We start from the raw sequence: 72,089 nt of genomic DNA, 5'->3' as shown, positions 1-72,089 counted from the left end.
ACTAGAAAGGGCAATGTTATGTGTGGCTCTAAACTACATGTGTTTTAAAATCTAATACATTAATCTAGAAAACCACTTTGACGACTGTATAAGAACCATTTGATTCTCTTGTAACACATTTCCTACCCAGAATTGGTGTCAGATATGAAACAAAAGAAACTCTGCCGGTCACTCTATCCTGTACCAGTAGATGTCATTACATGTTGTATTTCATAATTATGTTGTTGTTTTGTTTTGTTTTTTGTTGTAATAATTTTGCTTAATCTGAATAATTCGTTAATTTGAAATGGGTCCGGTCCACTTGTTTTGAACTATCGGGACTCCACTGTTCTCTATGATTGTATACAAGATTGTGATGATGTTAGGATTGTATTGTTCAACATGTTTGATTATCTTTGACTAAAGTCTTTTTCTCCGTTTCATATCACTGTGACCATTAGCTCATGATGAAATATTGGACTATTCTTATAGTGTCCTCTCAGCCACCCAGGCCAACAACACCAGAATATTGCACGTCTTACTAAGTGGGCCAACCAGAGCCAAAGAAATTGAACAGTCACTTCTTTTCGCTGTCAAGCTCGGTTACGCCGACTGTGTTCAGTGTCTAGTAAAAGGTACACAACTCAATCAAATGCTTAAAATTTTAAGCAGTGCATGGATTATCTCACGAAAAGAAAAAAAAAAAAAAAAATTTCGGTAAACAAGAAAAACACACAAAGGCTTTATACCATCTTTAAAAAGCTTGTAATAATTAATGCATATTAGAATTTTTTTAAAGGAACATTTTTTACTGCATATTGGTACAAAATAATAGTATCTAAGGTCACAATCGAAAATATGTGAATGATACAAGTTGTTATTTGTTTTCCATTTATCCAATTACGTATTTAGTAAAATACACATTCAATTTTTTTTAAATCTTTTTTTTTCATCCGAGCATTCGCTTTTGTTATAAGTGTCCATAAGGGATTATATTTTTATCACACAGTGGCCTTGACCTGTCAGTTTGCACTCCAGTCACATTATGCTACATGGACCTAATGCTCTCTCTTTTTTTTTTTTTTATCTTGGTGAGCAGCTGGTGCAGACCCCAACCTTCCAGACGTCAGCGACAACCCGCCGCTTTACTTGGCCGTTAGAGAAGGTCATCATGAGGTGGCCGAAGTTCTGTGTTGCGGGGGTGCGAAAGTGAACGCCCTGGGCAGTGGCAACAACACTCCTCTACATGTGGCTGCCAAATGGGGCAAAGATGAATGTCTAGAAGTGAGTTTGTAAATCCATTATTTTTATTTTGGTCATTTTTTTTTGTCTTATAGTTTAGATATCCCAGTATAGCACAAACCACACGACTTAGCAGCAAGGAAGCATTAGCCAAAATAAACAAAATATACATTAAACAAGCGAAAAAAAAAACACTTAAAAAACAACAACAAAGCTTATATTAACTGTATCAATTAGTTTGGATTAGTCATGAAATCAAATTTGTAATAAGCCTCAGACAACAATCTATAAAGGGGACTAATTCAGCGTATAGAATCACTTCAGTCAAGTACTATTTCTTTCCCTTGTTTGAGATACCAAACAAAATAATGTATTACCAATTGTTAATTGACTAATTGGTTAATTTTTAAATTGATTCTTGTGTTGTCAGGTAAAAGAAATAATTGTGCAAAATTTCAGCTTGATTCGAGTTTGAGTGTGGGAGAAATCACGTGTATGAACATTTGGCCAGTCATACAAGTTGATTGATATAAGCCTTGTAAAAATAAATCCCTTACGCCTTTAAAATCTTCCCCTAACACTCTAGCAATAAAAAGGTTCTATGGCGTACTACTCGATCCTCTCTCAATGCTTTTGCAGTAACTAGTACACAAAAATTGCAAAGAGAGTTTGTGTTATGTTACAAAACTAAGGCGTCCCCATGACGGACCCTCCTATAAGGCTAAACATTTTTAAACATTTTCAGCACAAATATCAGGAGCCTTGCACTTTTTCTTTGTTGTCGTCCCAAAAGTTGTGTTTTGTTGTAATCGTCCCAAAAGTTGTGTTTTGTTGTAACCGTCCCAAAAGTTGTGTTTTGTTGTAACCGTCCCAAAAGTTGTGTTTTGTTTGTAACCGTCCCAAAAGTTGTGTTTTGTTGTAACCGTCCCAAAAGTTGTGTTTTGTTGTAACCGTCCCAAAAGTTGTGTTTTTTTTGTAACCGTCCCAAAAGTTGTGTTTTGTTGTAATCGTCCCAAACGTTGTGTGTTGTTGTAATCGTCCCAAAAGTTGTCTTTTGTTGTAATCGTCCCAAAAGTTGTGTTTTGTGTAATCGTCCCAAAAGTTGTGTTTTCTGTTTATTATTTTTACACCCTCTCTTACCAATGGCTCGTATCCCAAGTCCAAACACTGAGAAAGATATGATAGGCAATGACCAATAGATACATTCTGTCCCCAATGTCCAACACTAATTGACAGATTAAGTTCTATGGCCATTTCATACATTCTGATGTCCAAAATTGTAAGTGGCTTAAAGTCAAACTTTGCAATTGATTCATTAAGAGTTACTTCCTATTAAAGGCAATGATAAAGACCAGCAGTTACGAAATTGTCACAGTGTTTACTTACACACCAGCAGTTACGAAATAGTCACAGTGTTTACTTACACACCAGCAGTTACGAAATTGTCACAGTGTTTACTTACAAACCAGCAGTTACGAAATTGTCACAGTGTTTACTTACACACCAGCAGTTACGAAATTGTCACAGTGTTTACATACACACCAGCAGTTACGAAATTGTCACAGTGTTTACTTGCACACTAAAAAGATCTAAACGTCTTTCTCTTCATATTTCATATTTATTGCCACAGGTTCTCGTGTCCCATGGATGTTACCTTAACGCCAGAGACTCCTACGGGTGCACAGCTTTGATCCTCGCAGTAAGGGGCAAGCACTATGGGGTCATAGGCTTCCTGCTTGGGAAGGGATGTGAAATCAATTGTGTCGATCATCAAGGGAGGTCAGCCCTGCATTATGCCAGTCAAACTGCTGTGGCAGTTGATCAGCTTATTAAAGCTGGTAAGTAGAGAGGGACTTATTTCAATGTTTGTCTTCTAGCCATGGCCACGAATGAGAGAAGAAAAGCTACACGCAGAAGTCAAATTTGTTACATGCCTATTATATTACATGTCGTGTCCCAAGACTAGAGGCGAGGCCGAAGGCCGAGTATTTTGTGGAACTACATCATATTCCATCTCTGTACCACATCAGTCGCGCGGGTGTCCGCTGTAAAACTGTTCCTTGGGAAACGGTGTGTGGATAATAACAGGATTGTTGGGGCTCTCTTCCATCCTCTAGAGTGCATTGCACTGTTTTGTTTTACTTCCCTATTGTCCTAATTGTCTCCTCTAACGACCTGTTCCACCCGGGCGCCACGTTGAAGCCGAAAATCGTTGCCCGGGAATTACTTTATAGGCCTCTCTAAGCTATGCCATAGATAGTGGTATGAGAAATGACTCAAGTAAACATTATCTAATGATGTCATGACAAGGTGATACTAGTTATCAAATGGAAATGTCTAATATAGGTCAAAGAAATGATTGAATGCTAGAACTATCAAAACTTTTGAGGTCCCAGTAAAATTGGATCCATAGTGTAGTCTACAATTATGATAAAGGTTGATTCATATTTCAATGCGGTATTGTTGATTTCATCGTAAGAGAGTAAATTCTGATATCTTTTATGTTATTGATGGCTCATAACTGAAAATGTATTAGAATATATTTGAGTCTCAAAAATATATTTTTAAATATTCATGATGTTAAAGCAACATTTCAATTACAGGTGCAGATGTAAATATTCAGGACAACGATGGCTGTACTCCTTTACTTGTTGCTGCCACAGAAGGACTCGACAAGGTCATACAAAGCCTGTGTCAGGTACCCGGTGTCAAGGTTAACATTCCCAACATGCCGTCAAAGAAAACTCCTTTACATATTTTGGCTTACAAAGGACATAAGAGGTATACAGACTTTAGGTAGAGGTAGTATACAGGCCTTTGAAGAGATAATAAATGTACAGACCAAGACTTACTTAGACTTAGATCCTCCCGGGCAGTTCAGCGCATTGGGCGGCAAGCTGTCTCCACAAAGATCTGTCACTGGCAATGTTTGAAGCCTCTTTCCACCTGCTCCTCGTGAAGTGTGGAGCCAAAGTATACGAGGACTTCCATGTTTGCTCTTTCCTCGTATTGGCCTCCATGTCATCGCAACTCTAGATATGCGTTGTTCATTCTGTCGGAGGACGTGCCCTGCAAACTTCATGCGAAGCTGATCACAACCTCATTAAGAGTTCGAGTTCGGTTTCGGCCTAGGATTTCCTTGAGCGGACTCCTAAAATCAATCTAGTCATTTTTGGCAGATGTCTTGTATCCATACTTTGCTGCTAGGATGACGATTGTGTTAAGAAGGTTGATTTTTTTGTCTCAAGTGCAATAGCTTGGCATGTCCAAATAGGCCGCAGCATTTAAAAAATGCTCCTTGCTTTTCCTATTCGGCCTCCAGCATCGTGGCAGGCATCCCCATCGTTTGCTATGCACAATTTATCCAACTCTTCAAGCTCTGACTCGCACCCTTTGCCTAGTATCCCACTCGCACAATTTTAATTTTATCCAAATTTATTCGCCATTCCTTGTATACATTTACATGTAGACCCGAGTAGTGCTACATCGTCGACAAAGTCCAAGTCCGTCGTTCGATTCTGTTCACGCCATTGAATACCGAATGTCCAGATAGACAAAATGGATTAAAGAAATAAAACAAGATAAACATAAAGATTACTTTAAACAATCAAAGCTTATATTAAGTGTACTTGTATCAATTAGTTTGGGATCAATCATGTTCATGTAACTAAATTTGTAATATAGACTAACAATAATAAATCTGTGCGATTAGAAATATTTTACCAATTGTTTTTGTTAGCGCAATTTTATGCTTTTAGTTTTCTCACTACGCTATGATCGTTTCACTTGTCTGGGCCAGTTGGGAAAGAGAGTGGGGAATAAGAAGGATGTGTCTGTGTGAATGTTTCCGTGATCGCTTTTTAAAAGCATTTTTTTTTATTTGGTCGACTGGAATTCGAACTCATGGCTCAAGTCTTCTCAAAGGGACTAATTAAACTTACACCACCATATCTGTCAAGTACAATTTCTTGTCCTTGTTTGATACCACACAATATAATTAATTACCAATAGTTATTCAACTTATCGGTTTGTTATTTTTTCATTGATACTTGTTTTTTTCAGGTACAAGAAATAATTGTGTAAAATTTCAACTTGATCCGAGATTGGGTTTGCGAGAAATAATGTGTACAACCTTTTTACCAGACAGACAGACTGACAGAGTGAGTTGACATAAGCTTTGTAACAATTCTTTTTTATGAACGTAAGTGCAATATGCTTATTTGTTACTTGACAAGAACGTTAGCGTAGTGTCTATAGTGTATAAGAGTTCTACTGACACATTTGAACACTAAGCAAACGTATTTGGTTTTCACCATTTCAAATGATTTTCTCATTTTGATTCTGAGCCTAGCTGTGTACAGGATCTTATAGCTGCAGGGGCGGATATCAATTTACTTGACTGTGATCACAGGTCTCCACTTTGGTACGCCGTGGCCAACTCTAGGTTGGACATCGTGACTCTGTGTCTACGAGCCAATGGACTGGTAGATACATTTCAGGTACAAGAAAAGACATGAAATTATAATTTACATTTTTACTTGGGCTGTAAAAAGTAGTTTTCTTTTCGTACTTTGTGATCTATAGTCATAGTCATGTTAATGTCATCTGTTTCTGGCCCACGGTTAACGAGGGTGTCCTTTGGCCAGCACAACGACTAACCGCCTTTACTTTTACCCTACTAATGTGAGGTACCCATTAGAGTTGGGTGGACTCACAGGCGCCCGAAATTAAAAATTCCTAGTGCTTTACCAGTTAACCATTGCAACGCCGACTTCTGAGGTAGATGTCGGTAAAAATCCTCCATGTAAATCATCTGTCTGAATTGAGCCACTTATAAGATATAACAACAGTCAAAGTGTTGGATATAAATGTGTGTAAAGAAAGATTACAATGACTTCATAAATCAATTTGTTTTTTTATTTATTTTGTTATGTTGTAAGTTTTGGGTTGAGCGGATAGATTATATTTGTAGGAATCGGTTTCTTTCCTTAATCCTAATTTACAATATATGAACAATTGCAAGAATGAACAATGTAGGCTAACTAGGAAATATAGGCCCCCTATAACAATGGACCTCATTCACCAATCGTAAACAAACACAATTTTGCCACGTGATTCTCTATCTCTTCTATACAAATTACGTAATACACAATGGCTATCACGTGATACGTTTTTGTTTTATCAATATTATCACATGTATAAATGTTGTTTGTTTACGATTGGTGAATGATGTCGATTTCACGAGAATGAAGTGTCCAGATTTATCATTACGTTTGAAAGGTTTCAATTGACGTAATCTTGAAGTTTTCTTAGGCATATCTTCGCCTCATACCGTAAGCCTTACGCATTGGTCAACTCTGCCAGGGTTTCTAGATCTATCGATCTACAGCTAGATAATGCCAGATCTGACCATGAAAGTAAATTGCTGTTGCATTTGTACTGCTTAGCTTTGACTTATGCAATGCTGTTTTTTGCTTGCTGGTAGCCCTATACCTAACAAACAAAGTCTTCAATGTGCTGCGAAAGCATGGATAGACCTAGAATTAAAGGGTCACTTGTGTACAATCCTTTGGCTCTCTGCTTTCCTTCTTATCTTACGATCGGATGTCCCTTTTCACTATAAAAACCAAACGTTTGGAATTCTCTCCCTTCCAAACTAAGAAACATCACAGTCTTCTCCGCTTTTAAAATAGAATATTAAGACCAACCAGTTCACTAAAACCTAATTAAATCCTTTACCATTGGTTAAATTTCTGTTATATCCTTCAAAGCGTCATGGGTATACGTTATGTTTATGCTCAATGTAAACATAATTATTATTGTAGTTATTGTTATAAACAGTAGTTTGCAAACTTTCTCTGAGATCGGTTCAATGCAACCCTTTTAACAGTATCCATAATTTATAATCTACAATCTAATACAATCTAAATAACTAATCTTAGCAGAAGAGGAGGGGGAAAGCAAAATGCGTGCATGTTTTTAAAAAGCCCCCAATAATAAGCCTTCTGACTACTTCTAAATTTAGCTTATAATATAACCCAAGTTCTAGTTCATTTTCTATTTCGAAGTGCCCTGCAGATATTCCCAATGGATCCTGTCCTGTCAAACTGGCTGTTGACTTGGGACTAGTGGACATTCTCAAACTGTTCATCATTAGCGGCTACGACAATCAGCACATTAGAGAACATCTGAGCCATCCTGATGTTAACCGACTCTTTGTCAATAATCAAGTAAGGAAATAATGGTGTAGGTCATACATGGTAGTTTCTCCTCCCAGTCTCTTGTTACTTAATAGTGAGACCAGGAAACAGGAGGTACACATCAAGTCGTCGTTGAGTTGATATCTCCTCTGATCTTACTTCCTAGAACTGTTAAGTTGATGATATCTCCTCTGATCTTACTTCATAGAACTGTTAAGTTGATGATATCACCTCTGATCTTACTTCATAGAACTGTTAAGTTGATGATATCTCCTCTGATCTTACTTCATAGAACTGTTAAGTTGATGATATCTCCTCTGATCTTACTTCATAGAACTGTTAAGTTGATGATATCTCCTCTGATCTTACTTCATACTGTTAAGTTGATGATATCTCCTCTGAACTTACTTCATAGAACTGTTAAGTTGATGATATCTCCTCTGATCTTACTTCATAGAACTGTTAAGTTGATGATATCTCCTCTGATCTTACTTCATAGAACTGTTAAGTTGATGATATCACCAATGATCCTACATTATGCAGATGTGGAGTTAATAATATCCAATTGTAAATATATGTCTGCTGTTCGAGCTGACACAGTTATGCTTCATAATTTAGATAAAACTTTTCTGATTTACTAAAGTTTTACTAATATATAATTTCTGATTTTGTCGATGATAAGTATCTGCTTAATGCTTAAGTTTAAAAAAAAATTATGTCTTCTGCTACAGATCCTACACTGGTTGGAACATGCCCAGCAGGTGCTGTCACTCCAACAGATATGTCGCAGGTGGGTTCGTCATCACCTGGGATACCACCTGTTCATGGACATCTCAAAGCTGCCATTGCCACAGAAGATATTGGACTTTATTACGATGAAAGAACTGGAAGATATACACAAGTCAGTTAGATGAAGACTATGTTTACGGATGTCTGTGATGAAAGTCTCTTAGTTGGAAACAAAAATCTTAATATTGACTTTTATGTAAAGCTTTAATTTGTCTAAATAGTGTGCATCTACCCCCACTGAATGAAGTTTTTAAAAAAATAAATAAATCAGTTATCTATACCTCGGCCTTTCTTTTCCCTATCAAATACATTGATCTACATCACATGTGCTAAATACCCACTGACTGATTCATTCAATCATGTATGTATGCATCAAGAGATCTCAGCAACTGATGAAGGGATTCACATGACATTTAGTACACACGTTCCTGTATTCACTTAGGTGCTTGCTAAGAAACGGTTTGAGAGATTCACACACTGAACGCCGCAATGCGCGAAAGATCGTTAGCTTTCGATTAAATCTATGTTATTTATTTTCTGTATTTCCTTAAAAAGACGCATTCTATATAAGAAGCATACATACTCATAGTAACTATTTTTAAAGATAGAGAGATAGAGGGAGAACTGATCATTCAATCTAACAGATACTTGATTTAATAGCTAAACAAGTTTGTTTAGGGGATCGATGAAATGCGACCTGTTTATTGAACAAGCAAGATTAAAAAAAAACTTATTTAAAGGGGAAGAACTCCTACCTTAAAACTAGATCTACTAATAATGTACAAGTTATTTCCTTTATTCGATATCAAACAGATGAAAAAATAAACGTATGCACAAATGTGATACTAGATAAATTCCCAGATTAATCATGTCCATGTCAATAGCCTCTCTTACCTTGTTGTAGTACTATAAAAGTAGACATTGTTTTGAAAAAAAAAAGGTTTGCATACTAATTTTTAAAAACAAAATTGTTCGCTATCAAAAGAGCAGCAATAGCCGTTGCATATAAAATCTGACAGCTGCCTGGTTGTGCGGTAACCGAGCTGGATTGTCCTTCGCCTTCTCAATAGTCACGACTCTCGGGTTCATACCATGCCCACTGCCACCTGCGGAAGGTTTGGACTAGGTAGTAGATTATCTTCAACTCTGAAACAAGTAAAACATTTTTAATTTTTGTGTACAACAATGGTGAAATTCAATCTTGTCCGTCACATCAAAACGTTCCACGTCCACATTCTGAACGTTTCCTTGAAACTGTGTGTATTACGTTAGTTGATTGGATCAAACTGTGTGTATTACGTTAGTTGATTGGATCAAACTGTGTGTATTACGTTAGTTGATTGGATCAAACTGTGTGTATTACGTTAGTTGATTGGATCAAACTGTGTGTATTACATTAGTTGATTGGATCAAACTGTGTGTATTACGTTAGTTGATTGGATCAAACTGTGTGTATTACGTTAGTTGATTGGATCAAACTGTGTGTATTACGTTAGTTGATTGGATCAAACTGTGTGTATTACGTTAGTTGATTGGATCAAACTGTGTGTATTACGTTAGTTGATTGGATCAAACTGTGTGTATTACGTTAGTTGATTGGATCAAACTGTGTGTATTACGTTAGTTGATTGGATCAAACTGTGTGTATTACGTTAGTTGATTGGATCAAACTGTGTGTATTACGTTAGTTGATTGGATCAAACTGTGTGTATTACGTTAGTTGATTGGATCAAACTGTATGTATTACGTTAGTTGATTGGATCAAACTGTGTGTATTACGTTAGTTGATTGGATCAAACTGTGTGTATTTCGTTAGTTGATTGGATCAAACTGTGTGTATTACGTTAGTTGATTGGATCAAACTGTGTGTATTACGTTAGTTGATTGGATCAAACTGTGTGTATTACGTTAGTTGATTGGATCAAACTGTGTGTATTACGTTAGTTGATTGGGTCAAACTGTGTGTATTACGTTAGTTGATTGGGTCAAACTGTGTGTATTACGTTAGTTGATTGGATCAAACTGTGTGTATTACGTTAGTTGATTGGATCAAACTGTGTGTATTACGTTAGTTGATTGGATCAAACTGTGTGTATTACGTTAGTTGATTGGATCAAACTGTGTGTATTACGTTAGTTGATTGGATCAAACTGTGTGTATTACGTTAGTTGATTGGGTCAAACTGTGTATTACGTTAGTTGATTGGATCAAACTGTGTGTATTACGTTAGTTGATTGGATCAAACTGTGTATTACGTTAGTTGATTGGATCAAACTGTGTGTATTACGTTAGTTGATTGGATCAAACTGTGTGTATTACGTTAGTTGATTGGATCAAACTGTGTGTATTACGTTAGTTGATTGGATCAAACTGTGTATATTACGTTAGTTGATTGGATCAAACTGTGTGTATTACGTTAGTTGATTGGGTCAAACTGTGTATTACGTTAGTTGATTGGGTCAAACTGTGTGTATTACGTTAGTTGATTGGATCAAACTGTGTGTATTACGTTAGTTGATTGGATCAAACTGTGTGTATTACGTTAGTTGATTGGATCAAACTGTGTGTATTACGTTAGTTGATTGGGTCAAACTGTGTGTATTACGTTAGTTGATTGGATCAAACTGTGTGTATTACGTTAGTTGATTGGATCAAACTGTGTGTATTACGTTAGTTGATTGGATCAAACTGTGTGTATTACGTTAGTTGATTGGATCAAACTGTGTGTATTACGTTAGTTGATTGGATCAAACTGTGTGTATTACGTTAGTTGATTGGATCAAACTGTGTGTATTACGTTAGTTGATTGGATCAAACTGTGTGTATTACGTTAGTTGATTGGATCAAACTGTGTATTACGTTAGTTGATTGGATCAAACTGTGTGTATTACGTTAGTTGATTGGATCAAACTGTGTGTATTACGTTAGTTGATTGGATCAAACTGTGTGTATTACGTTAGTTGATTGGATCAAACTGTGTGTATTACGTTAGTTGATTGGATCAAACTGTGTGTATTACGTTAGTTGATTGGATCAAACTGTGTGTATTACGTTAGTTGATTGGATCAAACTGTGTGTATTACGTTAGTTGATTGGATCAAACTGTGTGTATTACGTTAGTTGATTGGGTCAAACTGTGTGTATTACGTTAGTTGATTGGATCAAATTGTGTGTATTACGTTAGTTGATTGGATCAAACTGTGTGTATTATGTTAGTTGATTGGATCAAACTGTGTGTATTACGTTAGTTGATTGGATCAAACTGTGTGTATTACGTTAGTTGATTGGATCAAACTGTGTGTATTACGTTAGTTGATTGGATCAAACTGTATGTATTACGTTAGTTGATTGGATCAAACTGTATGTATTACGTTAGTTGATTGGATCAAACTGTGTATTACGTTAGTTGATTGGATCAAACTGTGTATTACGTTAGTTGATTGGGTCAAACTGTGTATTACGTTAGTTGATTGGGTCAAACTGTGTATTACGTTAGTTGATTGGATCAAACTGTGTGTATTACGTTAGTTGATTGGATCAAACTGTGTGTATTACGTTAGTTGATTGGATCAAACTGTGTGTATTACATTAGTTGATTGGATCAAACTGTGTGTATTACGTTAGTTGATTGGGTCAAACTGTGTGTATTACGTTAGTTGATTGGATCAAACTGTGTGTATTACGTTAGTTGATTGGATCAAACTGTGTGTATTACGTTAGTTGATTGGATCAAACTGTGTGTATTACGTTAGTTGATTGGATCAAACTGTGTGTATTACGTTAGTTGATTGGATCAAACTGTGTGTATTACGTTAGTTGATTGGATCAAACTGTGTGTATTACGTTAGTTGATTGGATCAAACTGTGTGTATTACGTTAGTTGATTGGGTCAAACTGTGTGTATTACGTAAGTTGATTGGATCAAACTGTGTGTATTACGTTAGTTGATTGGATCAAACTGTGTGTATTACGTTAGTTGATTGGGTCAAACTGTGTATTACGTTAGTTGATTGGGTCAAACTGTGTGTATTACGTTAGTTGATTGGATCAAACTGTGTGTATTACGTTAGTTGATTGGATCAAACTGTGTGTATTACGTTAGTTGATTGGATCAAACTGTGTGTATTACGTTAGTTGATTGGATCAAACTGTGTGTATTACGTTAGTTGATTGGATCAAACTGTGTGTATTACGTTAGTTGATTGGGTCAAACTGTGTGTATTACGTAAGTTGATTGGATCAAACTGTGTGTATTACGTTAGTTGATTGGATCAAACTGTGTGTATTACGTTAGTTGATTGGGTCAAACTGTGTATTACGTTAGTTGATTGGGTCAAACTGTGTGTATTACGTTAGTTGATTGGATCAAACTGTGTGTATTACGTTAGTTGATTGGATCAAACTGTGTGTATTACGTTAGTTGATTGGATCAAACTGTGTGTATTACGTTAGTTGATTGGGTCAAACTGTGTGTATTACGTTAGTTGATTGGATCAAACTGTGTGTATTACGTTAGTTGATTGGATCAAACTGTGTGTATTACGTTAGTTGATTGGATCAAACTGTGTGTATTACGTTAGTTGATTGGATCAAACTGTGTGTATTACGTTAGTTGATTGGATCAAACTGTGTGTATTACGTTAGTTGATTGGATCAAACTGTGTGTATTACGTTAGTTGATTGGATCAAACTGTGTGTATTACGTTAGTTGATTGGATCAAACTGTGTATTACGTTAGTTGATTGGATCAAACTGTGTGTATTACGTTAGTTGATTGGATCAAACTGTGTGTATTACGTTAGTTGATTGGATCAAACTGTGTGTATTACGTTAGTTGATTGGATCAAACTGTGTGTATTACGTTAGTTGATTGGATCAAACTGTGTGTATTACGTTAGTTGATTGGATCAAACTGTGTGTATTACGTTAGTTGATTGGATCAAACTGTGTGTATTACGTTAGTTGATTGGATCAAACTGTGTGTATTACGTTAGTTGATTGGGTCAAACTGTGTGTATTACGTTAGTTGATTGGATCAAACTGTGTGTATTACGTTAGTTGATTGGATCAAACTGTGTGTATTATGTTAGTTGATTGGATCAAACTGTGTGTATTACGTTAGTTGATTGGATCAAACTGTGTGTATTACGTTAGTTGATTGGATCAAACTGTGTGTATTACGTTAGTTGATTGGATCAAACTGTATGTATTACGTTAGTTGATTGGATCAAACTGTATGTATTACGTTAGTTGATTGGATCAAACTGTGTATTACGTTAGTTGATTGGATCAAACTGTGTATTACGTTAGTTGATTGGGTCAAACTGTGTATTACGTTAGTTGATTGGGTCAAACTGTGTATTACGTTAGTTGATTGGATCAAACTGTGTGTATTACGTTAGTTGATTGGATCAAACTGTGTGTATTACGTTAGTTGATTGGATCAAACTGTGTGTATTACATTAGTTGATTGGATCAAACTGTGTGTATTACGTTAGTTGATTGGGTCAAACTGTGTGTATTACGTTAGTTGATTGGATCAAACTGTGTGTATTACGTTAGTTGATTGGATCAAACTGTGTGTATTACGTTAGTTGATTGGATCAAACTGTGTGTATTACGTTAGTTGATTGGATCAAACTGTGTGTATTACGTTAGTTGATTGGATCAAACTGTGTGTATTACGTTAGTTGATTGGATCAAACTGTGTGTATTACGTTAGTTGATTGGATCAAACTGTGTGTATTACGTTAGTTGATTGGGTCAAACTGTGTGTATTACGTAAGTTGATTGGATCAAACTGTGTGTATTACGTTAGTTGATTGGATCAAACTGTGTGTATTACGTTAGTTGATTGGGTCAAACTGTGTGTATTACGTTAGTTGATTGGGTCAAACTGTGTGTATTACGCTAGTTGATTGGGTCAAACTGTGTGTATTACGTTAGTTGATTGGATCAAACTGTGTGTATTACGTTAGTTGATTGGGTCAAACTGTGTGTATTACGTTAGTTGATTGGGTCAAACTGTGTGTATTACGCTAGTTGATTGGATCAAACTGTGTGTATTACGTTAGTTGATTGGGTCAAACTGTGTGTATTACGTTAGTTGATTGGATCAAACTGTGTGTATTACGTTAGTTGATTGGGTCAAACTGTGTGTATTACGTTAGTTGATTGGATCAAACTGTGTGTATTACGTTAGTTGATTGGATCAAACTGTGTGTATTACGTTAGTTGATTGGATCAAACTGTGTGTATTACGTTAGTTGATTGGATCAAACTGTGTGTATTACGTTAGTTGATTGGGTCAAACTGTGTGTATTACGTTAGTTGATTGGATCAAACTGTGTGTATTACGTTAGTTGATTGGATCAAACTGTGTGTATTACGTTAGTTGATTGGGTCAAACTGTGTGTATTACGTTAGTTGATTGGGTCAAACTGTGTGTATTACGCTAGTTGATTGGGTCAAACTGTGTGTATTACGTTAGTTGATTGGATCAAACTGTGTGTATTACGTTAGTTGATTGGGTCAAACTGTGTGTATTACGTTAGTTGATTGGGTCAAACTGTGTGTATTACGCTAGTTGATTGGATCAAACTGTGTGTATTACGTTAGTTGATTGGGTCAAACTGTGTGTATTACGTTAGTTGATTGGATCAAACTGTGTGTATTACGTTAGTTGATTGGGTCAAACTGTGTGTATTACGTTAGTTGATTGGGTCAAACTGTGTGTATTACGCTAGTTGATTGGGTCAAACTGTGTGTATTACGTTAGTTGATTGGATCAAACTGTGTGTATTACGTTAGTTGATTGGATCAAACTGTGTGTATTACGTTAGTTGATTGGATCAAACTGTGTGTATTACGTTAGTTGATTGGATCAAACTGTGTGTATTACGTTAGTTGATTGGATCAAACTGTGTGTATTACGTTAGTTGATTGGGTCAAACTGTGTATTACGTTAGTTGATTGGGTCAAACTGTGTGTATTACGTTAGTTGATTGGATCAAACTGTGTGTATTACGTTAGTTGATTGGATCAAACTGTGTGTATTACGTTAGTTGATTGGATCAAACTGTGTGTATTACGTTAGTTGATTGGATCAAACTGTGTGTATTACGTTAGTTGATTGGGTCAAACTGTGTGTATTACGTTAGTTGATTGGATCAAACTGTGTGTATTACGTTAGTTGATTGGATCAAACTGTGTGTATTACGTTAGTTGATTGGATCAAACTGTGTGTATTACGTTAGTTGATTGGATCAAACTGTGTGTATTACGTTAGTTGATTGGATCAAACTGTGTGTATTACGTTAGTTGATTGGATCAAACTGTGTGTATTACGTTAGTTGATTGGATCAAACTGTGTGTATTACGTTAGTTGATTGGATCAAACTGTGTATTACGTTAGTTGATTGGATCAAACTGTGTGTATTACGTTAGTTGATTGGATCAAACTGTGTGTATTACGTTAGTTGATTGGATCAAACTGTGTGTATTACGTTAGTTGATTGGATCAAACTGTGTGTATTACGTTAGTTGATTGGATCAAACTGTGTGTATTACGTTAGTTGATTGGATCAAACTGTGTGTATTACGTTAGTTGATTGGATCAAACTGTGTGTATTACGTTAGTTGATTGGATCAAACTGTGTGTATTACGTTAGTTGATTGGGTCAAACTGTGTGTATTACGTTAGTTGATTGGATCAAACTGTGTGTATTACGTTAGTTGATTGGATCAAACTGTGTGTATTATGTTAGTTGATTGGATCAAACTGTGTGTATTACGTTAGTTGATTGGATCAAACTGTGTGTATTACGTTAGTTGATTGGATCAAACTGTGTGTATTACGTTAGTTGATTGGATCAAACTGTATGTATTACGTTAGTTGATTGGATCAAACTGTACGTATTACGTTAGTTGATTGGATCAAACTGTGTATTACGTTAGTTGATTGGATCAAACTGTGTATTACGTTAGTTGATTGGGTCAAACTGTGTATTACGTTAGTTGATTGGGTCAAACTGTGTATTACGTTAGTTGATTGGATCAAACTGTGTGTATTACGTTAGTTGATTGGATCAAACTGTGTGTATTACGTTAGTTGATTGGGTCAAACTGTGTATTACGTTAGTTGATTGGGTCAAACTGTGTGTATTACGTTAGTTGATTGGATCAAACTGTGTGTATTACGTTAGTTGATTGGATCAAACTGTGTGTATTACGTTAGTTGATTGGATCAAACTGTGTGTATTACGTTAGTTGATTGGATCAAACTGTGTGTATTACGTTAGTTGATTGGGTCAAACTGTGTGTATTACGTTAGTTGATTGGATCAAACTGTGTGTATTACGTTAGTTGATTGGATCAAACTGTGTGTATTACGTTAGTTGATTGGATCAAACTGTGTGTATTACGTTAGTTGATTGGATCAAACTGTGTGTATTACGTTAGTTGATTGGATCAAACTGTGTGTATTACGTTAGTTGATTGGATCAAACTGTGTGTATTACGTTAGTTGATTGGATCAAACTGTGTGTATTACGTTAGTTGATTGGATCAAACTGTGTATTACGTTAGTTGATTGGATCAAACTGTGTGTATTACGTTAGTTGATTGGATCAAACTGTGTGTATTACGTTAGTTGATTGGATCAAACTGTGTGTATTACGTTAGTTGATTGGATCAAACTGTGTGTATTACGTTAGTTGATTGGATCAAACTGTGTGTATTACGTTAGTTGATTGGATCAAACTGTGTGTATTACGTTAGTTGATTGGATCAAACTGTGTGTATTACGTTAGTTGATTGGATCAAACTGTGTGTATTACGTTAGTTGATTGGGTCAAACTGTGTGTATTACGTTAGTTGATTGGATCAAACTGTGTGTATTACGTTAGTTGATTGGATCAAACTGTGTGTATTATGTTAGTTGATTGGATCAAACTGTGTGTATTACGTTAGTTGATTGGATCAAACTGTGTGTATTACGTTAGTTGATTGGATCAAACTGTGTGTATTACGTTAGTTGATTGGATCAAACTGTGTGTATTACGTTAGTTGATTGGATCAAACTGTATGTATTACGTTAGTTGATTGGATCAAACTGTGTATTACGTTAGTTGATTGGATCAAACTGTGTATTACGTTAGTTGATTGGGTCAAACTGTGTATTACGTTAGTTGATTGGGTCAAACTGTGTATTACGTTAGTTGATTGGATCAAACTGTGTGTATTACGTTAGTTGATTGGATCAAACTGTGTGTATTACGTTAGTTGATTGGATCAAACTGTGTGTATTACATTAGTTGATTGGATCAAACTGTGTGTATTACGTTAGTTGATTGGGTCAAACTGTGTGTATTACGTTAGTTGATTGGATCAAACTGTGTGTATTACGTTAGTTGATTGGATCAAACTGTGTGTATTACGTTAGTTGATTGGATCAAACTGTGTGTATTACGTTAGTTGATTGGATCAAACTGTGTGTATTACGTTAGTTGATTGGATCAAACTGTGTGTATTACGTTAGTTGATTGGATCAAACTGTGTGTATTACGTTAGTTGATTGGATCAAACTGTGTGTATTACGTTAGTTGATTGGGTCAAACTGTGTGTATTACGTTAGTTGATTGGATCAAACTGTGTGTATTACGTTAGTTGATTGGATCAAACTGTGTGTATTACGTTAGTTGATTGGGTCAAACTGTGTGTATTACGTTAGTTGATTGGGTCAAACTGTGTGTATTACGCTAGTTGATTGGGTCAAACTGTGTGTATTACGTTAGTTGATTGGATCAAACTGTGTGTATTACGTTAGTTGATTGGGTCAAACTGTGTGTATTACGTTAGTTGATTGGGTCAAACTGTGTGTATTACGCTAGTTGATTGGATCAAACTGTGTGTATTACGTTAGTTGATTGGGTCAAACTGTGTGTATTACGTTAGTTGATTGGATCAAACTGTGTGTATTACGTTAGTTGATTGAGTCAAACTGTGTGTATTACGTTAGTTGATTGGATCAAACTGTGTGTATTACGTTAGTTGATTGGATCAAACTGTGTGTATTACGTTAGTTGATTGGATCAAACTGTGTGTATTACGTTAGTTGATTGGATCAAACTGTGTGTATTACGTTAGTTGATTGGGTCAAACTGTGTGTATTACGTTAGTTGATTGGATCAAACTGTGTGTATTACGTTAGTTGATTGGATCAAACTGTGTGTATTACGTTAGTTGATTGGGTCAAACTGTGTGTATTACGTTAGTTGATTGGGTCAAACTGTGTGTATTACGCTAGTTGATTGGGTCAAACTGTGTGTATTACGTTAGTTGATTGGATCAAACTGTGTGTATTACGTTAGTTGATTGGGTCAAACTGTGTGTATTACGTTAGTTGATTGGGTCAAACTGTGTGTATTACGCTAGTTGATTGGATCAAACTGTGTGTATTACGTTAGTTGATTGGGTCAAACTGTGTGTATTACGTTAGTTGATTGGATCAAACTGTGTGTATTACGTTAGTTGATTGGGTCAAACTGTGTGTATTACGTTAGTTGATTGGGTCAAACTGTGTGTATTACGCTAGTTGATTGGATCAAACTGTGTGTATTACGTTAGTTGATTGGATCAAACTGTGTGTATTACGTTAGTTGATTGGATCAAACTGTGTGTATTACGTTAGTTGATTGGATCAAACTGTGTGTATTACGTTAGTTGATTGGATCAAACTGTGTGTATTACGTTAGTTGATTGGATCAAACTGTGTGTATTACGTTAGTTGATTGGGTCAAACTGTGTATTACGTTAGTTGATTGGGTCAAACTGTGTGTATTACGTTAGTTGATTGGATCAAACTGTGTGTATTACGTTAGTTGATTGGATCAAACTGTGTGTATTACGTTAGTTGATTGGATCAAACTGTGTGTATTACGTTAGTTGATTGGATCAAACTGTGTGTATTACGTTAGTTGATTGGGTCAAACTGTGTGTATTACGTTAGTTGATTGGATCAAACTGTGTGTATTACGTTAGTTGATTGGATCAAACTGTGTGTATTACGTTAGTTGATTGGATCAAACTGTGTGTATTACGTTAGTTGATTGGATCAAACTGTGTGTATTACGTTAGTTGATTGGATCAAACTGTGTGTATTACGTTAGTTGATTGGATCAAACTGTGTGTATTACGTTAGTTGATTGGTTCAAACTGTGTGTATTACGTTAGTTGATTGGATCAAACTGTGTATTACGTTAGTTGATTGGATCAAACTGTGTGTATTACGTTAGTTGATTGGATCAAACTGTGTGTATTACGTTAGTTGATTGGATCAAACTGTGTGTATTACGTTAGTTGATTGGATCAAACTGTGTGTATTACGTTAGTTGATTGGATCAAACTGTGTGTATTACGTTAGTTGATTGGATCAAACTGTGTGTATTACGTTAGTTGATTGGATCAAACTGTGTGTATTACGTTAGTTGATTGGATCAAACTGTGTGTATTACGTTAGTTGATTGGGTCAAACTGTGTGTATTACGTTAGTTGATTGGATCAAACTGTGTGTATTACGTTAGTTGATTGGATCAAACTGTGTGTATTATGTTAGTTGATTGGATCAAACTGTGTGTATTACGTTAGTTGATTGGATCAAACTGTGTGTATTACGTTAGTTGATTGGATCAAACTGTGTGTATTACGTTAGTTGATTGGATCAAACTGTATGTATTACGTTAGTTGATTGGATCAAACTGTATGTATTACGTTAGTTGATTGGATCAAACTGTGTATTACGTTAGTTGATTGGATCAAACTGTGTATTACGTTAGTTGATTGGGTCAAACTGTGTATTACGTTAGTTGATTGGGTCAAACTGTGTATTACGTTAGTTGATTGGATCAAACTGTGTGTATTACGTTAGTTGATTGGATCAAACTGTGTGTATTACGTTAGTTGATTGGATCAAACTGTGTGTATTACATTAGTTGATTGGATCAAACTGTGTGTATTACGTTAGTTGATTGGGTCAAACTGTGTGTATTACGTTAGTTGATTGGATCAAACTGTGTGTATTACGTTAGTTGATTGGATCAAACTGTGTGTATTACGTTAGTTGATTGGATCAAACTGTGTGTATTACGTTAGTTGATTGGATCAAACTGTGTGTATTACGTTAGTTGATTGGATCAAACTGTGTGTATTACGTTAGTTGATTGGATCAAACTGTGTGTATTACGTTAGTTGATTGGATCAAACTGTGTGTATTACGTTAGTTGATTGGGTCAAACTGTGTGTATTACGTTAGTTGATTGGATCAAACTGTGTGTATTACGTTAGTTGATTGGATCAAACTGTGTGTATTACGTTAGTTGATTGGGTCAAACTGTGTGTATTACGTTAGTTGATTGGGTCAAACTGTGTGTATTACGCTAGTTGATTGGGTCAAACTGTGTGTATTACGTTAGTTGATTGGATCAAACTGTGTGTATTACGTTAGTTGATTGGGTCAAACTGTGTGTATTACGTTAGTTGATTGGGTAAAACTGTGTGTATTACGCTAGTTGATTGGATCAAACTGTGTGTATTACGTTAGTTGATTGGGTCAAACTGTGTGTATTACGTTAGTTGATTGGATCAAACTGTGTGTATTACGTTAGTTGATTGGGTCAAACTGTGTGTATTACGTTAGTTGATTGGGTCAAACTGTGTGTATTACGCTAGTTGATTGGATCAAACTGTGTGTATTACGTTAGTTGATTGGATCAAACTGTGTGTATTACGTTAGTTGATTGGGTCAAACTGTGTGTATTACGTTAGTTGATTGGGTCAAACTGTGTGTATTACGCTAGTTGATTGGATCAAACTGTGTGTATTACGTTAGTTGATTGGGTCAAACTGTGTGTATTACGCTAGTTGATTGGTCAAACTGTTTTATTAAAAGTGTTGTAGATACATTAGGCTACATACAAGGCCGCCGCGAGGGTTGTGGTCCGCCTACGCGCAAAATTAAAAAAAAAATCCTTTTTTTTTCCAAACAACAAATCAAGCTGAACCAAAAGAGCACGTCTATTATTGTAGATCTTTCTATTCCCCTTTTATAGTCACATCGTTATCGCATTTTTTGTTATTTCGATATTACAATGTATCCATCATTGGGCGAAACCCCAGAAAATTTTCATGTAGCTATTGCTACATGAGGTAGGCCCCTATATAAGAAACAGAAACATGTATTATTGATACAAATACCTTTTGTGTGTGTGTCAAATAAACTATTTGTAGATCCTTTGAAAGCGAGACATTGCCGAAAATGATTCATTCTATCATTGATTGCTGAGGCTGCTTTTCAAAATCATGCATTCTTTAATGCGTCGCATCTATTGTTGTTTTCTTGTTAAGAGCAATTTTTTTTACATTTTCTTTCTGCATTATATTCATGTCTTTTTTTAAATTAATATGGCCCTAATTTTGTGCCTGAAACTCCGTCTTTATTTATTTATTCCTAAAACAACAGACATATGGACCATTAAATACAGAATATAGCGACTCGAAACACAGAGGTCATTGACGGTGGAACTTTTTTAACGTTTTGTAAACTTGGATAATGATTATCACGATTGTATTTCGGAGATATTTGCATCTGGTCCACAATCATCTGGCATACGCGGATTAGGAGATTAGCCTACACATTTATCCAACACACCACTAGAACAATATGAAGCAACTGAGTGTTTAGTATTTTTTCTTGAATTGTTATAAAATAAATAAACCTAAAACAAGTCATTTAATGACTTGAAATAACACACACTAAGGCAGTGTTTCTCAAATATTTCCTGGTGACGACCCCCTACATGACAAATATTTCGTTCAACCCCCCCCCCCCCTTTTTAGACGCTGGGGACCTAAAGGAGCGATGTAGGCTCCCACAGTGAGGTCCGTGAGTGTTTCTAAGAATGTAATGAAAAAGAAAAGAAACTTAGTCATAATTTTAATACAATATTTAAGTTTTATTTTTCATTTATAGTAATTTAACACTATATTTAGAATCAAAATCCACATAATGTAATTTCATTAGAACGAGTCCCTTGTTTTTTGGAACTAGGTGTTGCCTATATTTTAAACGTTGTAAAAAGTTCTTTATGAAGAAAGAATTGAACATTCGGCGAGTTTCCGCTCAAGTCAGCAAGAGGTCTTATTTGGGGGCCGGGCCCCGGCGCTGAGCGTATTCTGGGGTTTTCAGGTTCAGAAATTATTTCTCCTGGCGTCAACAACGCCTTTTTTCTCGTAGTAAGACGAAAGAACATAAATAAGACAAATATTAACGAGATCGCTTTTAGAATGTACTATTCAGTAGTATTATTCGAGGGATATTCTAGGTATATATATAGCACACGAATATCATCTTCGTGCCGCGGATCTTTTTTTTTTTTATTAAAAACATCGTCACTACAATGAAGTGCAAAAGTCGGAAGAAATGCGACCTATCTCAGATAAGAAAAGACCAGAAGAATCACACTGGCGGAGACGTTTTGAAATCTTTTCTTCCAAACGTTTTAACCCATAGTGCAGACGCCTCTCGTGAAGACAGTCTACATTTGACGTCTTATTAGAAGGTGAAACGACGTCTCTTACTTAAGATATTTTTATTTGTAAACTTATGTAATAGTCAGACACGGATAAATAACTTACAATGAAAATAAAACATTTTTTGCCGCCCCTCCCCCTTGTTATAGGTCGGTCGTTGGCTTGTTGCTCCCAACAGCTTGTAGTCACTTAATGCAGATCTATACATCGATAATGACCCAAAAATAAACTACGCTTAACTAACAGCCATTTAACATTAAGTGAAAAATGTTTTTAACATTGAGTTTTTAATTACTAGATCTACTTACAGGGCGGGGTATTCGACTAAACAACAATATTAAGTACACTAGCGGATCCAGAACTTTGGAGTGGGGGGGGGGCGATTTTTTTCCAAACCCTAACCCTAACGCCCAGTAAACCCTAACCCTATGCATAAACATGCGTACAGCACACACACACACACATATATATATATATTATATATATATAGCATTTCTCAACCTTAGGCGAAAAGCAAAACAACTGGGGCAGCGCTATAAGGTTCCGTAGTGTGTTTCGGGGCAAAGCCCCGACGCCAAAAACGTTTTCTTGCTTTTTTCACTGCAGAAACGTATTCTTATGACATCTACAGCTCATTATTCATCAATGGAGTTCGGGGCAAAGCCCCGACGCCAAAAGCGTTTTCTTGCATTCTTCACTGCAGAAACGCATTCTCCTGACCTAAAGCTCATTATTCATACTATTAAAAAAGGACCTTTCGAATAATGTTGTGCTTGAAAAATATTTTAATATGAATTTATAGGCCCATAATACATTAATACCCCACATATTTAGATTTTTGCTTTGAGGATCGCCGCCGAAAAAAAATTATTCGATAAATAGTATTCAAGAAAATTGAAGTATAAATTGTGAGTTATAGTCCTAAATTTATTTAACTAGAAAAATATCAGATTGAGTAAAGGTTGGGAAAAGGCGACTATGAAACCATCAATCATGACTTTTATACTGAAAAATTTCGTTTAAATTCTAACTTTTCCAATGCAAAGTTTTTCTTAAAATAATTATGAGAAATTCATGTGAAATTACATAAACTTTGTCTGGAAAGGGAAGGGGCGGTAGAGTGAAAATGATTAATCTCCGCTCCTTTAATCATTTCTGCTAAAGATTGCATTTAGCATTAAAGAATAGGGGTGGGGCGACTCTATATAAGAATTTAATTTATAGTAGGCCTATATATAAATTACATTAGTGACAGATTTTTTTTAAATTTTGTAATTTCTTAACTATAATACAAAAAGAAAAAGTATTGATTTGTCCGATGGGGGAAATACGATTGCATGTATCGCCCCTCCCACCTGGTACAACCCTTTTTCAATTAAATTTACTAATGATACAATTTGAGATTAAAGTGTGGTACGACATAATATACAATGGGTCACATATCAATACGTAGTTTATATTATATAGATATTCAACTAATTTTGTTTACAAACTATGATTCTCCACAAAAATAGGACCGCCCCCCCACTCAGGTGGCTATAGTGGGGAGGGCAGTACATGCAATCGCCCCCCCCCCCCCTCACCCCACCCCACCGAATCGGCCAAAATACCAGAAAGGGAGCGACATAATATAATAATTCAACTAATTTTGTTCACAAACTATGATTTCTACATAAAAACGGATCGCCCCCCCCACTCAAAGGGTTTAGGTGGGAAGGGCAGTAGAGGTATTCGCGCCCCCCCCCCCACCTATCGGCAAACAGGGAACGACATAATATAAAGATTGGTTAAAATATCAATAACAAATTGTATTAATATAGATATTTAATTGATTTTGTTAGCAACTGTGATTACTACAAATAAATTGGACCGCCCCCACCCCACTCATTCGCGCCCCCCCCCCACCTATCGGCAAACAGGGAACGACATAATATAAAGATTGGTTAAAATATCAATAACAAATTGTATGAATATAGATATTTAATTGATTTTGTTAGCAACTGTGATTACTACAAATAAATTGGACCGCCCCCACCCCACTCAAAAGTTTGGGGGGGGGGGGGCGGGATTGATACCATCTCCCCCTACCGACCCCACCAAATCGGCCAACATACTAGAGGGGGGGGCGAAATAATCTAAAAATAGGTTGAAATATAAATTAATTAGTATATATTTTTAACATAGGTAATAAATTTGTATACAAATTGTGTGAATCCTATACTAAAGTTCATCCGCACCCAACCCCCCTTGGGGGGGGGGGGGTCGGCCGAGTGGGGGGGGGGCGATCGCCCCTACCGCACCCCACCCTGGATCCGCCAGTGATTAAGTAGATACTAAGAGAAAAAATGTTTTAGCTGATCTGCTTCTATAAGCGGCTTTTGAAACAAATAGTACAGACAACCCACGTACATTCAAGGTCAGAAATTATCAGGCCCTTGGAAATCTATCGCCCGCCGCTACAGTTGTCTTATTCCACGTTTCGAAAGTAGCTACTTGTGGACGAATAGCGTGTTTTTTTTTTAATGATAATGGAATAATAATATTCTATGTAAAATATTTAAAAATTTTGTACTTAACTAAAATTAAAAAAATAAAGCTAACCTTGGAATAATGAAATGGCCACCCCATAAGTTCGGCTGCCTACGGTGCTATGCACACATTGCACAATAGATAGCGGCGGCCCTGACTACATATCTCTAATATCTACACTGACATAGTCAAACCAATTAGTCTAACTTCTAGCTGCCTATTCAACTTGAAGGCTACTTCCAATTGCCTATAACAGAATACATTATCAATCAGACTATGTATTTCACTTGCTTTATTTATACATTATCAAACATTACTATGTACATTATTTAATGACAGTGTATTGCTTACCACATACATATATATTTAAATTAATATGCGTATTATCCTTTATTCATGACATAAATATCTTCATTTCAATGAATTAGCTCAAGCATTATAAATAGGACACAATAAAAGTTGAAATAAATAGTTGAATATAAAACAAAATAAATTTTATACACATCTCTAGTACAATTCTGATACAATTGTGATTGGCAGAGAATATAACAAGCTAGATTTTGAAGGCTGAGTGCTTCAGCTTTAATGGGTACCTGACTTTAGTTGGAGAAAGTAAATGGTCATTATGCTGGCCACATGACACCGTACTTGTTAACCATGGGATAAAGAATTAGATGACCTTAACATCATCTGCCCTATAGATCGCAAGGTCTGAAAGTGGAGACTTTTAAATTTCTCAATACAATTAACTTAGCACAACGACCCCACAGCAAAGTCTAGTCCCAAGCTTGTGAGATTTGCAAACATCTCTTAGAATGCATTAAGTTATAACCCTATTTTCTCAACAACATTATATAACAAATACCCTGAATGTCCTCTGAGTCGCCTTTTTACAATTCAATGGCTCAGACTGCTAAAGAGCCTACAACTCAGACTGAAATACTGACTTGAAGAAAACTTTGATTTTGAAATTTACACCAAAAGCTGGATACTAATTTTCATGACAACATTTTAATCAATTTTGATAAAACTTGAAAGTTATTGCACAAATGGGAATATTCAAACAATAATTCAAAATGTGATGAACAGTTTCATGATGTGATACAAAAAGTTATTATTACAGAAATATTTCTGGCAATCTCAATTTCAAATAATTTCATTGATGGATTTAAGGTTTAGTATAACTTTATGTTGAATAAATCTCCTAGGTGGGTGTATGTATTTATATACAACAAATATAAACAAATTAGGCACTGTGTCTTTTTTAATGTAGTGTGTAATTAAGGTGATCCTATTGTGAGGTAGTGTGTGGATTGAGGTCAAGGTTGTTTAGTTTGTTGTTGTTCATCCAGTCATACAAATACTTTAAAGTAAATAAACAAAAACATTTATAGTGCTGTAAGTGCAGGATGACCTTTCCTAGAACACTCTTATACGTTGTAAATACAAAACAAATAAATTGAAATACTAGACGATGATGGAATTGTAACAAAGTTGATATATATATATATATATATGTATATATATATATATATATATATATATATATATATATATATATATATATATATATATATATATATATATATATAAAAACTGCAATGAGAATAGTAAATTTAAAAGACCTTACCCAATCAATGTATAGACCTATTACCCTTAGGATAAAAGGAACTAAGCAGATAATACAGCTATGTCAAAAACAAAGTCACTGGAGAGGTGTGGTTGTCACCTAATGGCCATTTATGGGTTCAAAACTACAGCGGTATGCAAATGTCTGAATAAGTCTCTTAATAAGCATCCAATATTTGTCTCACCATTTCATAAAGAGAATGAGCATTTCTTATTGCACACCTAATATACCTGTAATCTAATCTAAGGTTTTAAAAAGCTATTACCATACTATGTATGCAGCAACACTTATGGGATGGCGAGCCAGACAACCACCCTAGACCATGTGCCTTAGGAGGGGTCCGGCAAAAAAGAAAATCTTTTTTCACCATCAGTTCATTTTAAAAATATTTGTGACCCAGGGCCTTGCAAGCTGCTTAGGTCTGACTTTCCCTTCCCTACCCCTATGTAAAGTTATGGAAAACAGGAAGATATCTTCACATTGAACACATCAAAATTTCGGTTGGTGTTTTCATTTCAAATGAACATTACAATGAAGAGGTAATTATACAAATCACTGCTGATTAGTGCTAAAGGGCATGTTAGTGTTTTTTTACTAGGGCTGGTGAATAGGAACCGAAAGGAAGTTCTATATGTAAAAGCACATTTAATCTCAGGCCCAAACTGTCAACAAAATATTACATATGCTAAAATCATCTTGTTTTTTTATACTAACAAATAAAAGAATTTAAACAATGTAGCGTAAAATACTTATGCACATATCTACTTCAAGGCATTTTTTGGTTTTCTTTTTTAAAAATTGTAAAAGGCAATGTTTCATATACTCAGGAATAGCACATAGATCACTATGGTATAATACATTCATTGCAAGAATTATTTCACTTTATAATTTCATAAACCTAATGTCTAATGGCTTTGATGGGAAAGCAGTTATCTTGTAAACAACATCCAGTTTCTCTTCAGGGTCTGCTAGAACTAATTTATAGTTCATTAATATCTGAAATGTAAGCAAAAGAATAGAGTTTTTCAGGTTGTTATTGTTTTCAATTTTCATTCAAGTAAATCAAATAATATAAACAGTAAACTACCTTAGGAGATAACATCTAACTAATAGAACAAACAGAAGATACTAGTTCATATAGTATTGTACCTTAATCAACGCCATATAAATCTGTTGCTCTGCCAGACGTCTTCCTGCACAGTTACGTTTGCCAAAACCAAAAGGCATTGAGATAATTGCTTGCTTGTGCTTAAGGCTTCTTTCTGCATCTGTAGTGGCCTGCTTAAGCCATCTCTCAGGCCGGAACTCTTCAGGGTCATCAAAGTATTTATCACAGTGTCCAAGCACGTTGAAGCCATAACTGATTAATGTCTGAAAATGGATTTAAATGCTTTCATTTTTATAGAAATAAAGTAAAATGACTATACGATATCATTACATCATTTACATTTTTGCTTCCTTTTTAAGGGAAATTGAAACAAATTTCTCATATGCAATAAAATTTTAAGGTAACTTGAGCTAGTCAGGTAAATAAATATGTCCATGACATAATGTTGTTATAAAAAAAAAGACTAACCCCTGATGGAACATTATATCCTGCTAAGTTGATGTCTTCAGGCATAATACGAACTGTACCAATAGGTGTTGGGAAAGTTATTCTGAAAAGAAAAAATAAATAAGCATTTTCTGAACTTTTGGCAGAAGTAGATTTGACACTCTATATGTTCATCTTCTCTACATAAGCATAATAAAAATAAGAATATTACTTCTTCATGGAAACTAAAAAAAAGTGAATGAAAAAGAACTGGAAAGATCATTTTGTAAAGATATACAGAGCCTCTCATTTCCATTTACAGCCTATTAATTAGTCTGAAACCCAGAGTCTAGATCTATGCACTTGTAGGAAATGAAGTGTCAACAATGATGGGTAGAAAGCAATGTGAAAGAAATGATGATCTGTGGCCTGGATTGACATAATGAATAGATAGAAGGGTATGCCTTCTGATTTACTCACAGAACATTAGGATGATATAAAGGTTAAAAAAAACAGTCTGACTCAATGTTAAATGGATAAATAATCACTCTCAAGAATATACTTAGACTCTAGACTATTAGTTATTATAAAGTGAATACCTACCTGTGGCTCTCTTTCAGACATGCTTTTAAATAAGGCATATGTGATAATTTCTCAGCAGTTATAGATTGATTGCCATCTATCTTAGAGAATATTTCTGCTCTAAGGGCTTCCTGTTTAGATTGATTTTTGGCTAATTGCCACACAAGTAGGGCAAGACTTCTTGACACCTGCAACAAATGACAAAATGGTAATAATGCACTGTGCTAATTATTTTAAATAAATTCATTATCAGTTGTAATTCATCTTAATAAGAAAAAGGAGCTACTACCACAAAAAAAATCTTATGTTGAAAAATGTTTTTAACTTGTGCCCTATGGCCCTATATCTATGTGGATACTCTGAGAGACAAGAATCATTGAGATAAAAAGGTGGGTGTAGTTTATTTCTTTATTGCTTATAGAATGAACACTTGGTAGAAATATTTTGAATCTTCAGTCCAATGCCAATTCATTTTATTTTCTCTTCCTATGGCCTAATTATTAATGGTCTTTAGAAATGACCTTTTTGACTGCTGGCATGAACCAAACAACCTGAAACTATAATAGAGTTTAATTGATTAACCCTATAACCGTACTTAATTACATACAATTTAACAGTCATCGGTGCTAGTAGTCAGTAGTCTAAATTCCCCCCCAAAAATAATATAATTCTAAAACAAGCAAAATAAAAAAAATCCTTTAAAAAAACAACAACAAACAAAGCTTATCTAAAGGTGAAGAACTATGTCCTTAAAACTATATCTACCAATAATGTACATACTATTTCCCTTATTCAATATCAAACAAAATAATTTATTACTAATGAATAATTAACTAGTTGAGTGTTTTCGTTTATTGATTCATGTTTTATTAGATACAATAAATAATTGTTGAAGGTACCTATATACTGATAGGAGAATGTGTGAGGGAGAAACAGTGTTAACAATTAGAGAAGGGATCCAAATCCAACAAATGTGGCCATATCTGTCACTACTGAAGCATTAGTTATCCTTTTCGTTATTAAACAAAGTATTGAATTACCAGTAATTAATTATCTAATTGGTTCCTTTTTATTATTATTGATTCATGTCTTGTCTATGTCAATGAATACTTGTACAAAGTTTCATCTTGATCCGAGAATGGGTGTTGGAGAAATAACGTGTACTCACTTTTTACCAGACAGACAGAGTGAGTTGATATAAGCTTTGTAAAAATTATTACATCACAATCTTGCTGTCTCTCTTCTTGTAAAAAATAAAATAGGGAACTCTATTTTTTGTCTGCAGAAACTTCTCAGATACTTACATTGTCAGTGGCAGCTGTAAAGAAGCTGGTCAACATGGTCACTGTTGTATCAAAATCCAATCGTCCATCACTTAAAAGCACCTGAAGTAAATTTGGTCTTTGGCTCAGCTGATCCATAACCTTTTTTTCATTAGTCTTTATAGCTTCCTTTACTAGGGCTAAACGTTTATGGATGACTCTGTAATATCAAATAGTAGGGAAAATATATTGCCAGAATCTCAGTAGTATTTTATTGCAAAATGATAATATTGTATAGGTCTATATACAGCATTTCTAAACAGTATTTAAACTAATTTGAAAAACGAATGGTAGCTATATAAGTAAAGTGAATATTTACTTCCGCTTCCATAAGGTTGTCATTGCCCTGCCCTACAGAACTGTTTTGACTATAAAGAGAAGAGGCAAAGGTGAGTAACTGGCGCTAAAAAAAGGAAGATTCGGGCAGGAGGGGCTCGTTAGCCATGGTTGGCTACCCACAAAAGTCAAGGACAACTCCGAATTCAAGCCTCTACTACCTTGCGGCTATACCTAAACATGGGAAAAGCTTCGGAAGTCAACTCTGAGGAAAAATCAGGAGCCGGCGACCCTTAGGCAACTTGCGAGACATAGTGCTACAACCTGTCACAGACTGCGACGCCACTGACCCCAAACTGTATCAGCACTTGTTCTTTTGGATACATCAGCTGCGTGAAGAGAGGGGGAGCTGCTGTGGGGAGTGACATCGTTCCACCCACAGCTATTGTCCAGACATTCTTTTCACTTCTATGAGATGATCCATAGTCGTTTCCCAACTGAAGGAAACCAAACGGGTATTAATTTAGTATATTTTTATAAAACTTGTGCATTCATCTTTGTTAATTTCCCCAAAAAACGTTATAACAAATTTATTACTAAATAATGTTTTTTTTCTGTTGAAGGAGCTACTAAGTATTTCTTTGTTCAATTGCTTTTAATTTTGTATACTGTTAACTTTCTTGAATATAGCATGCTTGCTGCACTTCGGTCAAATCTCTTTACTGGACCAGCTGCGGAAGAATGTTTCTATGTTGCATTTAGCGTTAAGCTAATACAAAAAGCAGCTCAATTCTGTTATTAACTCTATCCTCCTTTAAGAGCTAGCCAAGCGGTTTACACATGTTAGCCACAAATCTCACATTTAGCAATAATTCATGTTAACTTGATAAACCCAACTTTAACATAAATACTGACCAGATGAAATTCATTCTAGGCAGTAAATGTCACCAGCTTATAGATATGTCTTTTAAATTTAGATTTTTTAAATATTAATTTTGAATTTAGATACTAGTCGTTATGTTACTTGACATACTGTGGGGAGACATTTAAAATTGAAAGAACATCAACTCTCTGCACGACATGTTTGTTCTAAATATAGACGTAGAACTGTTTGTATAGGCAAGTGAGCTCACACAAGAATGTTTTGATTTTTTTTATCAGCTTCAGCTGGATTGAAGGAGTTGAATGAGTTGACATGACAGTTTGTAGATATAAAGTCTAGCTGGATTGAAGGAGTTGAATGAGTTGAATGAGTTGAATGAGTTGACATGACAGTTTGTAGATATAAAGTCTAGCTGAATTTTTATTCTAGCTCCAAAATGTTTATTCATATTCAATAGTAAAAGTAAAAAGTAAACTTAAAGTACCCAGACCTTGCGGGCTCGCATGATGTAAAGCTCACGTTTCTATGACGGAGGTTAACAAGGGTGTCATCACAGTGTCATCATAGTGTCATCACAGTGTCATCATAGTGTCATCATAGTGTCATCACAGTGTCATCATAGTGTCATCATAGTGTCATGTGTCTAAGAGAACGACCAGCCACCGTTACTTCTCCAAATTATTGGGTGGTGTTAGGGGCCACCTAAAAAACCCTTAGTTTAAAACTGCAAAGTCTTCGCTGGGTCTTGAACTCGAGACCCCACTAGTTCCGAAGCCAAGAGCTTTAACTCATGCCACCACGAGCCCTTATATTCAAAGACATATTATGATTTATTATCTATGAGCTCGAAGTAAGTGTTGACCATTGAGAGAGAGAGAGAGAGATAGAGATACATAAGAGAGAGAAACAGACACTGAGACAAAAAGAAAGAAAAAGAAAAACTAAATACAAAGAGACAGAAAGAGATAGAGATACACCAGGTCGATCAGAGAGAGACTGACATACAAAAATAATAACAAATATATAAAGAGAACGAGGAGAGAAAGAGAGACAGAGAGACAACGAGAAACAAAGATAAAAAGACAGAGACTCACATGGTAAGACAGAAATAGAAAATCGAATAGATATAGAAAAATATAAAAGTATTTGGCCTATATTCAGTAAGTTAACAGTCTTGTATATTTCTTTTCTTCAAAAAAAGAAGAGGCAGGTAGAGAAAGCGAAGTAAGACTATGTCATAGAATGGACCGGCATGTCATTGAAAGAAATTCTATCCAAGGCTAAGGACAGACAGGAAGGGAGAAATACGGTCGACAGAAATTGTGTGGTGTCTGTCCCAACAGTTCAACAGACTAAGGGATAGGTCAAGGTGAGGGTAAACCTTCCTATGATATATTTGTATCAAACAGATAATAAAAATCACATTGAAATAACAAAGTAGAAAGCAGTGTTTCTCAAATCTTTACCAGTGGCACCCCAAAACAAAACAAATCTACATTTGCATCCCCATTAGCCAGCTTGAGGGTCTGAGGAAGCTCTTCGGATCGGGATACGGGGTTCTGACCGGTGCCAAGCGTTTTTCTGCCTACTAAAATTTAAATTCATTCTCCTGGCGACTATTTCTTCTATAATAAAAACAACTTTCAATGGAACACTTTGTACAAAGGTGTGGACGTTAGACAAGACACACACAAATAAGAATCCATATTTTCGATGGCCTTAGGTGACCCCCTCGCAAATCGTCTATGGATCCCCAAAGAGATCGCGACTCACTGGTTGAGAACCCCTGACATAAATGAATCCAAAAATAAACCTAATAGTTAATCAATTAGTATTAATTAATTAATTTGTTTTAAACAGCAGAATGGAAGCTAAATTCTGCCGTTTTCAGATAAATGGCAGTTTTTAGCGCTTCCTTACCTTTGATAAGATTTGTTTTTAAAAAAAAAGTAATCTTTTTTCTTTCGCTTGTTTTGTTTTTTCAAGATGAAAATAGAACTTTTTTTTTTTACGAAATTTTAAAAGAAGGGATTTCTATATTTATTTATTTTTTTAAATTATTTTTTGTTGAGTTTTTGAGGGTTTTTTTATTGACTTGTTTTGCTAGAAGAAGGAAAACTCTGAATCCAAACCTCCACTGCCTACCCAAACACAGATATGTATGGTGGACTTGAGGTGTTTTTTTTCTGTTGCTGTATTTCCAGAAGCACTCTGTGCCTATGAATACTGGAGTTGGATTTTAATTACATAAATGACATAAAAGATTACTGCAGTTATGTCTTTTATTTTTTACATTTTAGATTGCATTCATTTCTCCTCAGGCAACAGGGGCGATAATATCTGGAGTATAAGGTTCAAGTCTAGAAATGAAAAATGCCATCTCAACTTTCGTAGACGTTTGACAGATCGATATTTGGATATTATGTATAAGGAAATAGAATGTTTGTGAACCAGCCAACCTTTTTATATTTAGCAGATAGTCAGTCATTCGCAACCTTATATTGAAGAAAGAAATACCTCCACGACCCCAGCGCCATCCAGCTATGGTGCAGTGTTTTTTGCATTTTGAACTTTAAAAAAATTTTTCTCAACGTGTCTATATTAAAATTTTAATCGTCAAAAAAAAAAAGAGCCGATAGTGCATGAGGCTTTCTAGAAACACGTAGCACAAGTTAATCTGTGTTGGGCATCATCGTCATAATGTCAACATTTTGTAGCGAGTCTCTTTTGGTTTCCAAAATGATGTCATACGAAAGACGGTACGAGCTAGGAAGCCATTCGACTGTTTTGATACGAGAAAGACGGTACGAGCTAGGAAGCCATTCGACTGTTCTGATCCGAGAAAGACGGTACGAGCTAGAAAGCCATTCGACTGTTTTGAACCGAGAAAGACGGTACGAGCTAGGAAGCCATTCGACTGTTTTGAACCGAGAAAGAAGGCAAGAATTGCATTGGTAGATACGTCTACTACAACAGTCGATCGATTGAATGTGAAATTTCTTTTTTTAAATTTAATAATGTCGTTTTAGAAGATTGGAAAGCAATATTTATAATAATTTTGTTTTACTTTAGCAATGCTTAAACATAGATCTATTCAAAAAATTTAATTTTTTGGGCCTAAATCAAAAAATGATCACCAACCCGGCCCCTCTCGCCTGCAAATCGAGTTCAACAAATTGTAAAAATCTCCATGTAACTTTCAATATTGGAGAAAGTAAAACATGAAGCTTGCATTCAAATCATTATCTTTTGTTAGAATTTCAAAAATGTAAGAAAATAAATTTTAAACTTTCACAAAATATATCCTTTCACACGGATGTCTAATTTCTGACGCAGATTCAAAAGATATTTTTTTTATTGAAACGTGAAAATGGACAATTTAATGGGATAGTTTTAGATCAAGAAAAACATTGTTTCAAATCTAAAGGCGAAATCTTTGTATCAAAATCGATACTTTTTAAAAATAGATTTGAAAACAAATACTTTTTAAAAAATATATATACATCTTCATTTTTAGTAAAAAAACAATTTTTTTTCTGTCAGCTAAATCTGGACATGATGACGTCTACTTGATATGTTTGCTGTGTCAGCAGAACTCATGCTTGTAACCAGGTCAGTAACAATAAAAAGTCATAGCTGTAGGATAGATGTCAGGCTTGACATAAGTGTCATAGGAAAACAAGAGAGAGAACGAGGGAGAGAGAGAAAAGGGAAAGGAAGAGAGAGAATGAAGGAGAAATAGAGAAAATGAGAGATAAACAGAGAGAAAGACAAAGGGAGAAAAAGAAAGATAAAAAGTGAGAAAGAGAGAAAAACGAAAGAGAAAAGAAAGCAAGAAAGAGAACAAGAGAAAGAGAGAGAAATAGAGTGAAAGAGAAATGGAGAGACAGAAAGAGAAAGCGAATGAAAAAATAGAAAAAAAAAGAGATAAGAAAGAAATGGGAAAGTGCTATTCTTGAGGAACGCCCCAGGCGATGTTTAGACCTCACCCTTCGAAAACCTGTTTTGAAACATCCCAAGACAAGCCCTCCTCACCTGAAACCCCCAACGGATAAGGGAGTGGGGACAGTTACGTACTTGGGCATTTGATACCCAGCACCTCTTTTTCATGATCTCAAAAAATGAATAAAATAAAACACCGTAAGTAATTTTTTGTTTCAAAGAAAAACTGTATTTTTGACCTCAGTGTTTTTCCAAGTGTTACTAGTGAAACGTCCATACACAATCATTGCCATGAACTCTTGCCTTTCATTGGCTCCTAGTTGGACAGTAAAATCACCAACTCCAAGAAACGACCTCGATGTTGACATCCGAACTCTTTCTCGTCCCTGCCCTCGGAGTGTTAGATGTTTGAGTTATGGACTGTATTATGTAAGGTGTTCGAGGCTGATCAAATTGGGCTGACCAGATATGGACTTCGCAGACCGATTGATAGATCTCAGATTCAAAGGTTAATTCATGCAAGGGGAGGGGAGTAGGAATGAGAGTTTGATGCCCCTCACCACCTGATGCCCCCCCTGAGGCCCACACCACCCACAAATTGCTATGTAGACATCTGAGACAGGCCAGAGAGACACGGCTTCGACATACGGAGAAAGGCGCGAAGCATATGGGTAAGACGTGGGGACAATTCAAGAGACTCGAACCAAGACGCATGGATGAAGCTGTTTGGTGGCCACAGGCAGAGATGATGTGATGATTTAATAATAAATGATAGCATCCAATAGAATGTCTTCATCACAAACGCTAGTCAGCAGTTAGAGAAAAACCACATGAACGTGTAGAGTTGATTATCTTATAAAGTAAATTATAAATTGAACTTCTCAATGTTTTTCACGCTCTTCATTGTCAGTAATTTAAAATATAGATATAGGCCTATTTATCAAGATCGACTTAACGCACAATGATACTGATGGGGTTTACCTTGCTAAAATTAGCAATGATGTAATTACTACCTCTTAAAAAGTGAGATAGATATCCCCTCTCTTTTTCGCTCTATGGAACTCCCATTTTGTTGTTTACCTGCGCAACGTAATTTCTCCCACGTGATTTAGAAAGAGCCGCTTGGCAATGTGCCCCCCTCCCCCATTCAAGCTCTCACATTTTCCCCCTTCTACATTTCTCTTGGTATTTTGTTCTCTCTAAATAAAAAGAAATATCATTTTAGTTTTATTAATTGTAATCGTTTAGTTGACCCCTTTGGAATGTAGCGATATAGCAACAGATCTAGATTTATCTTTTCAATGCTATTTAGGATTTTGTTGTCTTTTTTGTTGTTTTTTTTTTGCTTTTTTTCCAGTGTTACAAAGTACCATTCCTGACTCTCTTTTTCTCCCTCTCTTCTCTTGAAAAAAAGAAGAAGACTAGATCTATCTTATTAATGCTTTTACGATTTTTTTTATTTAGACCGCGTCCAAATGCAAGTGGAAATGACGTAAGGCATATTGCAAATAAGTAGATTTAAGAGAAAAAGAAAACAAGATTACAAAGAGAGTTTGTTTTGTCACACAAACTCAGAGGCGGCCCCTGTGGGAATCGGATCCGCCTATTCGAAAGGAATATTTAAGACGTGAATTTGTTTTGATAATCAAAAGTAATAATGTTTCAAAGATTCATTTGGTGTTGTAAAATTATTTTTTTTTTCTGTAAAATGTTTTACATGTTTTGGATGTTCCTTCATGTTAAAGATAATTTATTTCTTTATCCAAATCTCCAGCTGCACGACGGGGGATGGCAGCGAGCAGGGCATGAAACCGGGACCGTCGAGATAATCAGTCCAGCGCGCTAACTGCACGACCAGGCATTGCTGTTAACAAACTTATAGCCTAGTATTGATAAAGAGATATATTACACATTACGGCACCACAACTACCCGTTTTGTACAATATGTCAGACTAGCGATTTCAGATAATCTTTTGGTATTGATTTGTAATTGAAAAAAGAAGAAAAGAACAAGACATCGAGCTTGTACTTCGGCAACGTCTGCTAGATGTCCCAGCACATTTACCAACAGAGCTATTGGCACTTTCATTTCAATGGAACTAGAATGAGGATGTAGATCTACCTTAATTAAACTTCTGATTTAGCACTCTTAAGATCTATTTCTACTAGATCTAGATTTAAAATAAAAATTTGGAATAATATAGATGTAATTTAGATAAGATTTATGTAAAACAAAAGCCTAGATAATCTATTAATAGACTGAATGCAATATTAAATTTAAAAATAGTAGACTAGTTTTAGTTTTTTATAACATTGCAATATTGAACTAGACATTTGGAAATAAAAATCGACACTTCAAGTCTAGAAATTAAAATTATAGATCTTGATCTAGTCTAAATCATGGCTGCCTGGTCGTGGGTTTGCGCGCTGGACTGCCGTTTGAATTTATCGATAGTCCCAGGTTCAAACCCTGTCCGCTCCCATCCCCCGTCGTCCTGTGGGAGGTTAAGACTAAGAAGTAAAAATCTTCAACTCAGAAGGAACATCTAAAACATGTAAAACAACAAACATTTTAAACTACACCTAGAAATTCTAGATCTAGTCTACAATGATTTTTTAATTAGAATATAAATCTAAATTTAGATTAAAAAATCTAGCTCTAGTGTAAAAAAATCTAGATCTAGTTTAAAAAATCTAGATTAGATCTAAATCTAGCTATTATATCTTTTTAAATACGAGTCAGATTACGAGGTTAAATAAACATTACTGTTCCGAGTTGTTTTAGCAATTCACATTAAGAATTTATTCCATATGACGTCAAAGAAAAAAAAAAAACGTCACACGGCCTATTTAGACTAAAAAATGTCATCAATACGAGCAGGTTGTCGAGGGTTCATAGACATTGGTGCACCGAGTTCTTTTAGCATTTCATTTCATTATGACATCAAATAAAAAAAAATCTACTACCTCAAACTGCCTAGTGAGACTAAAAATGTCTTTATCAATACGAGCATGCTCTCGAGGGTTCATAGACATTGGTGCACCGAGTTATTTTAGCATTTCATTTAAAGAATAAACTACATATTACGTCAAACGAAAAAAATCCATTACGTCACATTGGGCTAGTTAGACTAAATATGTATGTATGTATATATGTGTATATATATATATATATATATAAGGATTATAGACTCATTTTTTTGTGCGTTTTGTCTGTCAGTCTGTCTGTCTGTCATGTTAATATCGAAAAAAAGACTAAAAGCTATTTAAAATCTGATTAAAATTTAATTTCCCTTCCTAAACGTCGCAATAGTTTTAAGTTTCTATAATAGATTGTTCCGGAAGTTTGTATATATAGTAAGAGAAAATAAGAATTCCAGATTAATCAAATACTGTTAATTGAATTTTTGGGGTATAGTCTCTTATGAAAATTAGATGTACCATAGCCTTGTGGAGAGATTTTCAAACCATACTTTGGTATTAGGAAGTTCTTTTCCTTAAAAATTCGGAACGTATTACTAACGATAGTTATATTTCCTAATGTTTTAGCTAGAAAATTATATGTTATGTAAGAAAGAAATGCGATTATACATAAATAAATTTAAAAAACTTTTCAACAAATTTTCGTAATTGAGAAAAAGATATGTTTTATTTATTAGAAGAGGGATTTCAAACAGTTATTTGAAGTTAGTAGATTTTTCATATAAAATTCGGAACATTTTTGGCGACGATTTGTAAGAAAATTAAAGTAATGTAGGTCGATTTCTTTTTTAAAATAAAATCCAGAACATTCTTTACCGATTAAACAACTTTTGTCATGTTTCGGCAAGAAAATTAACTTTAAAATAAGTCTAAAAAAGTGATTTTCATTAAACGTTTCTAGTAAATCTTATTTTAAAATCCCAAACAACCTATTGTCCATATTTAAAAAAAAATTAAGTCATTTGACATACATTTTTTTTAAGCTGAAAATACGAAACAATTTGATATCGAAAAAAAAACTATAGTGACGTATTGTCAAATAATATAAGAATAATATTAGCTACTATACCAGCTGCAAACAACCAATTGACATTATTTATTTTTTATAAAACAATATCCAGAAACAACTTTATAGTTAATGAAATATAAGTCAGTATGGACATTTTCATTTAGAATTTATATGCTATTTACATTAAAAAAAACGAAACAACATATTATTGGTCATGTGTATTTGCAACGTTTAAGCATTGAAATTAAATGAAATATAAATTTCGAGAGTGAACAACTACTGGTTGACACTGACATTTTATTCATGAATAGATTGAACTTTGGAGACGTTTCGGAAGGAACATTAAAGGTTAAATCAGATTTTCAATAGCTTTTAGAGTTGTTGTTTTGTTATCTAAACGTGACAGAAAGACCGACCGGCAAACAAAAAAAATATAATGTCTTTTATCCTCATATTATATATTTGTTGTGAACATTTCTTGTACATTTTATAACTATGCTTGACTAAGTGATATTGAAAATACACAAAAAATTATCGTACTTTGTAAATATATTGTAACATTGCCTCCCTTACATTTACGTAATTGTTTTAGAATTGGTGTATTTCATGAAAAAGTCGCTTGCATAATAAATTTGATAAACTAATCGGTTTGCTTTTAGAAAACCAAAAGTAGCACCTAAACTTTTCAAGCCGCATCGCATGGCGAAATAATATTTTAAATTTCTCTTCTAGTTTTCGAGATCTGAGTGTGATAGACGGACAAACGGATATTTTGCACAAACCTAACAGCGGCTTTTCCCCTATCGGAGGCCCGCTAAAAGTGCTTTAAAGATACGAAATTCGTGTGATTTTTTTAATGCTTTAAGACTGTGGTCTTTTTGGGGACACACCAAAAATAAAATACTAAGGTTTGATAGAGCTTGCGTTTTGTTTTGTTTGCGAATGGCGGTCGTGGGGTTGGGAATCTGTCCGATCTGTCTTAGTCAGCACCTAGGAGGTAATAGGAACCTGTGTACGAAATTTGATGCGGATACGTGCGACAGTTTAAGAGATCTCAGGATCAATGCATGTATGACGCTATATGTTTTAACTCCCGCGTGTGAACAGACTCAGTTCCCAATCACAGAGGAATCCAAAGTAATACAGGAGCAGCATATTGAGATAACCACAAACAAGGATTTTAAACTAATGTCTGAACAAGGACAGCACATATTTGGTTACAAAAAAAGAGATACCACATTTATAATCTGCATTATGGGTCATTGAACAGACATTGTTGAGTCTGCTTTCCCATATTATTTTTGTTCTTATTTGGTATAACGGGAATTCAGTGCCGATATGAAGCTCATTACAGAGAAAAGAAACCGACTAAAGAAATTTGTGCTCGTGGAGATTTATGCTTGCTAATTACAAACATTAAGCAGGACAGACATACTTTCATAAATCACATCAATATCATCCAAGTCATACATTTTTTTTTTGTGTTATGTTATGGGCTATGCATTTTTTTTATTTAGAGGTCCGTGTGCATTCTTTGGCTGTATAACGGGGTCCGCGGATAAAAAAAAATGTGAGAACCTCTGGTGTAGAGCATTGGTAAAAGTAATACAAACCTCTACTGTGGGCCTTAACTATAAAAAAACTAAACATGACAAATAAAAGTGTACTTGCAATTATTCGAATATACGTTTGTGTTGCGTGTGTATAGTAACTCTCATTGATTAACTGAATACAATATCCAGTTTAAGATTTCACAATAATATTGACAACAATAATTTACCAATATTTGTATTCGTGTGACGAAACTGAAGTGTTAGAGAAACCAAGTGAAACATTGATTTTGAGATTCAGGGCTCTGACTCTCCTCAAATTACAATGATCACGTGATAGTGGCTATTTGAATATATGACGATTGAGAAATGTTGCTGTGAAATAAAATACACAAAACTCTCCTGAAAATGAAGTGAGAAATTATTTTAACTTACTTTTTAAGTAGATCTATATCACATGAGTTTATAATGGCGATTGTAGGTAAGGTTACGTGAGCTTCATATGGCAATCATTGTTAGTATGTATTGAGAGTATCAACCGTATGGACTAGATAGCTTATCAGTTGTAATGTCAAGAAACTTAGCTGATTATTGTGATCAATTGTATTGTTAGGAATGTCCGGCAGGAGGAATGTCCAGCTCCAGTCGCCTCAGCGTGGTACCTCCAGTGGAAACGTTCCGCCCAACAAAGCTGATAGGCTAAGAATGAGAGCCTCCATTGGGCTACAACAGTTATGCTCTAGCGAGTGTACTTGCATGTTGTGAGGACAGAAGAAAGGCTTGCTACCTTGTCCAATCCGTTGAACCGTTCCCCAGCGGGGTCCGTACAGGCGGTGATGGCCCCGCCAAGGAACGCAATGGTCGGTCACATAACAGGAATTTGAGGACATCCCCAGAGGGTGTCGGCCTTCATTCACCAAATAAGGATGATTAACGTATGCCTAAAGGCAGGAATGGTCGACACCATAGGGGAAATAACTGACAGATCCTTCTCATTGGTCAAAGGGATAATGCGTACGTACTGACTTCCTAATCCTAATGGACTTTTCAATAGTAGGGTGACAATTGTATAGTCAAGTGAGCTTTTTATTAAATCAATTGTATAGTCAAGTGTGCTTGTTATTAAATCAATTGTATAGTCAAGTGAGCTTGTTATTAAATCAATTCTATAGTCAAGTGAGCTTGTTATTAAATCAATTCTATAGTCAAGGGAGTTTGTTATCGCGAATAGTTATTTATTCAGTCAAGTGATCATTTGTAAAGTCAATTGAACCTGTCGTAGCAATCATTTCTATTGTTATGTTAGCTTTAGCAAAAAAAAGTATAAATTATATCGTTTATTTTGACTTCATATGTCTGTGTTTGATCTGCCAAGTTGGTTGAAGCATATAAACATGTCTAACACATTGTTTAAAATAGTTTAAATCATAGTGCTATACAACTATCTTGTCATTTAAAGCGAATGACTGAATGACGCTTTGATTTCTTGGTTGCTTACTTTCTCAACAATGAAAGACATTTATCAACATGTTGACTACTTATCAACCTGTTGACTACTTATCAACCTGTTGACCACTTATCAACATTAGCTTTTAGTGTTAAAGGGAAGAGAAACTGTCAATGGGTGTCAGAAGGTACAAAAAAAAAAAAACTGAATCCAAACTAAAGTAACTTTTCAAACATAGAGACAGTGTCTTACTTTGTTGTATATTTCAAGGCAGTTTCAAAATCTTTGTACAGCTTGGTTTCAAAGAAATAAAACCAAGGAAACGTGTAGTAGCCTTCACCGAATGAGGCCATGAACTTTCGTATTTGAATAAGAAGTTCATCACGCTCTTTTCTTGTGAGTTCTAAAAGTGAGTCTGGTGAAGTTCCACTTGAGTCTTCATTGTCAATCTGCAGGAAATGTAGTCTAGAGTTGGTGCAGTACATAGCACTGGCTACAAAAAAAAAATATGAAACAGTTTTCAAATTATTTGCTAGAAAGAGGTTTATAAGAAGTTTCTAACCTAAAATATCATATTTATTAATAACAACCAGACTTAGTGTCCATCTATCTACTCTGGCACTCGAAGTTTTGGTGCCGCCATTTTGGCGTCTATCTGTCCGTCGGTCCATCCGTCCGTGCGTCCTTCTGTCTGTGTGTCCGTCCGTCTGTCTGCCTGCCTGCATACATATATATTTGTGCCTGCCTGCCTGCGTGCGCGCGCGTGGGTGCGTGCGTGCATGCATGCATGTATGTATGTATGTATGTATGTATGTATGTATGTATGTATGTATGTATGTATGTATGTATGTATGTATGTATCTATGTCTCTTTCTGTCCGCCTGCCTATCTCTCTGTCTAAATATATTAGACTGGTTTTGTCTATTATAAATTTTGATGAATTTATGATTTGTTGTATGCGTTACTTAAATTATTATCTATATCTCACAATAATTTCTCTCCTTCTCTCATATACTACAGTCATAGAAAACAAAGAACAAAAAATTTAACAATGAAACTATAAAAATAACTTAAAAAGAAACAAAGCTTTTTATAAAGGAAAGAAAAGCACATTTACAACCATATCTCTCAATAGCGTAAGATTTATATCCCTATTATATCAAACACATTTATTAATTACCACTAACACATTCATGTACCCTAACCTTATGGACAATGAATAATTGCAAAGTTTGTTCCTAAGAATGGGAAGTGGGAGAAATAACGTGTACAAGATGTGTACCAGACAGACAGATGGAGTGAGTTGATAAAAGCATTGTACTAATACTGTACTCACACATAAGCGTACACAGCAAACTATTATAACTACCCTCTTATAAAAGTTACTCACACTCTATTGCATATCTAAATAGGAGGTTTTCCACCCACACCTGGCCGTCATCCTTACGTGTCTGCTGAATGGCCTTGAGCAAATCTGTAGAGACTTCATCTAACACCGGAATGTACATGTTGTAGTTGGCCGGAAGTAGAAGAAACTCCTGAAATGGTCTGCGCATGCTCAGCCACTCTTCTCCTTGTCTACAATCAAGGTAAACAAATAATACAGTGCGTTTTTAATAACAATTACCCACTACATGGATTGCTCATTGACATTTTTCCTTACAAGCAATGCTCACAGACGATTTCAAGTTTCAGTATCGAACTGTCACTTTTTACCACAGGATCAGAGGCGTAACCTGTTTTCTGGAAAGGTTTAAAGAATTCCAAGAAAAATATTTGGTCGATTTTTCTTTCCAGAATTCATGCTCTCCCTTTTCTAAAATAGAACATTCGTCTCCTAGTGCGATGAAGAGGTCACAGGCATGTACGATGTGGCGACGAGCTATTGGTCACCACAGCCCACATGTTGCGATGTCGCAGGTCAGTGGTGAGGCCTTCCATAAGTAATGGTCTCGGTCTGACCAGCTACATAGGAAACATTTCGCTTGTAGCTAGAGTAAGGCTTCAGTAGACTGAGAAGTATTATTGATACGTGATATATTTAGATTATGTGGCTATGTGATAGGTTTAGATTATGTGGCTATGTGATAGGTTTAGGTTAGTTGGCTATGTGATAGGTTTAGGTTAGTTGGCTATGTGATAGGTTTAGGTTATGTGGCTATGTGCTATGTGTAGGTTATGTGGCTATGTGATATGTTTAGTTTATGTGGCTATGTGATATGTTTAGGTTATGTGGCTATGTGATATGTTTAGGTTATGTGGCTATGTGATATGTGTAGGTTATGTGGCTATGTGATAGGTTTAGGTTATATGGCTATGTGATATGTTTAGGTTATGTGGCTATGTGATATGTTTAGGTTATGTGGCTATGTGATATGTTTAGGTTATGTGGCTATGTGATATGTTTAGGTTATGTGGCTATGTGATATGTTTAGGTTATGTGGCTATGTGATATGTTTAGGTTATGAGGCTATGTGATAGGTTTAGGTTATATGGCTATGTGATATGTTTAGGTTATGTGGCTATGTGATATGTTTAGGTTATGTGGCTATGTGACTAGTTTAGGTTATGTGGCTATGTGATATGTTTAGTTTATGTGGGTATGTGATATGTTTAGATTATGTGGCTATGTGATATGTTTAGGTTATGTGGCTAAGTGATTAGTTTAGGTTAGGTGGCTATGTGATTAGTTTAGGTTAGGTGGCTATGTGATATGTTTAGGTTAGGTGGCTATGTGATATGTTTAGATTAGGTTGTACTTCACAGCTGATATGTGGGACAATAAATGATAGGGAGAAACTGGAAGAACACATTGGTCTTATAATTTACTTGATCAGATGTGATATTTTGTTAAATCTGATTCCGGACAGCCATGAAAAAAAATTAAATTATTGCATAAAATTGAGATCAAATCTAGATGACAGACTAAATATAGATCTATACAGTACCATTTAAAAAACACAAATTAGGCCTTAGAATAGATCTACGAACTTTATGAAATTGTGATAGCATATAAAAAGTCCTAAAATTTCGATGAGATTCAAAATAAAAAATACTCTACGAAGTTGAGATAGAAAAGTGTTTCAGGGTGGACAGATGAGAATCGCATCCCAAAAAGGCCTACAAATACAAAAATATATCCTACTCGTTTCAGTTGTAGTAGTTGTAGGCCTACTGGACTTTTGTTTCCCTAATTTCCCTTCTTTAACATCATTTAACTCTTATGATCTATTTTTAAATTATCAGGTATTTTAATCTTGTAATCAAAATTATTATAAAAGCTGATTTATTCGTGGCTTGCTTACATAACTATTTAGGCTTCGTAGTAGAAAATGCATATTTTGGCGTTAAGAGAAACTGAAGTGGTAGAAACATACGTAGCGAACCTCGCTGTGGAAGCCTACAGCGCTCCACGCAGACCTCATAGCTGGTCCCATTCGATATCCCACCGCAAGCCACTGCTGGTGACCTCTTTCTTTCATAGCAAATGAGACATTACTTGTTTTAATCAGTATACTTTTAAATACTTAACACAACTCGCTAAGGCTCACACTGAAACAGACAAGACAAAGTACTCACACTGAAACAGACAAGACAAAGTACTCACACTGAAACAGACAAGACAAAGTACTCACACTGAAACAGACAAGACAAAGTTCTCACACTGAAACAGACAAGACAAAGTACTCACACTAAAACAGACAAGACAAAGTACTTACACTGAAACAGACAAGACAAAGTTCTCACACTAAAACAGACAAAACAAAGTACTCACACTGAAACAGACAAGACAAAGTTCTCACACTGAAACAGACAAGACAAAGTACTCACACTGAAACAGACAAGAGAAAGTACTCACACTTGGCTGATCCCTTTCTTTCTCCCAGTCCTGGCACTGTACGCATCATACAGAGGAGGGGAGGGACGATATGGACAAGGACCTTCATGTGCCATGCTCTCCTCAATGAGGTCAGGGTCAAACAGAAGGATACTCCACTTCCAACCTCTACGAAATTTGACAATCGGGCCATACTTCTGATAGAGCTCAAGAAATAGTAAGTGAGACTTCTCAGGTCTATGTTTGGCTAAAAGAAACAAACAATTATATATTAATTCGCTTTTCATCTACAGCTAGAGAAGAAAGAAATAAACTAGATTGTTAGCTAGCTTTATCTAAATTCCTTTTTATTTTTGGCTAGAAATCCAGCAATTTATGCCCAGAATTTGAAGATTCTGAGAACTACCTAACATTGTTTTCAGCAGTAGTAATTTGAGATCTTTAGATAGTTTAAGGCAATTTCTTCGAATCTGAATATTAATGATGAGTGTAGTACCTCAGGTGACTACGCAAACTCAGTTGCTACCTGAATATTTCACAATTTCTAGTGCAGATAAGGCCCTTAATAGCCGAGGGTCCATTTAAATTTTCTTTTCGTCGTCTACGCCTGTCTTCGGCCAAGATTTTGTCATTGGGCCTCAATGTGTATCCGGCGACTATCTTTTAGAAGCCATTTTCCGCCAGCTGTTTCCTCAACGACTGTGAGGGTAATCTGACCCCTGAGCTTATATTTATAGCTATTCCTCCTTTGAGTTTGCAAAAAAAAAAAAAGTTCGCTTTGGTATGCGCTCAGACCCAATCCAGTTTAGTAAGTAAGGTTTTTACTTTGTCCACAATGGCCTTCTAGCAGAAAATGGTTGTCATTTGTACAGCGAATACCTAGTGTCTAAACGCAGCCACTTGTTACGGATGTGTTGGATGAGCTTCAGGTGCCTTCTTTTGAGAGTGTTGAGAACCAATGCTTTATAGACATTGATATAGATTATTTTTGGGTAGGCGGAGAGATCTATTTCATGTCAAGTTGACGAACTGATGACCGACATAGAAAGCCACCCCCCCCCCCCCATTCCTAGTGACGTTGAAGTGATGTTGAATCTCATTTCCTGTCAACACGGTAATGTCTATGAAGTACAATAGTCGCTTTTTTAAAGAAAACTTGGGACCAATTGGCACTAACTCTGGCTTGTCTTTCTTCTTGGCTGTTGGCCACTTTCCTTGTCTATTGGCTTGAGACCCCAACACTGACAGCATAGTAATACGTTTTATTTTCTTTTTTCTTTTGAAGCAAATAATTGCCCCCCCCCCCTTACCTGGCGTCGGTAGAGTTATTGTTATCTGGGAAATTTAGCTCATAGTGTCAACAACTATCACACCTTCCCGATTGTGTTGTTCCAAATAAAAGCTGTGTTTATAAATAAATGCACAGAAACTTGTTTGTGTTTGTGTAATGTCGATTAATTATATATATATTATACAGCCTAGTCATTGCGTCTGAAGATTAAGGTAGAGTGCATTATTTGGCGAGAATGTCCAGACCCAGTTAGGACCTACATAGTTTGTCACAACTAACTTAGAAATAAATCACCTAACTTACTGAAAGGGTGGTAAAGGAACAAAGATCCAATCACAGGCACAGATAAGAGCCCAGTCGGACCGGGGATGTCTTCTATAGATCTAGTCACCTGGAATTTGGTACCTGTGTCAGGTGTAACTCCATTTACGATGGATTGAGAATCAACTCTGAGAGGTAAATAAAATATTTTATATTAGCTTGCAATACATGTGTAAATTATATTTTTATTGCTATACAAATCTTTAACAAAGGACTTTTTTTTACACACAAAATACTCATGCGGTAAATAGCAACTGTGTATTGGTCAAATGAATAATAAGAGGTAATCTTTGAGAGTTGCTCCACCTTCTTTGTATAAGTTTGTTAGTTCCAAACTTTAAAGCAAAGTAAAAAGGGGACTAATTCAACTTATACCACTACATCAGTCAAGTACAATTTTTTTGTTCGATATCAAACAAATAATTAATAACCAATGTTTAATTAGGTAATTGGTTAGTTTCTTAAAATTGATTCTAGTGTTGTCAGGTAAAAAAAAACTTGCGCAATTTCAGCTTGATCCGAGAAATAACGTGTACAAGCTTTTTACCAGTCAGACTGACAGGCTGAATGGCGGCCTTAACCCTTTAATCATGGCTAAAACTAGTCAATACAACCTAGTTTTGCGTGACCTGGACGAGGGTTATTAGGTTTTCTGTCATTAGATTTGTGCTTCTGCTATTTTAATTTTGATATGTTTTGTTTTTCCTGTCTAAATGAGCATTCATTATCCTAATGATGTAGCTTTTGGTTCAATTTAAACTGGAAATAAAAGTTCAGTTTGTCCCTGAAAAAAGAAACTCTTGACTGAACTCAATACTTTCAAATAGCATCTGGTTCTCAAGTTTCATATTCTTTCAAGTTTAACTACCTTTCAAGTCTGGTCAGAGGCGTAGCATGGTACTCATGGACCCGGGTTTCAAAATGTTATGCCTAAATTGAGTAGTCTCTGACCAGGGCCGGTCCTACAGGTTGCTGGGCCCTATGCGAAACGGATTGCGTGGGGCCTAATTTGGGTTGTGATAAGGATAATAATTGAAAATTACGATTTTGTATTAGAAAATAATTTTGTCTTTGACTTTACTAAATACACAAATCACTGTCAATTTAACTTTACGAGCAATCTACAGTAGATAGTAGTTTTCCAACAAAAAGCCGATAAACATTCAGATCTGCCTTTAAGATTTACTATCGACTCTCAAAATATCGTTTTTGTTTATTTTTATATAAGAGGTCGAGATAGATTTAGATCTATATTTGTATGCTAGTGACTATTGAAGTAAATTAAGTATTTGAAGTTCTTGTTTTGATTAAAATTCGGCTTATTGTTATTGCTGACAATGCCTTGACTAGCTCACTTTCCTCCCGGATATACCTTTTTAAACCGTCTTTTCTAGAATTCCAAAAACATCTACTCTAAATATTTATATTAACTATGACCTTCTAGAAACTGACGTATTCAACTCTTTTCCTGTCCACTTTCTCATTACAATGAACACTCTTTGAACTTGTTTTGACATAACATAAGAAGAAGAATGAGGTCACAGTATCGATTCGTGACACGTAATACTTCCTATACGATACCATTTCTTTTGTTTTAGTCCGAACGTATTTCAAGTCACTCCGTCTGATACAAATCGTGTACACTTGTTTTGTTTTAGTCCGAACGTATTTCAAGTCACTCCGTCTGATACAAATCGTGTACACTTGTTTTGTTTTAGTCCGAACGTATTTCAAGTCACTCCGTCTGATACAAATCATGTACACTTGTTTTGTTCTCCCACTTCCCATTCTAGGGTCATGATGAAACTTTATTCACATGAATCAATAACAAAATCATCAACAATCAATTAGTCGTAATTAATTAATTTTGCTTTTTATCAAAAATGTTGTAAATTGGTGGCGGGCGACCCTTGGCAACAATAAGGCACAGTTCCACCGGGACAAACAAGCGGAGAACTAGGTTGCTTGCTACAAATGTTAAACTAACAAGAGGCTAACAAAACCTTCTATTTTAAAACACATAAGCCTTACACCATGGAGGCTCCAATTCGAATTTAGAGTCGCGCAACATTTTTGTTTTCAAAAGGCAGCACGGGAACCTTCTCCAAGATACCCCACCCAGCCCCCTGCTAGTCTACAAAGGCTATTGGTGCATAGCGCACTGAGCATGCTATAAGTATGTTCAATGGAAAATGCACTAAATCAGCGACGGGCGACCCGTGACAATTGTCATGCACAGTCGCACCGTGACAAAGAAGAATAGTGCTCTCCGATTTAAGTGGAGAGGAAAGGTCTACTGATAGACCGAGTGGTGTATTCATTTTGGATCACAAGCATGTAATTAGTTAAATTTTAAGTCAATAAACATTAATTACACGATTGATTCAAAATAATTTATGCCATTTCTCTCCAAATAAGCGATTTTTTTAAAACTTGTTTACAGAATTTTGAATTTAAATCTCAAGATCAAGCTGTCTTTAGTACCCCCCTCCCCCCAATTTATTTCTTCCTTTTCCAAGCACTGTCATCGTTCTAATCATTCTAGTCATTATCACGTCAATGTGTCCCCATTAGGATTCAGGTCAGGGCCTTAAGTACTTTTCAACACCCCAAACTTTGCCCTAGTAACGGCAAGAGGGAAGTAACCAAGGAAACACGAGGGGAAGAGACGCGTTCTCTTTTCAAAGTGCAGGTTGCTAGCATTTCTTTTTTCTTTGTAAACTCCAAGACCTTGACCTCTCTATCTCCATGTCCGGTACAACAAATTCATGTTGAAATGTTGACAAAGTCGATGTCACGATAAAGAATACTTAAATAAGGGTGCACGGAGTATTTCTTTTTCTTTCTGTTTTTTTTTTTTTTTTCTGAAATTTCAATGTTTTGTATTGTGGTGGCTTCTAGAAAGCCTCGTTAGGAAAAGAGAAAAAAAGTTATTGTGTTTGTGGCACGTGCACTGTCTGTCAAGCTGTCTGTCAGTAACGTTTATGTCTCAAATAAAATAGCATGTTGAGAATAAGATTCACCATCCTTAATATTTTGCTTAAAGTAGGTCTTTCGAAAGCTTGTCGTTTTGATTTTTACAAAGTATGCATTGGTATTTATACACATGTAAACCTATTTTTGAACTAGTTAACTTGGTATATGAAGTTATTTTTTAAAAAATCGTGAGTTGTAGATTATGAAAAGTGTGCTAACTACAAATGTTTCAAAGCTATCATCTTAAGTGAGATTTATAAACAAAGCTAGAGTTAAACGTAGATTAATGTATGCTTATGAACTCTAGTGGCTAAAATGATTATCCATAGATTTTTTTCTCTTGTCTTTTCAGTTTGTGGTAATTCTAATAAAACGCCAGAATCTCACGGTGTTAACTGGTGCAGATTAGTTGTCCTGGGGTTTCATTTGGAGAAAAAAATATCGCCAGATAGGACATGCTAGTCGTCATAATCTACTTATATGTTACACCAAATCATGACATATTACTGCTAAATTCCTCGTGACGCTTACAATATCATTAGTAGACCCCAGTCATGGTTTGATAACAAGGCAACTGACATCCTGGATAACGGAGCCCGTTCTGTCACCTTGGTGGGGCAATGACTTGATTTCTTCAGCGATCTGTCACCTTGGTGGGGTAATGACTTGATTTCTTCAGCGTTTTGTCACCTTGGTGGGGTAATGACTTGATTTCTTCAGCGTTCTGTCACCTTGGTGGGGTAATGACTTGATTTCTTCAGCGATCTGTCACCTTGGTGGGGTAATGACTTGATTTCTTCAGCTATCTGTCACCTTGGTGGGGTAATGACTTGATTTCTTCTGCGATCTGTCACCTTGGTGGGGTAATGACATGACTTCTTCTGCGATCTGTCACCTTGGTGGGGTAATGACTTGATTTCTTCAGCGATCTGTCACCTTGGTGGGGTAATGACTTGATTTCTTCAGCGATCTGTCACCTTGGTGGGGTAATGACTTGATTTCTTCAGAGATCCACAAAGAACCTGGTTTATGGATAACTGCTGATTTGTGTGAATTTCTTGGAATGTGCACAACATTACATTTGTTGGAAAGTGTCTGCTAATGAAACTTGGACAATCTCATTGACCAGGAATATTGAGCCATTAAGGAATGACGTTTGGGAGGACCATAACATGTTCAGTGTCTTGTGCTTTATGGCATTGTAATACTTTGGTAAATAAAGGAAACAAAGGACATCAAACAAGAAACAAAAATGTTTTTAAAGTTATTTTTTTTAATTACATGTAATCGTATCAATTAGTTTGGATCAATCGTGTAATTAAATGTATGATCGACCTAGACATATAAATCTGTGCGAAAGAAATATGTTACCAATTGTTTAATGTCTTTGTTTCGCTTTTAGCTTTCTCAATGAGCTTTGATCCCATAACTTGTCTGGACCAGTGGTGAAAGGGGAGGCAAGAAAGGGGGTCTCTTGGTGAATGTTGACATGATCGTTTTTAATGCATTAACAAATGTTCACTTAGGGCTCAAGATTCCTCAAAGGGACTAATTCAACTTATACTACCACACCTGTCAAGTACGATTTCTTTCTCTTGTTCAAGATAGCAAACGAAATAATTAATTACCAATAATTAATTAACTAATTTGTTAATTTTTTTTATTCATTCTTGTGTTGTCATGTAAAAGAAATGTTTGCGCAAGCTTTCAGCTTAATACGAGATTGGGTGTGTGGGAGAAATAACGTGTACAAACTTTTGACCAGACAGACAGAGTGAGTTGATAGAAATTTTGTAACAATGTTGGATGCACGTGGGGTCAGAAATCTGAAATCGATCTTTGAGATGCCCATTAGAAACAGATATCGTTCTATCGCAGGGGTTCTCAACCTGTGGGTCGCGACCCCCTTGGGGGTCGATTGACGATTTGCCAGGGGTCGCCTAAGACGATCTAAAATATGGATAGTTATTGACTACTTATCTATTGCTGTATGTGTGTGTGCGGGGAGGGGGTCTGTTCTATCGCCTCTCACATTCTCTTAGATTCGTGACGATAAGTTCATAATTCATGAAATGCGGCCTTTATAGCCAAATGAACAATGGAAATAATTATAGACTATATACAACTTCTCGATAATCTTGACCTCTCGACCGTGTTGACCAGTCTGGACGCGGACCCGTTAACATGCTTGTCTTGTAAGTTATTGTAATTGTTTAAGATTTAGACTGAATAAAGCTGGGTAAAAAAGTATTTGCATGTGGATCGCGTGACCAAATAAAAGCTAACACTGCAGTATGAGATAAAATAGGATGTTCCTTTTTTGCTTTTCGTATTTGAGATCTGGGATTAATCGACAGACTGCGCTAAAAAATAAATAAATAAATAAATCTATGCTGTGGTTCAGGACAATCTTTATTCTTATTTTAAACAATTCATTGCGTTACCTATACATCCGGCTACACAGGGAGCGAAGCGCCCAACAAGGACGATTCCAATGAGCTGTGACTCCAGTCAGCCGCGTCAGCGCCACACACGCTGTCTGGACGTTTGGTAACATGGCAGTGCTGTCAGGAAATAGAAAACAAAAGACCTTACGATGTATGACAGTTCATGGACACAATATAGACACAAAATAGAGTTCACTAACTGAAGTGAAGTTCACTAAACGTTGACACTACTTAGACAACTTAAATACAGTTTGTAAAAGTTGAACGTAAACTTTTCTCCTTTTAAAACTAAACAGACCAAGGGACATATAGACAACGTATTTACAAATAACAGGTGACATATACAGTCGTTTTTATAGTAACAAATAATTAATGCCCTCCACCTTCCCGCCCTACGAATTATTATCCAATAAGTTTTTTTTTGGTTTTGTTTTGTAACTGACCTGGATTCTAATTGTTTAGATTGTAGACTATTACTCTGACTACTTACTGCAATACTAAAAGTACTTTAAGAAAAAAAAGAGAAACCTTATATCAAATGTAGTTGTATCAATTAGTTTAGATCAGTCATATAATTAAATTTTTAATTGAAAAAGACTAACAATAATAAATCTATTTAATTAGAAATATTTTTACTGATTGTTTTTGTTTAGTGCAATTTCATGCTTTTAGCTTTCTCAATAAGCTATGATCCAATCACTTGTCTGAACCAGTTGGGAAGGGTCTAGGTGAGAAAGAAGGGGGGCTGTCGCGTAGTATAGACAAGTGTCTATTTCTTTCTCCTAACTCTGTTTTTTTTTATTTCCTCTACTGGTAGTACGTGTACGGGGCGAGAGTGTCTTGTATTTTTTTGTTTTGAATTGTTTTGCTACGTCACAAAGTCCGGTGACATCTATCGGTCATTCTTTGTCATGAGGCAGTTCACCCTCTGAGTTTGGTTGTAGCGGACGGTGTGTTGGCCCGTAAAACGTTATTTGTCTGTACCAGTTTCTCGGACTTATTATTCAGTTGGATTTTTGGGACCCCTGTTTAGGGTGAGTTATTCGTTTGTGATATCTATTATTGTATGTGGTATGAGGTTGACACTCTTTCTATTTTTAGTGTAGAAGTTGAGAATATTGTGTTTATTTCGTTTATAGGGTGCCAGTGTTGGAGTTGTGGGCGTCGCTTGCTGTCTCAGAAATACATATTGCAGTTTTTTTCATTGTCATTGTCAAATTGGCGATTATCTGAGGTCTAACCTTACTATTACCGAGGTTGGCAGTGTTGTGACGCCAGTCGGTCAGAGTCTGGTGGACCATAAAGCCAGGGTGACAAGTTAATAGCAGTAGCAAAGGTGATTAAATTAATTAGTGAATATCTTTATATATACCTATTATATATATCTATATATATATCTAATATATACATTGTCTATTTATCATCCTCATTGTACATACACATATATGTTTCATACAATTAAATTCATTTATTTTTGTTGTTATTTAAACTATTCACCTTGTTGTTTACTGTATGTACGACTGTGTGTGAGTGATGTTCTTGTCAGGTTGAACCCCGGGACCTTAATAGTATACAGCTAGTTAAAAACGCAAATAAATCCTAAACCTGACAGGGGGATCGCTTTTTAAATGTATTTATAAAAAAAAAATGAGCGACCTGAATTCGAACTCGATATCTAAGGCCTCCTCAAGCCAACACACTAACCATTGTGCCTGGCAGCTGCTTATGAAAATAGGTTTAATACTTTTTCTGTTTCTTTTCTTTTTACAAACAATAAAGGGGACTAATTCAATTTATACCACCAGTTAAGTAAAATTTCTTTCCCTTGTTGGACATACCAAACAAAAAAAAACAATAGTTAATTAACTAAATTGGTTAATTTATTTTATTGATTCTCGTGTTGGGATGTCCAAGAAATAATTGTGCCAAATTTCAGTTTGATCCGAGATAGGGTCTGGAAGAAATAACGTGTACACATTTATTACCAGACAGACAGATTGATATAAGCTTTGTAGAAAGATGAAACATGACATAGTTAATAATAACAATCATGTTGCTTGCGAAAATTGAATACTTTTAGTGTAATTTGTTGATTAGAAAATTGTAATAAATAATGGCAATGCGAAATGGCGCCCGAGTTGATTTTTATAACGCTGACGTGGGGGGGGGGGCACCTCTGATACATCGTCATCATTAAAGCTGGTCAAAGAAGATCGCCTTTGGCATGCGGTCGTCTCCCACGCGGGATAAGGGTCCGATCAAGCACAGCTGTCGAATGTCAATTAGTGCTTTTATATTGTCCACAGGGGCCTCCAACAGAACATAATTATTTGTAATGTGGTCTTGCCACCCTTTGATGGAAGCGTTCGAGTGGCCTGAAATGCCTTCGCTAGAGCACCCAAGTCTAAGAGCCATTCAAAAAAGTGATGAGAACCACTGCTTTATAAAGTTATTTTTGTTGCCATCTGAAGAAACTTATTCCGCCATACTCTCAGTCTGAGACGACCAAAAGCGCCGTTGGCTTATACGAGACGGTTGTCTATTTCTCTGGACAGGGACGCATCGTTGGTCACTTTGCTGCCCATGTAAAGTGGTCAACAACATTAAGGAGAAGGCCATTCACATTGATTTATGGATTTGGATTTTCAGAAAGCACACTGCCTACTATGGAGTTTGTAATCTGTCAAGGAGTATCCTGGCAAGGATCTTCCCGCCAATGACAGTAAGGTTATGCCAGGGTATTTGGAGCAGTCTGATTGGTCGCCATTTTTGTACAGTGATATGCTCATTGCAACTCGAAATTCCGGCGGGATAGTACATATGTCCAAGCACAAGGTGAAGAGGTTTGTTAGCCTTTCTGCGAGAGCAGCACCACTCATTTTAAAAACGTCTGCTGCAAGACCTCTGAGTCAGGCGTTCTGTGTCTTTTGAGCTTGAAATGATTGCTAATTATAGTCAAACAAAAACTAAGAAATAGAGTTGTTTTCGTAGAATCCAAAATGTGTAATCAATACATTAGAAAACACAGTTTGAAATCTTGCCATCCATTTAGTAGGTACCTTTTGCCTCTACTAACAAATAACTAAACTAAGAGCCTCTACTAACAATTAACTAGAATAAGAGTATCTACTAACAATTAACTAAAATGAGTCTCTACTAACAATTAACTAAAATAAGAGTCTCTACTAACAATTAACTAAAATAAGAGTATCTACTAACAATTAACTAAAATAAGAGTCTCTACTAACAATTAACTAAAATAAGAGTCTCTACTAACAATTAACTAAAATAAGAGTCTCTTTTTTCTCCCATTTGCTCTCTCCCTCCCCTCTATTTCTCTTTCTTGCTCTCAATCTTTCTTTCTCTCTCTCTCTCTCTTTTTGTTTCTCCTTCACTTTTATTCTCTCTCTCTCTCTCTCTCTTTAAATGTCTAATTTTATAATCATTATTTCTCCATGTATTGTATTACAAAGACTTGGTCTAGTTGAAACCCAATTGTTGAGGTTATTGACTTGACTAGGAGAACTTCTGTCCACTTGTCATTGACACTGTCTACGTCTGCCTTTGAACAGGGTCATGTAGGCTGGAGGCGGTCCCGTTGAATCTAACCCAGACTTTGATGACATTGTAAGTGAGCACAAACAATCAACAAGTAATCGTGCATATCATCTAAAGGTTTACAACTGTATTGTTATAGTAAAATAAGAAAAACATAGAAATTACTTTTTCAAAAAGACAAAGCTTATATGAAATGTAATTGTATCAATTAGTTTGGATCAGTCATGTCATTATATTTGTGTTAGATCTAGACCAACAACAATAAATCTGTGCGATTAGAAATATTTTTACTATTTTTTTGTGTTCGGTGCTATTTCAAGATTTTAGCTTTCCCAAAACGTTATCATCCAATCTCTTATCTGGACCAGTTGGAAACATGGCCGACATACAAACCACTATGCTAGTGAAGTGCTTTTGACAAATGAAAATGTTCAAATACTCTTTCAGGCATCGATTAACCAGGGCAGAGTACCAAAGGACTGGAAAGAAGCTAATGTCACCCCCCTATTTAAAAAAGGAGAAAAATCTGATCCAGGAAACTACAGACCAGTATCACTTACCAGCATCACATGTAAAATCCTAGAACACATAATATGTAGCAATATCATAAACCACTAAGACAAACATAATGTCCTCACCCCATACCAACATGGCTTTAGGAAATATACATCATGTGAAACACAACTAATAGGACTAATTGATGATTTTTCAAAAGGTTTAGATAATAGTGAACAAATAGATGCTATCTCACTAGATTTTTCTAAGGCTTTTCACAAAGTTCACCACCATAGTTTGCTTAAAAAATTAAAATATTTCGGCATTAATGGCCCACTGCATCAGTGGATTAAAGATTTTCTGATAGGGAGAGAACAAACTGTAATAATAAATGGCTCTAAATCAACACCGATATTAGTAAACTCAAGTGTACCTCAAGGAACAGTCTTGGGTCCACTACTATTTTTAATTTACATAAATGATTTACCAAATTGCATTAGTTCAGGAACAAAAGTTAGATTATTTGCAGATGATTGCATAATATATAGAACAATAAAAACAACACAAGACTCAGATATTTTACAAAGAGAATTAGATGAATCACAGAAATGGGAATCAAATTGGAGCATGTCTTTCCACCCAGAAAAATGTCAGTTGTTAAGAGTAACAAAAAAACTAAAACAAATTAATTCCACTTATCTTATTCATGGCAAACCAGTAACACAGACTAAAAACGCAAAATACCTAGGTGTTATAATAAATAAAAAACTGTCATGGAATCCACATATTGATGAAACTACAAAAAAATCAAACAAAGCATTAGGATTTATTAAAAGAAATTTCTATAAATCAAATAAGATCATAAAACTAAAATGTTATTTATCCTTGGTTAGGCCAATAATAGAATATGCATCCTCCGTTTGGGACCCCTCAACTCAAAAAAACATTAAGAAACTGGAACAGACACAAAATAGAGCAGTGAGATTCATAACAAACGAATATTCACATTTGACTAGAGTAACACCTTTAGTAAAATCACTAAATTTAGAAAGCATTCAGGACAGAAGACTCAAAAGTAAAGTAGCAATTATACATAAAACATTGAACCATAATCTTCAAATACAAAAACAAAATTTAATAAAATACTCTGAAAGACACAAAGATAAAGGCACATTCCTCGTCCCATATGCTAGGACAAATTTGTACAAATACTCCTTCTTCCCTAGTGCTATTAGAGCATGGAATGGGTTGCCTGAGCTAGCCAGGAAAACCAGTGACTTGGCAGAATTTAAGTCATTGGTTAATATGCATGACTAAATTCATGACGCGTAGGACGTAATCATCTTCTTTTTTGAAGTAACGTCTGTATTATATAAGATAAGATAAGAAGAAGAAGATAGTCTAGTTATGTATTGTTTGCGTCAAATTTACTTTAAATCGATGACCTATAAATGGGACTAATTCAACTTATACCACAACTTCAGTCAAGTACAATTTCTTTTCCTTGTTCGAGATACCAAACAAAATAATTAATTACCAATAGTTAATTAACTAATTGGTTAACCTTTTTTATTGATACTTATGTTTTCAAGTAAAAGAAATAAAATTTCAGCTTGATCCAAGATCGGGTGTTGCAGAAATAACGTGTACAAAATTTTTACCAGACAGATAGATTGCAAAAAGATTTATAATGTCGTTATACTCTCTTTATTCGAATCTATCTTTAGTATTTTAAAATTATGTGTCACATATTCTGGATATAAAAAAACAACAACTTTAGTGACAAACGTCACCAAGTCTCCAGCCACCTCCAACCAGACAAATATTAGGACTCATGGGATACGCCCATGTTAAGAGTATATCGCAACTTTCCTAAACTAAAGAATGTACTCGGAGGAATGAGGCTTTCATCTCTTGATGATGTCATCACTTTGTAAACAACATTTGTATGGAGAAAGACTTATACTACTTTTGAGTTCCTAGTATCCAGAAAATAGAATGGATAAAATAAGTCATGTTTAATGAATACAAGGAAAGGGCAATAGCACCTACCAGCAACAGCAGCAACAGCAGCAACAGAAGCAACAGCAGTGTTATTTAGGTTGACCAGGAGGCACGGTAACTGAGCGGTAAAGAGCTTGGCTTCTGAACCGTGGTCCCGTGTTCGAATCCTTGTGAAGACTGGGATTTTTAATTTCGAGATCTTTGGGCACCTCTGAGTCCAACCAGCGCTAATGGGTATCTGACGTTAGTTGGGAAAAGTAAAGACGGTTGGTTGTTGTGCTGGCCACATGACGCCCTCGTAAACCTTAGGCCACATAAACAGATGACCTTTACATGATCTGCCCTAGAGGCCACAAGGGGAGCTTTTACTTTACTAGGGGAACTTTTACTTTACTAATGCATAAGGACATGAAATAGTCTCAAGTTGAACAATTAGTTCAATATTATTTAAATGTCAGTCCACTTTACAAACAAGTTTAAACAATGTTGTCTGGTAACTGGGAAGCAAGAAATAGTTTCGCCCTCATTTGACCTCTAGTTGTATAACTTTCGGTAAGTATCTCAAATGTAGTTTGGCATTTTTTTTTAAGGCTCATCAAATTATGTCAGTATAGCGTTTGTGACAATGTGCCCCTATGACCTTTAACCTTCTCAAACATATACAGTTTTCTAACTGTCCACGTCCATTAGTTTTAGATTGACAACACAAAGACAAGAACGTGGTAACATTGTATTGTTCAGTTTCCGCGTGCAGGTGTTTCAGTGCAGATAGAGCTGCGGACAGAAGTAGTGCAAGGACATTAGCACCTGTACATGATAGCCTGTACATGATAGCCTGTACATGATAGCCTGCGCAGTTACACTTTTGGAAACATTCCATTCATGTCAGTTTTGTCAAATAACTTGTACATTCCTGAAGCGTCAAGGCAAAGTGGCCAGTAAATCACGCTAAGCATGTTGACAGTGTCTTTCTTTGAAAGGGTGGTCGAGAGATAGGTCTTAAATCTGCTAACTACATTCGAATCCTACTTTTACAAAGCCTATATCAGCTGACTTGCTCAAGTAAACAAGTTTGAAGACGTTACTTTCTCCCACGACCTTGCTCCTATCAAGTGGAAATTTTGCACAATTCTACATTGGCGAAGACAATACATGAATCAATAAATACAAAAATAACAGAATAATCAATTAATTGCTCGTAATTAATTTTTTCATACCACAAGGGAAATTAATTCTTTAGCATTCAGAGATAAGACTAAATATTTAAGGTTTTGTCTAATTAGATAATTGTACACGGTATTTCTCCCACACCCATTCTCTGATCAAGTTGAAATTTTAAACAATTATTTATTGTACCAAACAAAACATAAATCAATTAAAAAATCAAACAATTTGTCAATTCATTTTTTGGGGAATCAATTATTTTGTTTGATATACAAGAAGGGAAATGACATCTCCATTATTGAGAGATATACATGTGTATATGCAGAATTCTTCCCACTAATTAATTTAGTTTTTTTAAGTTTTTTTTTCATTTTTTTTTCAACATTTGAATTCTGGATAAAAAATATTCAGCAGGTCATCATGGTATAGTCATGGTATAGTCATGGTATAGTCATTGTATAGTCATATCAGCTTAGGCTATACATGAAATCTTACAAGGATCTTGTGCGTCTTACAACTTAAATTCTTGTTCCCTAATATCCAGCACTTCAAGAAATATTATAAACAGTAGGCTATGACTAAAATGCGAATGTTATTATTCAAGTCCATGAAAAGTAAATCAGCGAAATACTAAAGAGAAGTTAAGAAAAAAAAATTAACAGAAAAGCTAAGCCGAGACCATTTGTTATATAGAAGGCCTGAACACCTACCTGTGACGTGACAACTAGCTATTGGTCTAAACTGCCCACAGGTTGTGACGTTGCAGGTCAATGTTTAGGCCTTCTTTAACGAATGGTCTTGGCTAAGCTCCGTGTAATTAAAATACAAAAAGTTATGGAAAATGTCAACAAATAAAAAAAAAGTCTCAGAAAACAAAATAAAAAGTAACTCTCATGTTGGTCGAGAGCAGACAATTTAAACCTATGACTGTTTCCAAATCTCATTTTAAAGGCTTTGAAAATTGGCTTTATGTCTGGTGTATTGATAAAAGTTATTAGAGCGTGTCCTGTCGGTGTAGAGAAGTACTAGCCTATATGTACTGACCCAGTAGACTACATCTACTTGCACTGAAGAAGTTGGCGGGTTCAGTGTTAGGCGCACTTATTTCCAGACACAGTTGAAAAAAAAGTTATTCATTAAGAATAGCGACGGAATAATTCTACAACACATTGACCACAATAACGAATGCTACAGACACTTTGTTGACATGTTGGAACTAGGATTCTGGGTTTGAGAGACAGATTTGTTATCAATGTTTAAAAAAGATAAAACTTCAAGCAAAGAGAAAGTAATAAAAAAGTTTTGAAATGTAAAGAAGTGTAGACAAGTAAAAATATGAAAAAATATCTATAGAAATAAAGAGATTTAAAAAAAATAGAGATACGCAGAAATGTGGAGAAATATTGAGATGTGGAGAAATATTGAGATGTGGAGAAATGTTAAGATTTATAAAGATTTATAGAAATATGAAGAAATATAGAGATGTAAGTGTTAAAAGTGTGGAGAAATTTAGATACGTGTAGAAGTTAGAAGATGTGTAGATATATAATGTTTAGAAATATAGATATACATATAAAATGTGTTAAAAATATAGAGATGTGTAGAAATGTAGAAAAAATAAATACGTGGAAATGTGGACCAATATAGAGATGTGAAGAAATGTGGAGATGGTGCACATTGCCGAACAAAGCAACAGAAATAAGATATCAGTTTTTCAGTCTTCAGAGAATATAAGAAAGTTCTTCACATGCCAGCGTCCGAGTCAAAGGGATGATTTAGATCAACGGAGCACTGGCAGCAGCAATAAATCAAAGTACAAGCAGGAGCAGCACAAATGAACTGCATTTGCTGGGTCTGTTGGTACCGCAGTCACTGTTGCAACTATGGAGCAGGCAGGAACCTTGCAGACTGCCTGCCCACAAGCAGATATTGATCTTTACATTAAGATAGATGGAACTGACGATTCCTTATAGATTGTTTACAGAACCGTACAAACCTTCAGAGAATTATAAGTTCCAAGAGAATTCACCAAATCAGAACAGATCACGGCCAAACTACTCGGTGATAACTATGGCAGCTGCTCCATGATGGCTAGCATTCAGAGCAGTGTTCAGCCAAGCATTCTTGAACAATATCCAAAAGGAGCTTTTGTCCCTTGCGCGTCTCACAGACTTAACCTTGTTGTTAATGACCTAAAGGATATACGTAATGCTGTTGCTGTCATCCAGAAGATTATCAATGTGTTCACAACAGTCCCAAGTGTCGAGTGTTGGTGCTACATTGACACGATGGACTGAGAAAAAGAAATCCATTCTCGCTTTCAGTTAAAACTTCAAGACTGGTGGAGCTTGAAATAACGGCTACTGGTGAAACCAGACAAACTGCTCATGGGTTACTCCTCCTTTGTCTTTTCATTGTTGTCAAATGTTCATCCTATTTTGAACCAGTTGCCCGAATGTTACAGTCTGTATAACTTACCAGAATGGCCGCTCAACAGCATCAGCAGTAAATGGACATACCGGTAATATAAAACCACCGTGACCATGCTGAGGAACACTTCAGGGATGACATTCTGAATAAGTTACTTGATATTGAGTTGGTGCTGCCGAAGTTTTCTAGACAAGCACACCGAGCATACACCACAGGCTTGGACTTTGAGAGTTATTACCGAACACAACTTGAGAGTCAGTCATTTGATTCGCTAGTTTTTTCATTAACATTCGTCTCGATTTTCGAACACTATTAATGCTCAGTTCAACTGGTTTTGTCAGCATTCTAAGAATGCAAATGATGGAACGGGAATAATTCAGAATTCTACTCGCTGTCATCAATGCACAATATTGTATCGGCAATTTTGAATACCAGAAGATGAACTGGTTCGACTACTGATATTCACAATCACAGTTTGCAGACGTTGCCACACATTGAACACACATTGTACACATTTGACTTGTTGAAACATTGCGAGTAGACGTTTGCAGCTTTTGTTTTATCTACCATAGGGAGGTCTGGGCCGAACGGATACAGATAACAACATATGAAGTAAATGGTTCGTTCACTTGTTAATTTGTTTTTTATTGATCTGTCGAAACAACAATTTACAGCTCACTAAATATCACCATGACAATCTTGTAACATTGCAGTTGTATTGTTTTGTTCATGAACGGGCCACAGGTGTCAGGTACGCAGGGACGCAATTTTGTTTTCTACAGAATGATTTGGGAGGGGGGGGTCGGATCTTTGATATTCTCCCTAACAAGAAAGTTGAAGCTACGAAAATGAGTTATAGCTTGCAACTTGCACCAACCTGCCAAAATTCTTGTGGGTGCCCCAGTTAAAAGTACTTAAAGTTATAAATACTAATAACTAGTCTTAAACATTATACGGTTTTAACTGAATTAATTCATAATAGACTAAAGGGCCAGTTTCCAATTGCGCGGAGACAATTTAGAGAAAAAAAGGTTATGTGAGTGTGCCTGTGTGTGCGTGTTTGTGAGGGATTGTGTGTGCGAGTGTGTGTAGTTAGTAGCAGAAACTAAACAGTTTAGAACGTAATCTTGAATACTTGATATTAAGTCCTGTCAGGTTTCAACCTAAATGACCTTTTACCTGCATGCCCTACAGTTTCATAAAAAAACAACTTTATCAAGCTGTCACTGTGGATACAATAGATCACCAGTATCTTTAGGTTTTCTTTTTTTTTAGTTTTGCATTTCAGCATGTACATAATGACAGGACACACACACACACACACACATGCCTACACAGTGATGCGCAGCCCATGCAATGACGCAGATGTTCAGTAAAGAGAAATAACGAGGGGTGAGGAGGGGGGGGGGCTCATTTACCTGGAGAGCATGTCAGTGACACTCCTTCAATTTGATTTCTATTTGATTTATGTTTTTAATAAGGTAAAAAGGCAGATAATGCACTCGTCATTTAAAAAGAGAGTTATCTACCTCAACATCAGTAACGACAAACAAAAAAGTTTAACGATTTGGAATAAATTGAGAAGATCCAAAGTTTTGTATTTTTAAACTTCATAAGAAATTAATTCTAGCTAGTAAAGGCCTAGTATAATTATATACAACAACGTCAAGCGTTGGTGGTAAAAAGGACGCAGTCAGCGAAGCATTTCAATTTATGATAGTGTAAAACGTCCTTCTATGAAAAAACATCAATCACAACTTATATCTTTGATGTATCTTCCTTTATCTTTTACACAAATCTTTATATATATATATATATTAAAAAAGAAAAAAAGAAAAGCTTTGCTAATTAAAATAATTTTTAAAAAATATCCTTTATAATTTTATTTAATTAGTTGTACTCATAATAACACAACGACAAACACATTTTTGAAGATGCTCATTAAGGTCAGTCGCTGTCACAAAGTTACAGACAAACTTATACCTGACTTGCAGTAACAGTCGAGTGACCTTGAATTCACTAACACCTGAACGTTATTATAATCCGCATAATGTGTACGTATACAATGAAACTCTTTCTATAGATAAATACATTCTATAAAAGAGTATGCGGGTTTTTGTTATGTATATGTTGGCCAATGGCACATATATATTCACGATTGTTATAAATCGTTGTGAAAAGTTCATTGTTGCGGTATAATGTTTTCCTACTATTTTACATTTATTTCTGTCTCTCTTGTTTATAAGTGTACAGAGCTTTAATAAAAAAAACAACATACTTTAAAAAAAAAAGCTTTCATAAAGTGTAATTCTATTAATTAGTTTAGTGTAATTAAATTTGTAATAGATCTAGACCAGTGGTCTTCAACCTTTTTTGGCCTACCGCCCCCTTTTGTATTTTTTGTATAAAAAAATCCGCCAGAGCCCCACTCTAAAAAAACACTTATAAAGAAGCGTGAGAAGGTGAATTTGAACAAAATATCATCTATTTATTAATTTTGTATGCTGTCAATAGCACTTATCCCGCATGGGAGACGCCCGCATGCCAAAGGCGATCTTCTTTGGTGAGCTTAGAGTAGGACATTACAGAGGTGCCCCCCCCCCCACCCGTGATCGTTATAAAGATCCACTCAGGCGCCATTTTGCCCTCACTGGCATAGAGGAAAGTACCTGGCAGCATTCTCAGGCAGCAGATGACCTCTGAGAGAGGCAGTTGGAGAGCTCTAACAAAAGCTGCGGAACAAACATTTAAGACTTTAAGAAAAGCCATTATTGAAAACATGCGCCAAAAGAAAACTTAAATAGACCGCCAGCAGACAACGGCTTTGTGTGCTCAAAATTCGGGAAAATATGCAGGTAGCAACTGGGTTTGCGTAGTTATGTGAAACACTGCACTCAGCCGTAATTTTCGGAATTGAAGGCATTGCAAATATTATCATTATACAAAAATAATGTCAAATAATTTGCAGTGATTACACACAAAAATTAATCTCATTGTCATGACTTTCTTTCAAATCCTAAGAATAGTCCCTATTGTAATGTTTGACTATTAGGGCCTCGACTGTTTTTACATTTAATTGTTAATTTATTTTTATTTTTCATATAAACATTTTTATTTCTGAATTCACTACAAAATGAAATTAAGCTAATGGGAACCTTGTGTCTCCTGCAGTCTGACAATATTAGAAATTTCAAGCTTTAAATTAGTCAAAGCAAGGCGAAGGTCTCCTCTAGTGGCTACATCCAGTCTATTTCTTTGCTTATTCAATAAGTTTGTTACGCACTAAATCTAGGCTAACCATGTATGTGATGGAACAGCTAAAACATAATTCCATTTTTGACCAGTTTTGTAATTTTACTGAAACATTCAAGTGCAGCCACATCTCTGTCGTGACTCCTATATTAACATTCTTTTTACTGAAGATATAATTTTGTAAATCTTTTTTTTTTTTCCTGTAACTCAATTTGAACATCGGTAACAGATGTTTAATAATTGTCATTTATATTGAATTTTCTTTTTTTTATTTATTTACATCCTAGAAGCGAATCGTCATTTCTTCATAGAGCATTGTTGTGTGAATTGCAGATATCGGTGTCTTTAGACAGTAATTCATTTGTTAACAAACAAGTTACGTGAGATTGTAAAACTCTTTAAAATAGATTTAATATCTCGATAAAAGAAAAAATGATATCAATGAAAGTTCATTTATTTCCTAGCAGTCGGAGGTTGGTTTCATTCATTTGCGTTAGATGCCTACCATGAAAAAAAATTTTTTTGCCTGCTTTAAGTCATCGCCAACCGTTGAATCTTCCTGTTTCTCAAAAAAATAATAATTTGTATTTAAGAGCTGAACAAAACGAGCAAAAACAAACCCCTTTCGAAATTCATCAAACTTCAGCTTACAACAGAAGTCTAACATCTTATTCATCATTTTGTTTTTTTTATCTAGTGGCAATTCACTAAAACTCTTTGCAATATTCCATTACATAACAGCGAGTTTTCATAAAACTTTGTAAATTTTTTCTTTTTGAAAAAAAGATTAATTATTCTATTTGAATGTTAGCTTTAACGTTTTTTTCAATTAACATTTACATATCAATATATTAACATACGTAGATATAATCAACTTTAATCTAAAAGGCGCATTACCTAGTTTGTTGATCAAATCATGAACTCTTATGCGCGCAAGATCTAGGAACACTCGGTATCTCTCATGCCAGTAAGAGAGTAAGAATTTAAAAATAGAAAATGGGATTCCCGAACTCAATTTCTAGAAGCAAGCTAACCATAATTTGTCTATAATTAGTTTGCCAGCTTTAATTTTGAAGATTTTTTTTATTTCTTTTGTTTCAGTGCACCTTTAGTTTCTTCTTTCCCCCTTGCCCAGCGCCCCATTACCGCCCCCTTAGCTCCTAGCGCCCCCCCCCCCCCCAAAATCTTGAAAACATTGAAGACCACTTATCTAGACCAACAACAATAAATCTATGCGATTAGAAATTTATTTCCCTTTTTCATGTATCATTTGTCTGAACAGTTAGAGAGAAATGAAAAGGGGGGGGGGGGGCAGGTTATCCAGTGAATGTTACCGTGATTGATTTTTAAATACAGAAATAAACAGTTGTAAGACTTGAATTCAAACTCGAGGTCTCAAACCTCCTGGAGGGGACTAATTCAACTTCACTACGTCTGTCAAATACATTTCTTTACCAAACAAAATAGTTAATTACCAATAGTTAATTAAGTAGCTGATTATTATTTTTTTAATTATTGATTCTTGCTTTGTCAGGTACAAGAAATAATTGTGTAAAATTACAACTTGATCCGACAATATGTGTGGGAGAAATAACGGCTACAAACATTTTACCAGACATACAGACAGAGTTGATATAAGCTTTGTAAATATCTAGTCACAACAGGAGAAACAAAATGTCTACCCTACGTGCACGGAATCTCAGCTTTTCTTAGACATTGTTTTCTTTTTTTTCTTATAAAATGGGTAGGAGTGTGGACGGACGATGTATCAGAAGAGGTCCTATGAGTCCTCCAAGCTTTTTGACATTCCCTTTTGTTTGAAAATGTTCAGAATTAAAACGAGTTAGTGTGCTAGGAAAAAAAAAAGTTCCCATCTCAGAAGTTCTGTATCCGCCTATGCGAACTTTCGATTTAACATTTCTGAGTTTGTAACTATTCTTGTTGTCCATTTTATTTGGTTTCATAAATGATTGACTATGTTAAGTAGGCAAGTCTGACTGACGTGTAAGTTGTCTAAAATAGTCTAAACAATCTTGTTTTCCTGGACTTGTTTTCGTACTAGCGTTCGTGATGCATTAATTGTCTTAAAACTAGAAACAGATCTGTCCTTAAAGTGCACGTCCTAACAGTACATGTCCTAGCTGTAAATGTCCTACCAATAGGAATGTTTTAACGTTATTGTTCTAGTTGTTTTGTTTGAAATAGTCTTACTAGTCGTTGTCTTTTTTGTGTAAAGGAATGTTTTTCAAGTCTACGTAGATCTCTACAGATACAGATATGTAACTAGTGCATTGCCGTTTTTTTTAATTAGCATTATGTGGGTTGGGGAATGAAATTACAAGCACTTGGAGGGGGGGGGGGTCGTTGTCCTGTACGAAGTTCCCTGAACACCTCAACAGATGCGGGTCATTTTTAGAGGCCTGAACAAAACAACTTGAACATTTGAGTAGAAATACTTTTGATAAGCAATATCAATTTAAAAATTAATTCCTACTTTATGTTAAAATAAATCGAATCGAATTTTTTCTGATAGGATCAGATAGGATGGAACCGGATCAACAGTTTAACTAACAAACTGGACAATATGACTCGCGATAGTCGGGTTATTGGAGCGACGCTCTATCAACTTCGCTGCCAGATTTTTGGAAATGTCCAGACTTACTATCAGCGTTTTCCTTCCACTCATAAGGAGAGTGTAAGCTGATAGAAGGAATTGAGAAATGTTTTATTTAAAATGAAGGAAATGAGAAAATAACATTGCATTCCTTATATGTTATACATATGTCTGGCGGAATCCAAAGAGGGTTAGTCAGAGCATTTTGTTTCTCTTGTCACATCGTGAATGTATGTGTAACAAATGAAGTCTGGGTTTGTCTGGAGTCCAAAAACTACCAACATAATGATTTATGAGGTCAATCAGACCACAACTGGAACCTAAGCATTCAGTGTTTCGGTATTCGAGAACAGTGTTGAGGATTTAACAGAGACCACTGGTTCAGTCCTAACAAGAAACGCCGTTCCTCATGTGGAGAGTGGGTGTGTCTGCAGTTTCTCGTCAACAGTAGTAGCAGTCCGTTCATGGGATGTGATGTTTAAATTGATTTAATATATAAATGTTCCATGGATGCTGACTAACAGGGATAGCAAGAGCATTCGAGGCTATTAAAGTCCGAATGACCCAAAATGAAAATAGCGCGACCACGGTCGTGTTGGTAGTCGACTCTCGCTCCAGTCTCCTTGCAATGGGTGGCGGCTGGAGAGGGTCACCCGCGATAGAAGAAGCAGCAGGCGCCGCAGAAATCAAAAGCAGAAATGAAACAATGCTATAAAAACAAGTTTACAAAGACAGTTTATTTGGAAACACAAACCCAAAATCGGCCCCCGAAGGGGTCCACTCAGGCAGGTAAAAAGGCGCGTTTCAATATTTTCAGAAAGGATATCAAAATGAAATTCTATAAAAGGCAAATGACAGAGAAGAATTGAGAAAGAAGGTCCAGCAGACAAAGGGATAGGTGAAAATGAAGGTGAAGTTAGATTTGAACCTGGCCTAACCAATTTTATTAATGATTATCTTATTGATCTTATTGTTTTGTATAGGGTCAATCTCATTTTCAAAGCCTAATGCATAAGTGATTTAAAATATTTGCCGTTGCATCAGAACTTTCAATGGTCTAAATTATTATGATGTCGGATTTTCATCTTTTCTAGTTTACGAGATCTAAACGGGACGGACGGACGGAGGGACAGACATTCCACACAAAACTAATAGCGTCTTTTCCCCTTTCGGGGGCCGCTAAAAAAATGACATGATGAAAATAATTTTACGCACTTGTCAAGTAGGGCACAATTAATTTCGTAGCACTTATGGTATGGGCTACGGCTATTTCCGGACTTCTTTAAGTGTACACCTATGTTTTAACAAATCGGTGCTCGCATATTCAATGCATATAAATATAAAACATTTTTTAACGTCACATATAGGCTACAGTGTATTTCGCACTGTTTATTCTTGTATACTCTAGAGCCGATTACATCCTATTTGTTTTTATTGTGTTTAAAATATTATAATTTGACAATGTATGCAGTACCTAGCTCTTTGGCGTATAATCTTTTGAAAGCTTGTTCTCTTGTTTTTTAAATATTAATAATGTATGTATTATGTAAAAACATGCACACAATTTTTACAAAGCTTATAATAACTTCAGCTGTCTGTCTGGTAAAAAGTTTGTTCATACTACAAATGCGGCACCTAATATCGGATCAAGTTGCAATTTTTGCACAATTATTTCTTGTACCTGAGAAAACAAGAATCAGTATAAAAATAATTAGCCAATACGTTAATTAACAATGAGTTATTGACTGTTTGGTATCAAACAAAGAAAAGAAATTGTGCTTCATAAATGTGGTGGTATAAGTTGAATTAGTTTCCTTTATACATTGTTTAGAGAATTAGGTAATCGCTTAAAACTTTTAAACTAAAAATGGATAACTATGAAACCTTCTATTTTCAAAAGGCCATCGCTGGCACAGTGGTTAGTAAATTAGCTTAAGGAGGCGTGAACCCCCGAGTTCAAATTCAAGGCGTACTACTTTGTTTTCATACATTAAAAGCGATCACGGCAACATTCACTACATATTCCCTTCTTTCTTTCCCCCCACACTTTTCCAAATTGGTCTAGACAAATAGGATCATAGCGCATTAAGCAGGACATTGCGCTAAACAAAAACGATTGATAAAAATATTTGTAATCGCACAGATTTATTATTGTTAGTCTTGATCTATTACAAATGTATTAACATGACTGAACCAAACTAGTTGATACAGTTACACGTTAATATAAGCTTTGTTTAAAATAAAACGTGTTTTGTTTATTCTCTTGTTATAAATACATTGTAAAGAAATGTTAGTGCTATTCAGTTTTACTTTCGTATTGTGGTACTTTCGGTTTCAACAATCTTAAAGATTAAAAGATCTTTTACGTGACATATACACTCCCCTTGTTGTTTGTTATAAATCAATTAAAATGCAGTCAACTTACCTACAACCTGGCTATGCCTATGTTTTCCCAACGTCGATAAAATGAAAAGTTCAACGTACGAAGTCTCAAAGGTCTAATTATTACAAAGTACTTTTTCTTATTAGTATTTTATAAAATGCTAACCGAAGTAATTGTTGATAATCTCCCTTTAAAGAATCGCGAGAGAAACACACACACGCGTGTAAGAAGCGCGACCAATTGGCATGTCGTTTTTAAAACGCGTCGCGGTTATCCCTGGCCTGTCTCACTCGCAACCTTGAAATTACAGCCGGTGGAAGAGCGAAGTCGGTGATGTTGGGGAGGGGGGGGGGAAGTAACCTGATGGTGTAGGAGAGAAAAGATGATGTTGTAGTGGTCATGGGTCCTGCTTTTCATCAACAACTTCACCACACTCCCTACCACAAGGCCTCTCTTTCTACACGAACATACACACACGATAAGAACATGACGAAAATAACTCTTCTGGGTCGCCTAAACCTGACCTTTAACCTAAGGCGGTGAAGTCCCCCTACTTTTTTTTTTTTCTTGCTGTTTATCTTTGTGTTAAAACTAGAACATCACCAGCTGATGACGAGGGGACTGGGTCTGAAGGAAATAAAATAGAACATCGCCAGCTGATGACGAGGGGACTGGGTCTGAAGGAAATAAAATAGGGCAGTGGGGAGAGGGGTAGGCAATGGAACTGAGGGGGGGGGCATGTACATTTTAAAACCCTTGCAATCTACATACACACATTTAAAAAAAAATTTAAACTAAACGCTACCGGAGACAAATAGAGCGATCGGCGAGCTA

General features: G+C 35.6%; 2 protein-coding genes across 3 annotated transcripts in view; one reads left to right on the top strand and one right to left on the bottom strand.

The window, feature by feature from the left end:
* Nucleotides 1–8,476, top strand: part of LOC106059502 (ankyrin repeat domain-containing protein 50-like) — a 10,771-nt gene extending 2,295 nt beyond the window's left edge. The window contains exons 2-8 of the mRNA XM_056034169.1: nucleotides 472–614; nucleotides 1,079–1,263; nucleotides 2,852–3,059; nucleotides 3,825–4,002; nucleotides 5,573–5,720; nucleotides 7,290–7,451; nucleotides 8,153–8,476. Of these exons, the coding sequence (XP_055890144.1) occupies nucleotides 472–614; nucleotides 1,079–1,263; nucleotides 2,852–3,059; nucleotides 3,825–4,002; nucleotides 5,573–5,720; nucleotides 7,290–7,451; nucleotides 8,153–8,335 (1,207 nt within the window). The 3' untranslated portion in view covers nucleotides 8,336–8,476. The remainder of the gene's footprint in view (nucleotides 1–471; nucleotides 615–1,078; nucleotides 1,264–2,851; nucleotides 3,060–3,824; nucleotides 4,003–5,572; nucleotides 5,721–7,289; nucleotides 7,452–8,152) is intronic.
* An 18,503-nt stretch (nucleotides 8,477–26,979) lies between these two features.
* On the bottom strand, nucleotides 26,980–71,558 carry LOC106059501 (1,25-dihydroxyvitamin D(3) 24-hydroxylase, mitochondrial-like). Of its 2 annotated transcripts, XM_056033553.1 has the most exons (12): nucleotides 71,298–71,558; nucleotides 65,676–65,738; nucleotides 53,353–53,472; nucleotides 47,915–48,060; nucleotides 46,342–46,567; nucleotides 43,873–44,060; nucleotides 42,735–42,975; nucleotides 30,376–30,553; nucleotides 29,093–29,259; nucleotides 28,532–28,613; nucleotides 28,105–28,326; nucleotides 26,980–27,951 (listed from the first exon to the last, which is right to left on the bottom strand). In XM_056033553.1, the coding sequence occupies exons 3-12, from the start codon at nucleotides 53,463–53,465 to the stop codon at nucleotides 27,838–27,840; spliced, it is 1,677 nt and encodes a 558-aa protein (XP_055889528.1). In that variant the 5' UTR covers nucleotides 53,466–53,472; nucleotides 65,676–65,738; nucleotides 71,298–71,558; the 3' UTR covers nucleotides 26,980–27,837. The 2 variants fall into 2 exon arrangements, with proteins under 2 accessions (XP_055889528.1, XP_055889527.1); XM_056033552.1 differs by lacking the exon at nucleotides 65,676–65,738.
* Nucleotides 71,559–72,089: the final 531 nt, after the last annotated feature.

Source organism: Biomphalaria glabrata, chromosome 6, assembly GCF_947242115.1.
Source record: "Biomphalaria glabrata chromosome 6, xgBioGlab47.1, whole genome shotgun sequence".
In the NCBI taxonomy this organism is placed as follows: domain Eukaryota; kingdom Metazoa; phylum Mollusca; class Gastropoda; family Planorbidae; genus Biomphalaria; species Biomphalaria glabrata.
Note: the sequence above shows the minus strand (reverse complement) of the source record. Positions and strands in the feature narration are given on the sequence as shown.

Bases quoted from the DNA above. Each gene is read 5' to 3' on its own strand.
- LOC106059501 (XM_056033553.1), bottom strand. From the start codon at position 53,465: ATGTTACCAAACGTCCAGACAGCGTGTGTGGCGCTGACGCGGCTGACT. The intron at 29,260-30,375 runs GTAAGTATCTGA...CATTTGTTGCAG, and splicing joins TTACAGCTGCCACTGACAAT to GTGTCAAGAAGTCTTGCCCT. The intron at 28,614-29,092 runs GTAGGTATTCAC...TTTTCTTTTCAG, and splicing joins TGTCTGAAAGAGAGCCACAG to AATAACTTTCCCAACACCTA.